A 72,089-nucleotide genomic window follows, 5' to 3' on the forward strand; every position below is an offset into this window, starting at 1 on the left:
GGCAGTGGTGGAATGTAACCAAGTGGTTCTTAAGTATCGTTTTAAGCTACTTGTTCTTGAGTATTTCCATTTTATACTATTTCATATTTCTACTCTACTACATCTTAGAGGGAAACAATGTACCTTTTACTGTCTGATAACATTATTACATGATAAATATATAAAAACATCTGCTTACAAACTCTCACACAACTCATGCAGTATAATCCAAGTCTCATTTATCCAGTCATATGCTCAAAATACATTTTCACTAAAACCTTATGATTTTTGTGGGTGAAGTTTTCCTTTAATACAAAATACAAATCAACTAATAAATTATGTATTATTATAGGCTAAGTTACCCAGCAGTTTATAAAATAGTTTAAAATATACAGCACTTTTACCAACTGCAGCATAAGTGATGCAACATTAAAGGTCCAGTGTGTAATATTTAGGGGAATTTCATGGCATCTGGCAGTGAGGATTGCAACCAGCTGAAACTTCTCCAGGTTAGGATTCCTTCAGTGTTCATTGTTCAGGAGGTTTTTACTGCAAGCCAAATTATCCGCAGAGGTCTCCTCCTCTACAAACAAATGGACCAGGTGATTAAAACCAGTCAAAACACAATAACTACTGAAAGAAGTTTCACATTAAAAATCTGATTTTCCGACACTTTCGCCGCAGAACAGCGGCTGATGCAAAAACACGATGTCGAGCAAGTGATTGGTTTGTCCATTCTAGGCTACAGTAAAAATATGGTGGTGCAGTATGGGAAACCCTGTAGATGAGGAGCTGCTTTCTATGTAAATATAAATGGCTCGTTCTATGTTAAAGAAAACTTATTTTTATCTGATTATACACTAAAGAAAATATACTTTATATGACCTTCCATTTCTGCCAATATCTCCCCCTAAATCCTACAAACGGGACCTTTAAAGCATCACTGATTATCTGCATAATATACTTAAAAGTATTTTAAGTTTATTCAGACAATAATACTGTAACAGAGAATGTTTATACTGTAGTATTGTGACTTATAAGTAAAAGATCTACAAACGTCTTCCCCCACAGCATTACAGTGTTAGGAAACTTGCATTTTATCTCAAACTGTTCCATTTTAAGTGATGTATTGAAAAACCCTCAAGTTGAATTATTTTATTTAAGAAAGTGATTTTAAATATTTAACAGATGGATGACAGTGCAATATTTCTGCAGTTAAGATGAAGCCATCCCCGGTGGCACTAATCTCTTTTCATGAAAACACGCCCAAGCTTTTTAAAGAGGAAGCACTGCGGAGCCCCTACAGTCCCTGAAAAGTGATTTTTATTTTTTAAATCTTGTGAGCACAAGATAACAATTTTGTTCCCACAAGATCATTATCTTGTGCCCACAAGATAATTATCACAAGCTAATTATCTTGTGGGCACAAGATTAAAAAGAATCCCCTTTTGGGACTTTAGGAGCTCCACAGTTAACAACAAAACTTCAGGTCTTGAAAACAATAATGGAAGATGCAGGGGCGTCACTGTGGAGGGAAAATTGGGGCTGATCATCAATGATTTGGGGTTGTTTGGACTTTATTATTTCTAATTAGAGCCAAAACTAACTTTAAAATGGCTGAGTAAATCTGCTGAAAGACTGAACTTTCTATTTAAAAAATTGTGGAGGCTCCCCGAGGCCTCTCTCCTCTTAGAGGTGCAAAATGGTTTAGTCCGCCCACCAACATACTGTCATGTCTTTCCCCGAGAAAGGTGGGTCCAAAAAAAAAAATAATGCAATGAAAGGGATAAAGCAAATCAACTGGTGTGTGAGAGATATATATCAAAAGAGGCCGGGCGGGGGACCCATGGGGACTGCTTATGCATGGGACCCAGAATTTGGTGCTACAACCCTGGGAAGAAGTATTCAGATTAATTAGGCTACTTCTACCAATACCAAGAAGCATAAAATAGAAGTGCAAATACTTAATCACAGTACTTGAGTAATTGTACTTACACCACCACTGACAGCATCATAGTGTTGTGTTTTCTTGACCATACACCATTTATTAAAGGTGTTGGCTTTGGTGTCACAGGGAGGTTAAATGAGGGGTAGATGAAGAATCCACCCAAGAAGAGAAAGACACCCTGTCCGGGGCCGGGTGCCCTCTCTTTACCCCCCGGTACATTAGTGGGAGTGCGCAGTGCCAGGCCGGGCCAGCAGCAGCAGCAGCAGCAGCCGACGCATCATCACACGTACTTTACGCACACTGGATGAACGGAGGCAGAGACCCGGTCGAGGATGATGCTTACACCGGCTCAGAAGGGCTTTCTCTCGGGGTTTATTTACCAGGTGGCAGCGGTTTGGTCGCCGGTACTGGTGTAAAATGCACTGGAGCAGAGCGGGTGTGCTGGTCGGCCTAGCTGATCTCGGCTGCTCGGCTTCGCCTCTCCCATTTTTATTCTAGTACTTTTTTATTGTAGCGTTATTATTTCCAGGTCAAAATCTCAGTTTCCTGTGCGGCTTGTTTGTACTAAAAATGGCCGGAGATGGCGGCGCTCTGAAGGATATCAATGAGATTAAATCCCAGTTCCGGACCAGAGAGGGCTTCTACAAGCTGCTCACCCTCTCGGACTCGCAGCAGCGGGGCGGGCTGCCGCGGGGTCCGTCCGCCGGAGCCACGCTGGGCCCTGGGGCTGGACCCGGTCCGATACCCGGTGGAGGGGTCGGGCTGCTGCAGGGGCCCGGGGCTGCCGCCGCCGCTGCTGCCGCCGCCGCCTCCTCCTCTTCCAATGCCGCAGCCAACTCCTCTCCAGCGGGCTTCCTGCCGCCGGTCCGGGTCTCTATGGTCAAGCTGCAGCCCGAGGACCCGAGCGAGGAGTCGGAGCGGGTGTGCTTCAACATCGGCAGGGAGCTCTATTTTTACACGTACACCAACATCAAGAAGGTGAGCCTGTTCTCCTCCTCCTCTGTTAGCCAGGATGACAGATTGGATGGTCAGGGTTAGCTTAGCATGCTAGCCTGCCCTGCTAATATAACGTTGTTAGCTCTTATTTCATCGTGTTGTTACAGCGAGGCTGTTTGGCTGCTCATGCTGCACAGAGCAGGCGGACATGCACATGCTGGATCTTTATGCACTGCGACATGACACTTTGTGTGAATAGACAGTGAATGGTGCATCATGCAGGCGGATGCACGGTGCCAGTGGACGCTACAGGAGGGCAACAGTGTTACTACACGAGCAGGAAACAGACAGGAAGCCTCTGACAGCGCACCATTCACTGCTGTTAACTGAAAAACAATGTGAACTAAAAGCTGTTTATTCTCTCTTTATGCAGTCTGCATGTTAATATGAATATTTGCTAGTCCCCAACAGTGGTGGAAAGTAACTACATGCACTCAAGTACAAATTGGAGGTACTACTTGTACTTTACTTGAGTATTCCTATTGAATGCATCTTTTTACTTAGACTCCCCTACATCTGCTGTAGTTACTTTTCAGATGGCAGTTTTTCTCCCCCTTCCTGTCTAGTGTAAAGCATGTATCTCCAGATATGTTAATACTGAATGTTTGTGATAAACTTAAGGACAAAGTGTAACTCTGTTGTTGAGAAAATCTACTTCTTAAGCAAAAGAAACTCTTCAGAAACCCTCTTGGATCAGCTGGAAAATGCATCGTCACAAAGCTGAAACAGGGCTGTGTTTCGGACACCATGAAAAGTTGACTTTTTAGGAATGTGTGGTTCTCACAGGACAGCTATGCTGCAATCATATGATGATTGTATATAATATAATGCATTGCTGTAGATTAAACTACCCAACAGTATATAAAGGAGTTAAAATGAGTACGACCTTAAACACATACAGCAGTAAAATTCAGCATACACATCAATGCAGCAGTAATATTTATCCAGAAACATCAGATAGAATTGGAAAACACTGACAGGGAACATGCTGTGTCAGAGTTAAGTAAGACTGCAGAGGGCCCAAGGAAAACAGACTAACTCAATATTTAAAGCCCAGCTGCGCCGATGTGGTTTAATAATAGCTGACTTTTTATTTCTGCTAAAGGTCCAGCATTTAGGATTCAGGGAGGTTTAATGGCAGAAACAGAATGTAATATAATGAGTATGTTTTCTTTAGTGTATAACCCCCTGAAAATAAGAACCATAGTATTAATGTACTTTAGAATGAGCGGTTTATATCTGCAGTACATAGGGAGCAGGTCCTCATCTATGGAGATCGCCATGTTGCACTGACATGTTTCTACAGTAGCCCAGAACAGACAAACCAAACACTAGCTTTAGACAGTGCCATTCATGTTTTTACAATTTTGTGTTGGCCACCATAGTTAATAGCCCTTCTGCAATGAGCAGCAATGGAAAGCATGTTTACCAATTTAAATCACTGGGTTTATTTGTTTTTCGAGACGAAGAGTCCTCGGCTTCTGGTAAAAAAAAATAAATAAATAAAAAAAATCTGGAATTCTGGATCTTAAGGTATCAGAGAAAAAGGGTGAGCACACATTAGCAGGTGCTAGGCTCGTGGCACATCTCAAACATGCCAAACATCAGAGTAGCAATTATTTGTAACATGAAACTGCTTCATTCAGTGTTTTTACAGGTTAAAATCACAAAGTCCGTTTATTTCGGAGAGGAAGAGACCTCTATGGATAATTTGGCTCCCAATAAAAACCTCCTGACCAATGCATACTGAAGGTATCCTAACCAAGAGTTCACGCTGGGGCAAAGTTTCAGCTGGTTGCAATCTGCAGTTCTCACAGCTAGATGCCAGTGAAACCTACACACTACTGATATCAAAACTCAGAATCCAGTGTTAAAATCAGAAATATTTCCAATGCTTTAACATATTCAGTTACAAAAATAATACCTCATACATGACAGAAATCTGACATTTGAAATCACTTGCCTGGTGAAGGGAGTATTATCTGCTTTTGTCCTCCGCTTTCTCCTCACACAGCTTGTTTTTAGCATTGCTAGCATACGCCAGGGATTCTTTTTAGAGAGCTGAAATTGCTTGGAGCAAGCTGCACCACTTGCTTCTTAATGAGGAATGCTAATAACCCATTTAGGAGGAACTGGAGGACAAATGTAAAAAGCTTCCCCTCCTCTAACGTGACATGGATCAGTGAGGGAAGACGCTGTAACTGACTACCTTTTTAAAATGTCAAAGCTTCTCTTTGACTGCACACCGTCTGTCACACCTTTGAGATCCATCATTTTCTCTTTTGGAGGTCATAATGAAAGGACTCCACAAGTACAATAAAGTGAGTTAATTTGCCAGTAATTTGTGTCCTCGTGACAGATGCAGAAATGTGTCGATGCACATGGCTTCTGCAGGAAATCACATGCAAACACATGCAACAGACTGAGGACACAGCCATCAGTATACTGTACATTCAGCATTCAGGCAGCGTGTAATTTATACTCCACATGCTCGAAATTCAGGGATTCACTATCTTATTTATGTCAAAGAACCTTGAGAGTAGATGTTGTTTGTTAAGTTTTTGCTCAGTCTCCCTGCTGACAACACAGTGAATGATTTCACTTTGAAATTCATCCTCCGACACATTTACATATCATCAGCAGGGATGCACTAATATGTTTTTTTCTCTCCTGATACCAGAGGTGGGGCCAAGCTATTGTTTTGCAACTCACAAATAAATAAAGTCTTTGCACTCAAGTTGAGAGACAAGTCCCAAGTCAAGACAAGCAAGTCTTGAATCAAGTCACAAGTCAAGACTGACAAGTCTCAAGTCATGTCCAAAGTCTTTGAGTCTTGAGTCCTAAACAAGTCATTATGCGCTTTTCACCAAATGTAATGCCAATATTAGATTTACAAAAATCATGAATGCAGCTGAATTAACCACAGAGATTATCTCTTTCTCTCCAAAACAAACAGACCAGCTGATTGCAACTGGTACCAGTTCAGTGGCCTAGTGGTAGAGTGTCCGCCCTGAGACTGGGAAGTCGTGGATTCGATCCCTGGCTGAGTCATACCAAAGAGGGATCAGTGGGACTTTAACTTTAACTTTAAAAACACTGAATAAAGCAGTTAAATGTTACAAATCAGTGTTTCTCCCATTCTGTTTTGCACATTCCAGACTTAATGTGTGCTCACCTCTTTAGATATAAACGCCTCATTCTAAGATAACAATAACACAACAATTCTTATTTTCATGTGCTTATACACCAAATATTATAGTTATTATATCATATTCAATTTTCTGCCAATATATTTCCCTAAATCCAGCACGCTGGACCTTTAATATTAGCCATGTTTTGCTGGTCTTTGTGCAACTTCAAATGTCGGCACAAAGTTGGGAGTTGGTGCATCTTCATCTGTAATTTTCAACCTGAACTTTTTACATACTGCAGTTTATTTCTTGTTGACCAACCTTTAGTTTTGTACACAAACAAAATTATCATTGGTATCATCTATTTCAGGGGGTACTCAGTAAAGTAACGTTAGTTCTTCATGGTTCACTCCTGCAACTTGATTAGATGCTGTCAGATTGGTTCAAACAAAGTGGATCTGAAGAATTACGTGTCGACTTGCTGGGGATGAATAGCGTTAATGTTAGAGTCAGGAAATGAAGGGAACCTAATTTATTCATAGCACATATTTTGATTTTTTTACTTTTTAAATTTTGGGCTTGGGGGAAGGTATCAAGTAAGGATAGACCGATACATCAGCCGGCCGATATATCGGGCCGATATTTGAGTTTTTTACTTGTATCGGCATTGGCCGATACGCGTGTGGGTTCGCGGATTTATTTTTCCCTGGCATGATTTACAGACAGGCATCCACAGGCAGCTCTGTGTTGCCGGAAGACCCTGCAGCGCACATGCAGCGAATCCTACTGTGTACAGTAGTTGTTTTATTTATGCTTCAGAGCACTGAACTCTTTTTTTTATTTGAATGTATAATAATAATAATAATAATAATATTCTACCTGTTCTATCTCAACTTTCCATCTTGTTTTAGTATTTTTTACTGTTCAATAAATGTTTCTTATTTTAAACTTGAGACCTGTAATATTTGTTATCATTGTGTCATTTTTTTGATGTAAATTGAGGGAGCAAAAGCAGTATCAGCCCCAAATATCGGCTCAAGAAAATCGGCAGTCCATAATCAGTCATCAGCTAAGGGTGATGGACAAAAAACAGTATCTGCATCGGCCCTAAAAAAAAATCCATATCGGTCTATCCCTAGTATCAAGTATTCACTGGTGTTAAAGTCAAAGTCAAGTTGCAAGTCATCAAATTTGTGACTCGAGTCTGACTGTATTCAAAGTCATATGACTTGAGGTCCACACTTCTGCCTGATACTAACTCTGATACCTAAAGACAAGTATGAACCAATACCTGCTATGTGGTGATGTATAAGCAGTGGTGGATTGTAAGTACATTACTATTTGTAGTATTTGTACTTTTCTTGAATATTTCCATTTCTTACTTTTTACTCCACTATATTTGTCTGATCATAACATTTTCAGTGTAAATTAGTTTAATTGGGCATGATGAGTATATTCTATTATCAGAGTCATGTAGGGCTTATTTTTGCTTTTTAACTGATGGGGTCTCTACAAAACAAGCATGTTCCCTTACATCTGGAGTATGATTTGTAGGCATGGGCATCTCTGTAGCACCACAGTGTTTCATTCATAATGGTATATGTTGTGACACATTTTTCAAAAGTTGCAGCTGCTGCAGTTTGGATATTGCACTCCGTCATATTGTGATTTCCATAATATTTTGATTAATGGTGCAGCCCTACAGTAGTTTCATGGTTGATTGTGAGCAGCTCTAGAAAGAAAGCCTTTACTCCTTGAAAATGTGTTTCTGTCAGACTCTGCTGTAGCTGCTGTGACATGTGTCGATGTAACTTTATGTCACCTTTGATGATCATTTGTCAAAATAGAAATAACCACTGGTGGAAAAAGTATTCAGATCATTTATTCAAGTAAAAGTGCTCATACCACACTGTGAGAATACTCCACTACAAGCTGGGGACCAAAATGTCCCCAGGAGTAGCTGCACAATGTTTGACAACCATCTTTTAATGTGGATTCAGATTAATCACGTGGAACAAATGAAATGCATTTAAGGGCCTCTGAACACCCTGAAACTTAGTTTGTGAACCTTCACTCTTATTGGCTGATGTTTTGCTGTTGCATCATGGTCCCCTTTCTTTTTCCCTCCGTCTCGTCTGCAGGCTGTCGACCTCAGTAAACCCATAGACAAGAGGATCTACAAGGGGACTCAGCCAACATGTCACGACTTCAACCAGTACTCAGCCACAGCGGAGAGTGTAGCTCTGATTGTGGGTTTCTCAGCCGGACAGGTCCAGTATCTCGACCCCATCAAGAAGGAAACCAGTAAACTCTTCAATGAGGAGGTATTACATCTGTGTGTGTGTGTGTGTGTGTGTGTGTGTGTGTGTGTGTGTGTGTGTATGTGTGTCTGCTTTCCTCTGTGTTGTTTTAGTGACAGCTCTGTGTGTTGTTGTGAATAATGCCTGCTCCTATACAACACAACTAATTTGTCATTCTTGATTATTATTATTGTATTATTATTGATTTTTTTTTTTTTGCCTTAGTTTGGATGCTGTGATGTAGCTGGGATGTCTTTAACACTGTCCCTTTAACATTCTTTTACTGTGTTGAACTGAACTGCCTCTTTCTCTTTAATGGGATTCACAATTAAATTAGGAGATTGTGTGTGTGTGTGTGTGTGTGTGTGTGTGTGTGTGTGTGTGTGTGAATGTGTGTGTGCATGAAGGCAGACTTTGTGTTTGGGTGTCTACTGAATGTTTTCACCTCCCTGGGATTTGCTTCTCTTAATGTTTTTCTTTCCTCATCATCCACCCCTCAGTTTTCTCTCTATGTTGGTCTGGATCTGTCTCTGCTGCAGCCTGTTTCTTCTTCCCTGCAGACCCTTTCTCTCTCGTCCCATGCCTCCTTTCTGCATATGCAGTAGTTTTTATTTTTTAAGATCACACATGAGGTGACTTGACACAGCGTCCACATAAAAGCAGAATAAAATCTAAGTATTTGTAATGTTTTCATTTTTACTCTTTTCTCACCTGTTTCTCTGATCTTTCAATCTCCTCGTCCACCCTTCTCTCCACTCCTTCATCTTCCCCCCCCCCCCCTCCACCTCCTTCCTGTTTTCCAGAGGTTGATAGACAAATCCAAGGTGACGTGTCTAAAATGGCTTCCCAAGTCAGAGAACCTATTCCTGGCCTCTCATGCCAGCGGCCACCTCTACCTCTACAACGTGGACCACCCGTGTGGCACCACAGCCCCGCAGTACTCTCTGCTGCGGCAGGGAGAAGGTTTTGCCGTCTACGCCTGCAAAACCAAGACGCCGCGCAACCCGTTGTTAAGGTGGGCCGTTGGTGATGGAGGCCTCAACGAGTTTGCTTTCTCCCCTGATGGCATGCACGTGGCGTGTGTGGGCCAGGATGGCTGCCTGCGCGTCTTCCACTTTGACTCAATGGAGCTGCAGGGGGTGATGAAGAGCTACTTCGGTGGGCTGCTGTGCGTGTCGTGGAGCCCAGATGGGAAATATCTTGCCACGGGTGGAGAGGATGACCTTGTCACCGTCTGGTCATTTGCGGAAAGCCGTGTGGTTGCAAGAGGTCATGGCCACAAGTCTTGGGTCAATGTGGTGGCGTTTGACCCCTTCACAACTTCCCTGGAAGATGAGGAGCCTATGGAGCTCAGTGGCAGCGAGGAGGACCTCCACCAGGGAGCACCAAACAACTCCATGCATTTCGGCCGGGTCCGAACAAGCAGCACGTTGTCGCGTCTTTCTCGGCACAGCTCTAAAGGTGGCGGTTCGGCAGCAGTCACATATCGGTTTGGCTCTGTGGGGCAGGACACCCAGTTCTGTCTGTGGGACTTGACGGATGACGTGTTATACCCACGCCTGCCGCTGTCCCGCGCCTTTACTAACACTTTTGGGCCCTCGCTGTCCAACTCTGGCAGCGGGGTTGTCAACAGCACTTCAGGTGGGGGAGGAAGTGGAGCAGTTGAGGGGCACCATCACCCGCCTAACACTAACACCGGCACCACCAACCCACCAACGCTCCCATTACCGCTTCCTCGCTCCCTTTCTCGCTCCAACTCTCTGCCCCACCCTGCCGTGGCAAATGCCTCCAAGGGCCAGGGTGCCTCGGAGGGCGGCGGGGGAGGTGGAGGGGGAGGAGGGACCAGCGGCGGAGGAAACAGCACCCCATTCAGCATCGGCCGCTTTGCCACGCTGTCACTACAGGAGCGCAAGTCGGACAAGTCCGGTTGCAGTGGTGGGGTGGAGAAGGAGCACAAGAGGTACCACAGCCTGGGCAACATCAGCAAAAGCAACGACAAGATCAACGTGGCGCCGAGGAGCAACCGACTGGACGCTGCCAAGGTCCTGGGCACCACGCTGTGCCCACGCATGCACGAGGTGCCGCTGCTGGAGCCGCTGGTGTGCAAGAAGATTGCACATGAGAGGCTGACCGTCCTGGTCTTCATGGATGACTGCATCATCACAGCCTGCCAGGAAGGTCTCATCTGCACCTGGGCACGGCCTGGGAAGGCGGTAAGTCTTCAGTTAACTCTGTCAGTAGAAAAAACATTGAATTATGTAATACATTTAAACTTTGTCTACATCAAACAAGTACTTTCTATGATCAAAGATTAAGGCCCTCATCAGACAGAGCGTGTTCTGTAGGTTACAAAACGTCCACACCTTTTTGTTGAAGTCTGCCCCGATCAGACAGAGTGTTTTTGGCAGCTTGTTGCGTCTTCTTTTTTTTTTTTTTCCTTTTCTTTTTCTTTTTTTTATTGTCGCAAAGCAACCACCAAATCACCTGTTCTTAGCTTAACCACTGTTTGGCTGTGTGGGCACATGAGACTCTCAGACAGAAGAGAAATCACAGGGAGTACCACCAGTTCGTCCAGGAGCTTCACCCTCATGATGCTTGGTGTTTTAGGATGAGTCGGTGAGTCGGGACAATTTAACACTCTGCTGTAAAATGGGAAACGGGCCTAATTACAGTTGGTTAAACATTAGAAAGTAGTTGAGGCTCCTGTTTGTTAAGATATGTCTTGCAGTTTGCCTAGGGTGACGCTGAAAGTAAGCTCACTTTAGCTTAACATTGTACACTATCACTTGTCACCACCACTAAAAGCTCGCCTCTAAATTGGATTGGACACTGGGGAAAAGAAAACCAATGATGTCATGACTTTTTTCTACTTGAGGTGTTGAGGGCATTACTGCAAAAACACGAGGGCTATAGAGTGGAAAACTGTGAGGAGCTCAGCAATGAAAATGCCGCTAGCAAAACGCTTTACTGTCATTGAAAAAAATTTTAAAAAGGATGCTAAAACGAGCTCTGTCTAATTGGGGCCTAATGGTGTTTATTGATTTGTTGATTTATCATTTAGTCTATTAAATGTCAGTGAACATTGAAAGTACAGGTGACCTGGGAGAGTGTGCGCCCCATGTAGGCTGAGTCATTGGTACCAGCATGGGTTCAGAACCCTCCTGCTGTCCTTTGCTGTGTGTCATCCTCTCTCTTCCCCCTTACCTGCTGCTCTCCAGCTGCTCTGTAATAAAGGAAAATTAAAAACCATAAAAAACATCTTTAAAAAATAAATAGTGACAGTAGAGTGAAGTAAAGGATCTGAACACTTCTATCCAGTTCAATATTACTCAAAGCTAATAGGTTCAGTGATATTTTGCAAACATTTTTTCACTGCAGGTCAGTAATCTGTTTGTTTTGAGCAAACTTTTTTCTAGATATTTCAGACTACAAGAAATGACTCAACAGTTGGAGATGATTTCACCTCTTTTCTTCTGAGGAACGAAGGCTTCTTATCTTCCTGCACAGACTTTCTTGGTCTGATTGTCTCTGGTGTCTAACTTTCCTTTATGTTTTGTCTCTCTGTTCAGAACTTGACAGCACAGAACGGGAACTCTCCGAGCGGCACGGTGGTATAGCTGGGGGAGAAGCTTTGCACTCATCCACTCATCATTTCAAATTAGGGGCCAACAACCAGAGACCGCACCCTACCTACCACTGCAGTATTATACCATCAGTATAACCCTCTGTACCCACCACCACCACCCAAACCCTGCTCCCTTCTGATTTCACTCTCAGGGCGGCCACTTTGGTGGGAAACACTTCCTGAATCATCAAACTAACTTTACTTCATCAGATTTATAGACTTCAGAAGCTAGCTGGCAGTTCTGGGAACAACTACAAAAGCTTGAATGTAGCAAAGATGCTAGCTAGCTAGCTGTCAGCTAGTTAGCCATTAGCTCTGCTTAGACTAGGTTCTGGTAGCTAGCACGACATGGCCAAAAGTATGTGGACACCCCTTAAGTCGGGGTTTTTACTGTTTGGGTGAAGCCCCTTTGGTCGTTTTTTCATTACCATAGCGATGTCAATTGGAATATAGTCGCAGCATAACAAATTACCAGTCCATCCAGGATGTTGTGATGTTGCGCTGCAACAACTACAGCAAATGCAGCCCCGTTTTCTTTCTTTCTCTTTCATATCTGGGACAGAGTCACACTCACACAGTGACACAGCTAACATCACCCAAAAGAGTCGAGTTGTTTTGGTGTTGGTGTGAGTTTGTTTGGACCGTTTAATGGCTCGGTGTTGGACGTTAGCTGCTGCTGATGTGTTAGCTTGTGCTAACCAGTCAGAGAGATCAGGAGGAGAGAGGTTCAAGGAGACGGGCCTTCAGTAACAGCTGATAGACAGCAGTTGGCTGTCAGTATCACAACTACTTATGCAATTTTAACTTGTCCCTGTGATTTCAGAATTTTTTTTCTTATAAAACCACATAAAAACATCACAGTTTAATAGAAAAGCTGCTGTGATCCCCGAAATAGCCTGCGAAATTTTAGAGGGAGTAAATTACATAGTAGGGTCTGTTTTGTCTGATACGCACCATGCTGTTAACTCTGATTGGTCAGAATCTGCACGCATGCAAGAGAAGTTTATAAGACCAGTGCTGCCGTACTGCTATGCATGATTGAAAGAGGAAAGTGAATTTTTGAGAGAAACTGGTGCCTAAAAACAATAGCACGTCAGCCATCTGGCAATAATTTTGATACAAGAGAGATGATGTGGCACAAGCACGGCAACTGTGCAAGTCTGAGTCAAGGACTGAGTCCACTTAAATATCTGTCCATTCACTGCAAGTGATATTACAATATTCAACAGTGTTGACAGACATTTTCCTCAGATTGTACAGCCCTACAGGATACAGTTATATTTAAGACAACAGTATATTTTAGACATTTGGGATTATAGGTTTTAAAAATCTGGTGGGAAGCCGCCTTAGAGGAATAGAAGCTTATCATAGCAGCAGATTAATGCTCAAGATTTTGGAATAACATGTTCAATAATCACATATAGGTGTAATGTTGTGTCCACATACCTTTGGCCATATAATGTAGTTAAAACTTTGATTCTTATCTGCCCCACAAGGGCAACAGTAGTAATTATTTTAGCGTTTTTTTTTTTTGTTTGTTTTTTCCTGTTAAAATTTAGATCCACAGATTCTACTACAATTCAGCACTATTATCTACACATCAAGTACAAAGATGAAGTGTTTTTCTAAGCAACTAAATAGACATAAATGGCATCCTGATTAAACAGACAACCCCAATTCCCAAAAAGTAGGGACTCTGTGTACAACGGAAATAAAAACAGGATGTAATGACCTGCAAATCCTTTTCGACCTTTATTCAATTAAATACAGTACAAAGACAAGTTCTTTAGTGTTCAAACTGATTCAAACTTTACTGATTTTTGTAAATATACACTTGTTCTGAATTTGATGCCTGCAACATGTGTCAAAAAAAGTTGGGACAGGAGCATGTTTAGCACTGTATTACATCTCCTTTTCTTTTGACAGCACTCATTAAGTGTTTGGGGACTGAGGACACTGATTGTTGAGGTTTTGACAGTGAAATTTTTTCCTCAAGATTCACCACCACAATCTTGAAGATTTAAAAACTGTCTGTTGAAAGAATGGGTCAAGATCCCATCTGAACACTGAGAGAAAAGTGTTTTTATACAGGAAGCATCTTGAAGCTGGCATTGCAAACAAAAGCTCCTTTTGCACTGCCTGTTCAAGGCAGGAAATATACGCTGTTACGCCACCTTACCAGTCATTTTTAAAGGGATGACTGCAGAATGGGGGACAGATTTGTCTCACCTTTAAGCCAGGAGTGAAGTAGTAACAGCACTAAAATAGGGTCTGTGTAAAAGAGAGAGCTGGCAGGACGGGATCATTGACGTGACAGGCGTGATGTTTTGACGACCTGTTATGTGTGAGACCCATCGCCAGGAGATTTAAAAAGCAGCTGATAGTAGTTAGCAACTAACTCGAAGTCTAACATTGGCTGAAAATCTCTGCAAATTGGGAAAACAATGAGGTCCAGGAGCTCCTTACCCTCCGTGCAGAGATAGTAAATGATTGTTATTGCCATATATTATGTGTCAAACAAGATGCCGACGCTGTGGTGTTTCTCGTCACACTCGTCACGGCTCTTTTGTGTTTGCAATGCAGGTTTTGCACTGAGTTAATACTAATGTCTGCTCTAAATTTCATGTGAATAGATGCATTTAGAATATGTCAAATGAAAAAAAAATTACGTGTTGAATACTTCCCCTGACTGTATGCCGAAAAGGATTTGCAGATAATTGCCTTCTGTTTTTATTTACACAGTTTCCAATCTTTTTTGGAACTGGAGTTCTAAAACTCAGAGGGAAATGTAGGTTGTTGTTAGCAGTCAGCCACTTCAACCAAGTCAGTTTAACTCACACTATGGTTAGTTTCACCTGTCAGTATTTTGAAACATGAAGTAACTTTAGATTCACATGGCAGCACTTAATCCTTCACATTTGAAATGTCTGATTTCCTGATGTTATTATGGTGGTCTGTAGTAGGACAGAGCTACAACATACTTCAGGAAGAGTTTCCCATCTCGTGCCACTGTGGAAGTTTATTCCCAGTGCTCCGGCCCTCTTCCATCACCTCGCCCTTCCGTGATTCTCTGCAGAAAGACTGCATCAAACAAACAGAGAACGTTTATCCTTCCCATCTGCAGCCCCGAAGCAACAAGGAGCGAGCAGCAGGCTTCATTTGTCCTCCACACAATCCCTCCAGTTTCCCCTTCATGCAAAAGACACTGCAAATGCCACGGCCATTGTATTTAAGTTATTTATTTTATCACAAGACTGTGTAGTAATTTATAATGTAAATATTGAAAATACTCTATAAATACAAAAAGGACAAACATGTATGGAAATAATGACTTGACAGCAAGGAAGAAAAAAAAGAGGAAAGATGAAGAATATTAATATATGAAGATCCTTCTATTGTACATAGCAACCACAGTTAAAAAATGAATGTCTGCTGTTTTAGGGAACTTGAAGATGTCAATGTGTTTTTATTTCGTGTGATAGAGTTTCTCCAGTTTGTCTCTGAAAGCGAGCTGGCGGAAGCATTTTGGGTCCAGTGTGGCAATTTAGAGAGAGAGAGACTGACCCGAGTCGAGCACAGAGAGGCTGCTAGCTGTACATGTCAGCTGACTGTCCCACTTCATAGCTCTGAACAGTACTAATGCTCCTGAACATCATGTGCGGACAAACCGCATCTTAACGAACAAACATACACTCTTGCACATTCCGAACGATGACACACACACACACACACACACACACGCAATCCCCTTATGGTGTAGCATCATATTTACTGTATCTTCATTCCTGTTGCACCTGAATTGCCTCTTGCAAGAATTTGCACATACAATAAATCCACAGTCCATCCTGAGCTGCCACAAGTGACACAGTGGGTGTTGTTGTCTTGTCTGATCTGTGCAGAAACATAACCCACAGCGATTCACTGGATAGTTTTGGTACAGGGGATTTAAAAGATGTACATCTTCTGTGTCAAGTTTGGATTTTTCTTCTTTGCAGTTTTGATTCCAGTGCTTATTGAATCTTTGTTCAGATTCTTGACATAATTTTTAGTGTAAGAAAAGAAATCAAAATATGTCAGAAGCAAAAGCACCTGTCTTCTTTGGCAATTTTTTTTGGGCTGCCTGCCATAAACCTGCTGCAAGGTATTTTGTGATAGAAGGTAAAATAAAGAACGCAAAATATTTTCCCTCTGGCCATGCAGAAGTTGAAGGTCCAGTGTGTGGGATTTAGGGGGATATATTGACAGAAATGGAATATAATATAATCAGTATACTTTCTTTAGTGTATGATCACCTGAAAATAAGAATCATCATGTTTTCGTTACCTTAAGATGAGACATTTATATTACATATGTACGGATATGGCCACTGCCATCTTGCACTGATTACATCATTTGGAGCCAGAGTCTGCGCAGTAGGTATCTCTGTGGCACTGTGTTCCCACCCATGCACTCATCCAATCAATTGCAAGCAGTGCCATTAAACGCAAGCGCACCAGCTGGCACACATGGGTGTCAGCGATGACATCACACCCCCTTTTTATTGCATCAAAATCTAATTGAAACCAAACCAAAAGAAAAACAAACACCAATGTGATAAGAACTACCTAAAATGACAAAAACAATTTATTTTACATGTACTTTGATCTTTTAGTTTGGCCCATGTTCCATCAGCCAACATGGAGGGGGCGGGGTTTATAACCTGTACTGCAGCCTGTCACCAGAGGGCGATTGGAATGTTTTGACGTGGATGTATAGAGAGAGCCTGAAACAAAAATGGTTCAACTGCCACATATAATATTACATAGATGATTGGCACTGCCTCTGCACTGTGTGGCTCATAGAACAGGCGCACCAGAGACTTCCACTGGCCAAGCAGGCTACTTCAGGTTAGGCAATCCACCAACTTGAATTGGGATAGAATGATTTAATCTTTTGGCTCTTCAAGGCTTTCCAAATGTTATCAGACCTAATGGATTAAATCCTGATAGTGAAACAAGTCACTCTTTTGGGCCCACTGACATCACGTGACAGATGTAATTCCAGTGTTAGAACACTATGAAAAATGTCTTCAAAGCCTGGCACATTTCCTGGGGGCGTTGTTTTGGCTTCACTTTTGGGGAGCTGTCATATCGTCTATCACTGTATATCGTCTCAGCTTTACTTAGCAAATGTTTACATGCTAACATGCTAAACTAGGATAATGTAAACATTAAACATCAGCATGTTAGAATCGTCATGACGAGCATGTTAGCATGCTGATATTAGCATTTATCTAATTATTTAGCTTATTTTTTGGATTAATCTCCAAACGGCAATAGAGAAATCCCTTTGGCTTTTTGATGAGGAAACCACAGCAACACTAACTTCTGCATTGGCTTACAGAAAAACATCATCTCTGTGGCACTTTATATTGTGGAACCAGGCTACAGACTTCCTCCTGTAGGAATGATTTTAAATTAACTCAACCTATTCTAACTTTTGTCACGCTCATATTGTAAACATGGTACATATGTGATAGTGTTGTATGTTTCCACAAAGCACTTTAAATGAGAAGTAATTGGTCGTTGTAAATTTGGAACTGGTATGAAGTTAGATATAGTTCTTGACACCTAACTGTATGTCTTGCTAATCAACACACCTGCACCCCAAACCATTTCTGTCCATCTCTAAACCATCAGCCAGAGGGAAAGGTCTACAGATGTGTTCCCCAGGATCTGCCTGTTTTGTATCTTGGACCATAAAAAACTTCTGACTCCTGTCTTACATGTACGATCGTCCAGTGCCAATTTGAAGCTCACAATGCAGCAGGCCGGCAGTATTTTTATCAGTTATAGAGTTTCCTGTCTGAAGATACATCCTATTAATAGCAGAGCAACTTCCAGCACTGCAGAAGCACAAGGTTATGCCCTTGTAGCAGCAGACAAACCACCTTCGCACTGTGTTGGTCGTCTTTGTTGTCATAGCAACAGCATGTCTGCTGCTGAGTGTGTCTTGAATGAGCTTATGGGCTCTGAGGTCAATCTTGGCTTTAAGGCCAAATTAATGCTTCATCACGATGGAGACACTGGATCTGCTCACCCCTAAAATATCACACTTCCCATGAAATATTGAAGTTAATATGCAGCTTAATTCAGGTATTTTATAGCCAAATGTTTGAGTACAGCTGTCTGATGTTTATGCCCTTTTGACAGAGCAGTGTGTAGGATTTAGTGCCATCTAGCAGTGAGGATTGCAGATTGCAACCCGCTGAAACTTCTTCCATCTGCCAAGCATGAACTCCAGGTTGGGATTTCTTTGTTCAGGAAGTTTTTACCGGAAGCTGAATTATCCACAGGTGAAAACTGTTATAGAAACTGAATAAAGCAGTTTCATGTTACAAATTAGTGTGTCTCTAAATGGGCTGCTAGTCCAGCACCTGCTAATGTGTGCTCACATTATTTCTCTGAAAACTTTAAGATCCCAATGTTCAGGAGGTTTTTATCAGGAGTCAAATTATCTGCAAAGGTCTCCTTCTCTCTAGAACAAATCGACCTGATGATTTAAACCAGTAAAAACACTGAATAAAGCAGTTTCGTGTTAAAAATCAGTTTTCCCAATACTGTTCAGCTCACAGCAGAGGAGCTGCGAACTATGGTGACCAACGCAAAAATGCAAATGGCCCTATTTAGAGCCAGTGCTTGGTTTGTCCATTTTGGGCTACTGTAGAAACATGGAGGTGCAACATGGTGGACTCCATAGATAAGGACCTGCTCCCTGTGTAGATATAAACGGCTCATTCTAAGGAAACAAAAACATAGCCATTCTTATTTTCAAGTGATTATACACTAAAGAAAACATACTTATATTATATTCCATGTCAATATATCGCCCTAACAAACTGTTACAAACTGGACCTGTAAGACACATTCTGATCACAAGTTGATGGAATACAGGTGTAAAAATGCATCTTGAATTAATGTCTCAGGCCACACCCGCAGGCCGTCAGGCATGTATTTGCCCACATTTGTTGTTTGTGAATGCAAATGTGTGTCTGACTGCATTAAAGTCAGTATATTATTATTCACACCACATGCAAAACCTTCCAAACTCTAAGTGAGTTATCATCTCTCTGTACCTCTTTACCTCTCTCTCTCTCACATATTTACCTCCTCTATTTTTTTGTTTTTCCCTTCATAACATCACAGTCCTCTTCTTTAGCTCTATAATACATCTAAATGCATATATGTGTATTTTCACATTTTTAATGCAGATGAACATGTTACATGAGCATGGGCCTGGATTTTCCTCAAAATATACTCAATGTAAAGTCTTATATAAGGTGAAAATGTGAAACACTTGAATTATGTTGCACAAGCTGTTTGAAGGGATCTGATAGGCTTAGATGTGGGAACTTCCATAGTTTAAGAGAAGACTGATATGAAATACAGGATCCAACTAATTGAGAATACTTTACCAACATTTTTACAATCATTTCTTTTACCAGCTGAATATGCAAGTACACATTCTCTCAGGCACCAGAAACAGAAAAATGATGGTTGTGCTGCTGAACTAAAAGGCTAGAATAAAAGCGGATGGGCAGATATCAGTCCATATAAACCACTTCTATGCTTGTATCTCACATTTAAAACTGATTATTTCAGATATAGAAAGAAATCTACATTTTCCCACATACTGTAATTTGTTTTGTGTTATTGGAGTCACCACAAACCTCCAATCACTATTTGACATTTTTAAGCCGCTCAATCAAATGTCACTGTGGGTTAATCATGTAGGGAAGGGACCTGGTGTACAGCTCTGCTTAGCTTCAAGTGAAATCACTTTATAAGTCTGGATGTAGTCGGACAACAATGACATCATAAGTGGCTGTAGTTTGATGAGCAAGTTGGTTTAAAATGAAGCAGAGATGATTATCAGAAAATATCAGAAGTTAATATGAAGGTGGTCAGAGGCAGGATCGCTCACTGGGCTCAAAACAATGTTTAACTCGACAAATAATGTTACGTGATTCTTGCTCTTTTGGAAAATCCTGCATTATAGGAATACTCCTCCTCAACAAAGTGAGCATCTGTTAATCAGTTGGTTATGCTGTGTAACATCGAATTTGGAGGCCTCCACAGAAAAAGGCGAACATATTGATTTATTGATTGATTGGGGACCAACTTTAACAACTTTAAAACCATGTCAAAACATCTGTTTACAAGCTCTCACACAACTCATGCAGTATAATCCAAGTCTCATTCATCCAGTCATATGCTCAGTACTTCCTAAAGACATGCATTTTTAGCCCGTTTTCATTCCCAACCTATCAAATACCCCCACTTTTTGAGTGATCTTGGCGTCAGATACCAATGCACTGAAGCAGCATTTGCAGCAGTATGATACACACCGGGCAGCAGCAGTTGTTGATGCAGCAAACAAAAACCAAAGCAGTGAAATACCACCACTTTGTCAGTGGATGTCCATGTCAGACAATGACGCACAAGGGCACCTTTTGCGGCGCTGGACATGCAATGACCATTGGTAGTTTGTAACGCTGCCGGCAACCACCATAGCATAAAGAGTAAGAAACTCTGTATTGGATAGGCAGGTCAAAGAAACTCCGGACTTTCACCCTGGAGCCTGCTGTTTTTTTCTCCTGTGAAACCAAAAGTTGGTGAAGTTATTTTAATAACAATGTAGTGTGCTAATATGTGTAGCATTCTAAAGTAGTGATGTATGTCACATGATGTTCTAACAACATGATGTAAAAACTTTTCTTATTTAACGCCACACCATGATGTTTTTTTCAAAACCTAACCACAGACTTTGTTGCCTAGACTTAACCACAGATTTTTGTTAAACGTAAAAAATTAAGTGTTTTACCTACATTGTAGGTTTATTTTGAAAAAAAGACTGTATGAGCAGAAACTGTACATTTCCTGTGAAAACAGAAGTGTGTTTTGAAAAATTACAACGCAGGTGTAAATTGTAAACATGCATGTCATGGTTTGACGTTTAGGTTCACTGACAAAGTGGCGGTATTATATGAGATGGAATAAGACTGTGTTGGCATTTTCTGAGCAAAATGTATGCTCTCCTTAAAGCCAGACTCCACTAAGGTTTACTAATGAAAATGCATGTATTTGGGAAGTACTGAGCATACAACTGGATAAATGAGGCTTGGTGTGTGTGTGTGTTTGTAAAAGGATGTTTTGAATGCCATCATACAATACGAGACTTCATTCCCAACGCACGAAATTCTTACTTGAACACAACAAAGAGAAGATTCAGATAGAGCAGAGGTGAACCACTGTGTTATTGTTTCATCATCAAGCTAAAGCTAACAGAAGAAATGATAGACAAATGGCAGGTGATAGCAGTAATTTGACTGTAGAAGCACTAAACTTAACAAAAGCACTGATCACAGGAGCAGCTGTAGTTCCACACAGCCGACCACACCCAATAATTCACCTCTCACGTATACAAATGTCTGGGCCCAGGCTGTCTATGAGCAGAAAGTACAAAACTAACAAGGGAACAAATATTCCATGTATGTTGTGATCATTTTATGTGACCTGTCAGGCTGAAACAAAACATTTTATTTAAGCTTTTTCCTTATTTCTTTCTGTGTATTTGTGTGTGTGTGTGTGTGTGTGTGTGTGTGTGTGTGTGTGTGTGTGTGTGTGTGTGTGTATAAAATGCATTCACTATGATCACCATACAGTTACCACAAGCACGAACCCCCCCCCCCCCCCACACACACACACACGCTTTCACACACTTTATGCCTGTTCTGGTGGGAGTTATAACAGCAGATGACGTCACTGTATCCAGTTTGTATATGGAGATCTGTTATTAAAACGTTAAACCCGAAACAGTGTGTCCTGTTATATATCATCAGAACATTACATCAGTTCAATATCAGTTCATATCTAATAAACAGCATCACTGACCATCACTGGTGGAATGTATCCAAGTACATTTATGTAGTGTTGCAGTGCCAAAACAGATTGCTTTTATATTCTATTTTTAATGCAAAATTAAAAGCCTACAGCAACTTTGGGTGGCAATTGAAATGAACCATTAAATATAAATACCCAAGGTCTGTAAAATTTTGATCATATCATTTAAGTTTGGAAACAGCTGCCACTAGGTGACAGCACCAAACCACATATAATATATATCAATGATCAGAGTTTTACTCTCTCTGCATTGCTTTGACTGCACTGTTAACATTTTATCTATATCTTGCTATATATTTGTAATAATTCACATATTCATGGGTGGACCAGTGTCAGTGTGATGCACAGTCCATGTTGTATCCCTGTTCTGTATTGGTGGATGAGCATCTGTTGGTGGACTGCCAAGCTACATCTCATGTGCCTCTTGTAACTACAAAAAACAACATTTGAAATATAGAATTAGATCACTTTTGCATGTAAAGTACAAAGCAACAACAAACATATCAGTGAAGAACAGGCTGTGACCACAGAAAATGTTGGTAGACAAAAACTGCTGGTACAAAATGCAGAAGGTCAGAGCCAGAGAGCACTGACAGTGTAACACATACTGTTCCAAAGTATTATGCACGTGACATACCAGTAGGATTTCACTTAAATGAACATTTAATTCAATGGAAGTTTTTAGCTTGTTTTATTTCTCCTATCTTTGCAGATAACCGATAACAGTCCCAGACAAGATTGTAAATTATTTTGTCAGATGATCTTAAGGAAAGGGAAACATACTTAGAAAGGAGGAAGAAAGATATTTCTGATGATGAAAAGCGTGAAGTTGTGCAATGTTTTGCAAAAGGCATGAAAACAGAAGACTTCGGGAAGACTGAATAGAGTTTATCAAACTGTGAAAAGATTAGTGTGTGATGCAGAGCACTGACAAATATGTTCAGATAAGGGAGTGTTTGTTACTTATGGGGGGAAGGGGTTGGTGCAAATAATTGGAGGAATGTAAAATTTTTTAGGTACTGGGGTGGAACATACATTTCTAATTTGGCTTAGGGGAGGTTATACAGTTTTAAATGGTTGTATTTTGTATTTATTTTACTGCCAATTTTTAAAGGAACTATGCGCCTGGAGGGCATGTATTCTTTAAAAAAAATCATCAAAATTACAGCATTTATCATAGCCAGAAACGTCATGTTTCACTTAAGCTTCTGTCTCGAAAAAATAGAAATAAAATTTAAAAAAAAATAGCAAATCTGAGCTTAAAGTAGTGTATCCATACCCCATCCACTCACACACACAAACACACATTATATTAGTTCTCATCCAAACAAATTCATATAACCTACTTTTACACTTCACTTGATATGGTTCTTATTATAGGCTTTGTCATACCTTGACAGTTTCGACGACTGCTTCTGTCATCATCATCAGAGGCGTCACGTGATGTTGTGGTGACGTGTCCTGTAGATGTTTTATCCAGGTTGTCATTCCACCTGAGTGGTGGAACCTGAATGACGGCAGGGTTCCCTGCTATCTAACAGCCCATTAGGCAACAGGGGGTGAGGCCCCCCACCATCAGGTACACTATCTGATGGCATTCCTCCAGATGATGGGGGGTGGGGCCCCTCGCTGTCCGGCAGCCCTACAGACGGCACTTCTGTAACACTGCATCCCAGGTGTGAGATAGTTGGTATGCTCCCTCATCCCGGTTTACAGTTCTGGATGCTGGGTTACGGTTTTCCACCACCTCTGCAATCCAACGGTGGTACTTGTTGTTTTGGTTTGAATGACCTTGGCCTCTTTCCAGTTCATGATGTGATTCTCCCTTTTGCAGTGGCCTGAGATGGCTGATTTCAGATTTTCCTGCTCCACTTTTTCTTTTTTTTGCACAGGTCCATGCTCCGGATGTTTCCTTTTCACACTCTTTCCTGTGTTCATTTCTTCTTGTACTGAAGGCTCTACCTGTCTCCCCGATATAAGTTTTGTTGCATGTTGCTTTTCTTTTTAAGATTTTTTTTTGGGCATTTTTGAGCCTTTAATTGATAGGACAGGTGAGCGTGAAGGGAGAGAGAGGGCCACAGGCTGGAGTCGAACCGGGCCGCTGTGGCAACAGCCTTATACATGGGGCGCCTGCTCTACCACCAAGCCACAGATGCCCCATGTATGTTGCAGGTTTGTCGCATGTTGTTTGTTGTCAGAAAAATAAAACAAAAAACAAAGTCACAATCCCAGGCTCCTTACCTCACCCCCACCCCTGATAGGTAAATACCGGTGCCTAAAGGCTTTTTAGGAACGTTTCTGTCAGGGATATTAATAGTATTAAAGGGGCAGCTTTAAAAAAAAAAGAAGCCACAACTGAATCGCAAGCAGGTATTTGATGTTGCTGGTGTCTCATGCAAGATCCCTCAGAGGCTTCCAGTTTAGCGTTAAGCTTTATTTCTGCCACCCTGAACACAAAATGAAATGTTCTCAGTGGGTTTAGAGATGTATATCTATTTCCTTTAATACAAAATATTAATAAACTAATAAATAATTCTGTATGAATGAATAATTGAAATTTGCAACACCTTTACCAACTGCAACATAAGAAATGCAATATTAACTTTAGTGTGTATGATTTAGGGTGATCTAGCAGGGTAATGTTGATACTTTTATCTTTTCACACTACTTTTATAACCTTCAGAGCCAAAGAATTACAACTTAAACATGAACCAAACACTTTCTGTAATAACTCATGCTGTGAAATATGTCATACATAAGAACACTGAAAACAGATGAAAACTTCCATGAGGTCAGCCTGTGCTTGTTGAGATAATATGCAAGAAGATAATTTTGTTTTATCTAAATGTATTTAATATCTTTGCCTATACTGACATTTTACCAAAATACACAGTATAAAAACAACTACAGGATCTGAGTATTAAAAAAAAGCTAAATTATCAGTGTTTCATCAAATTAATGTCAACAACGGAGGATGAAACAAGACAGCTCAGGTAAAACACATTTAAGTCCAGTCAGTATTCGTATGTGTCAAATCTTCTCACGGTGGGCGGCCGTCTGCTGCGCCTGGCTGGGATAAGACAGAAAGGAGACAAAATCATTTTTAAATCAATGAAATCATTCTTACGTCAACATTTGTGTCAGGTTATTGATTTCTTTAGTAAACAGTTGTGTAATAGACAGGATAATCTCAGATCATGGTCGAAACTTAGGTTGCAACACGAAACTCAGATCACAATTTGTGGTTTGTCCAAGTGGTGTAGCCATATATTCAGATTCAGATTCAGAATACTTTATTAATCCCCAGGGGGGAATTGTTTTTGTTCCAATGCTCCGTGCAAAGTAGAAATAGAAATACAGCATGAATGGAAACAAGAGATAAAGATGAAGATATAAATAAGATACTAAAATAGACAATGAAATAAATAAAATAAAATATTAAAGTAGACATTAAAATAAAATAAAATAAAATATTAAAGTAGACAATAAAATAAAATAAATAATAAAATAGTAAAGTAGACAATCTGAAATATATACAATATACAATGAAATGGTTGTAGTGTTATAAATGAAATAAGAATGAGTAATTATATTGTGTGTTTTGTTTTATAAATAGCCAAATGAGTCCGATCATCAGAGGGAGGAGTTGTACAGTTTAATGGCCACAGGTAAGAATGACTTCCTGTGGCGCTCAGTGGTGCATTTAGGAGCAATCAGTCTCTGGCTGAAGGTGCTCCTCTGTTCGACCAGAGCGTTGTGGAGAGGGTGAGAGCCATGCTGAAGTATCGCCTGCACCTTCGACAGCATCCTCCTGTCTGACACTGCTGTCAAAGGGTCCAGCTGCACCCCCACAACGTCACTGGCCTTTCTGACCAGCTTGTTGAGTCTGTTGGCATCGGCTACTCTCAGTCTGCTGCCCCAGCACACCACAGCAAACAGAATAGCACTGGCCACCACAGACTCATAAAACATCCTCAGCATAGTCCGGCAGATGTTAAAGGAGCGGAGTCTCCTCAGAAAATAGAGGCGGCTCTGTCCCTTCTTGTAAAGGACTTCAGTGTTCTTAGTCCAGTCCAGTTTATTGTCTATGAACACACCCAGATACTTGTAGTGTTCTACGATGTCCACGTTATGCCCCAGGATGGAAACTGGGGTCACTGGTGTCCTTGTTCTCAGATCCACCACCAGCTCTTTTGTCTTTGTTGTGTTGAGCTGCAGGTGGTTCAGCTCACACCATGAGACAAAGTTATTCACCACAGCCCTGTATTCAGCCTCCTCACCCTTGCTGATACATCCAACTATAGCAGAGTCATCAGAAAACTTCTGAAGATGACAAGACTCTGTCTGGTAGCTGAAGTCCGTGGTGTAAAGGGTGAAGAGGAAAGGAGAGAGGACAGTACCTTGTGGGGCTGTCCAAGATGGCGGACCTTTTGGCACAGGTGCAACACATGGATGCAGGACTCAAATTGACAGGACCGTATGTATTCTTTGGACATTTTAAAAAACAGTCTATTGCAGTATCAGAAAGCTGTTAAAGCTGCCAAGAGTCAGTTTTTATCCAATCTTGTGTCAGTCAATAGTCATAAACCTCAGTTTCTTTTTAATACCTTAAATACTCTTTTAAACCCCTGTGACCACAATGGTGTTGTTCCTTCACCTAAACTGTGTGAAGATTTTCTAAGTTTTTTTTATTGGTAAGATTTCTGATATTAGGTCCTCTCTTTCGCCATCTGCATTTGATCCTACCATCTTTCCCATTTGCCCTGCTGTTTTTGACACATTTGAACAAGTGTCTCTCTCTTTAACTGATATTGTCCAGCACCTCAGGCCTTTGTACTGTCCTCTTGACAGCATCCCACCCCGTCTTTTTAAGGACATTTTCCATATCATTGAGCCCTGTGTTATGGATCTGATAAATTCATCTTTGATGTCTGGATGTGTCCCAGCTGCCTTTAAACATGCTGTGGTCCAGTCCATCATCAAAAAACATAATCTAGACCCCACAGTTTTATCCAACTTTAGGCCCATCTCCAAGCTTCCTTTTCTTTCTAAGGTCTTGGAGAAGGTGGTTAATGAACAGCTGCAGTCTTTTATTGATCTAAATGACATTTCCGAGAAGTTCCAGTCTGGTTTTTAGTCATGTCATAGCACAGAAACAGCGCTTTTAAGAATTTTAAATGACCTTCTTTTGACAGTTGACTCTGGTAACTCTGCGGTCCTGGTCCTTCTGGATCTGACGGCTGCCTTTGATACGGTGGATCACAACATTTTCCTGTCTCGCTTAAACACCTGTGTGGGCATTAAGGGTACTGTTCTTAAGTGGTTTCAGTCCTACCTCTCAGACAGGAGCTTCTCTGTCCAGCTGGGCCAGTATTCTTCAGCCACTTCCCCCCCTGAGCTGTGGGGTGCCTCAGGGTCCTATTTTGGGCCCCCTCCTCTTTTCAATATATATGTTGCCATTGGGATCCATATTCAGAAAGCACAATGTCTCATGTCGTTGCTGTGCAGATGACGTACAAATCTATCTGCCTTTAAAAACAAACGAGCAAGCCTCTGTTCAGGTGTTATTAGACTGCCTCAATGATATCCGATCTTGGATGGAAGTGAACTTTCTCTCCATGAACACACATGATTATTTTATTTGGCCAACAAAATCTGTTAGATGGGTATGACCGTGCCATTGGCACCCTTAAGTCTCACTGCCATCCTTTTGCAAGGAACCTTGGTGTTATTTTGGACAGTGACTTTAGGTTTGATAAGCAGATAAGCCCTATTGTCAAAACAAGCTTCTTCCAGCTAAGACTATTAGCAAAAGTAAAGGCATATCTCCCCCGAGATATTTTTGAGAAAGTTATTCACACCTTTGTTACATCACACCTAGACTACTGTAACTCTTTGTTTGTTGGTCTTGACCAGTCAGCACTGCGCCGTTTACAGGTAGTCCAAAATGCAGCCGCCCGCCTGCTGACTGGAAAGAAACAGCGTGATCACATTAGTCCTGTCCTTGCATCTTTGCACTGGCAGCCTGTTAATTTTAGGATCCAGTTCAAGGTTTTATTAATTGTTTAGTGTGTTTAAATGGTCTGGCACCGTCTTATTTATCAGAGCTTGTACAGCCTCACAGTACTTCTAGAGCACTTAGGTCGTCAAACCAGCTGCTCCTGGCAGTACCTCGGTCCAGACTCTCTACTCGTGAGGACAGAGCCTTCTCAGTGGCGGCCCCAAAGCTGTGGAACAGCCTACCTTTCCAGATTAGAGCTGCTCAGTCTGTTGAGCACTTTAAAACATTACTGAAAACCCATCTTTTCTCCTTGGTGTTCAGTCCCTGCTGGCAAGAATCCTTGGCTTTTTAATCTTGTTTTACTCATTTTTACTCTTTTATTTCCTTTTTTAATCTAATTTTAGTTTTTTAAATTGAGCTCTTACTATTTCCTTTGTTTTATTTATTATGATATTTGTGTATGATTATTTTATATTTCAATAACTGTACAGCACTTTGGTCAACTGAGGTTGTTTTTAAATGTGCTTTATAAATAAAGTTTGACTTGACTAGATATCAATGGCTCATTCTAAACTAACAAAAATACAACAATGCTTATTATCAGGTGATTATACTATATATAAATCCACTTATTGTATTATATTTAATTTCTGCTAATATATCCCCATAGACATGATATATCCATAGACTGTATAAAGATATATCCCTATAAGTGCAACACGTTTGACCATTAACCGGAAGCCAGTCATGTGACCTCAATAAGACTTTTATTTTTGAAGTGTAACCGGAAGCACGGCGTTTTCTTCCTTACAAGTGTCTACTTGACACAGTTGAAGGCTTGCTATCAACAGTGTTTTTCTTGCCAGTCAGTAGAGAGCGAAACAAACAATAAACAGCAGTGCGCAGCTCAGCGTTAACTTCAAACATGGAGGAGAAAGAGGAAGCCGTCGCAGTGAGACGGTAAGACTGAGTTATTAAAATACGCATGACGTGTGTTTTTCGTCCGACGTGTCTCCTGTGCAGTGTGGCGTGTTTACCCCAACTTCCCGAGAACCATGGCGCCATTAACGTTAGATACACCCAAAGCTGGGCAATACGATGTTGGTTTGTCTCGAAGCTGGTCAGTGCTGACAGCATTTTACTTACAGTCAGTATCTGAAATGTTTGATGAATGTCGCTTTCATATGTGTTGCATGCTCATGTGTCGTCAAGTGTTTGACCTCTGCATTAAAAGCCCCGTGTCACCTCAGGCCGCACGGTACGGTTCACTTCAGGTCACTGCGTAACGTTAGTTTCTCCGTTTCCACTGTGAGAAGTTGTGGATGGTAAGTTACCAAGGGAGCCGTTTCTAACCGTGCCCAGTTGGCTAGTCTGCTGTTTTTGAGTGTGAAATCGTATGTGGTTTAATATAGCTAAGTACATTTCCTAAATGATTATATTCAAGAGCAAGGTTGCTACATGTTGTGCTACGTTGTACTTCATCACATCCCAGAGGAACATAATGTACTCTTCACTCTGCTGCATTAACAAGGTGTTCAAGCCTAAAGGGTTGAAGCCTTATTGTTTTTGTGTAAATTTGTTATTATAATTACCATTGCTTTTTTATCTTTAGAAATGTTTTGGAAAATTCCCATAAGATGGTACATTATACAATTCAGCAAATCATCAACAAATAAAATGCTCACCAATCGTTGTAAGCTGTGCACAAATCCTGCTGAACAAATAGGCTGTGGGCCAGTGCCCCAAAAGAAATAATTTAGGGAAGGCTATAGCTTGCACTCTCTAACATGTAATTAACATGTAACTAACATGTAATTCAACACACAGGTCCAGCTCAACGTGGCTACAAAAAGAAGAGAGAACCATTTATTCCATAACTAATTATCACAACACTTGCAGGAAATGTCCACGAAAGTATTTCTAATAACTTTCATTCAAATTGACCTCTAGGGGGCGTCACAAAATGAGGAAAAAAAAGGGCATCACACAAATCAAAGTATAAATCACAAATTGTTTGTCCAGCCATTACAAACCTCACAGGCTATGTTAAAAACTAATGTAGAACCACGTATAGAAAAATATTTTGATATTCACATCATAATTTTGATTAAAAAAAATATTTAAAAAAATCTCCTCCTAAACCTTATGTCCGGTCATTACTGAACCAGAAGTTATCAAAATGTTATAATAATAAATTGGGGGGCTTTTTTAAAAAATACTGACCGATGCACTTCAAAAAATGACATAGCTCAGCACCTAAATAGCTGTAACTCCAACACTTGGGCCAATCCTCACAAAGCTAGCAGGATATGTCCATAAGTACGTAAGAAATACCCTCAAAGCCTCATTCAAATCAACTATGGGGCACTATAAATGTAAAAAATGACTGTGGCATAACACAGATTAGACTATAAATCAGATTTTTTTGTCAAATCATTACCAAACTCACAGGATGTGTGTCATAGCAATGTTGAACCCCGTGTGTGTAAAATTATTCCTAAATCGCTCAATAGGGGGTACCACCAATTCCAAACAGGTGCACTGCCTAGTGAAACATTTGTTCATAAATCAATTACAGCTTGTCCAAACAAAACCAAATTCAGTGTTTGTTTGTTTGTTTGTTTTTTTAAACTAAAGCAACTGAAGCATGTCAAGTCAACCTATAGTGAGTGACAGTGTTGCACAGCATAGCATAGCTAGACAGACATTCTTGCATAACTGGATTAGCGTCTGTCTGATCGTCATAAAATCTGTTATCTCTAATTCAGATGTTGTAAACTATCAAAGGTATTGATCCTTTACACCTTTCAACTTTTAACTAGTCATGCTGGCTTGACCCCAGAATCGCGGCTTGAGGCTATATATCTTTATTGATCTCTGGGGGCAGAGGGGCTCACAGGTTACCCAAAAGATGAAGTAGAGAAAGTAGTTAAAATCAGATCCACCTTTACCAGCTCCAACATGTAAGTGATGAACACATTAATGCATCAATAATTATAATCCTTAATGTAATACATAGGATTATAAAATGGGCCATTTTTCATAATAAGTACTTTTACTTTTTCTAGGCTACTTTAAGTATATTTTGATGCCAATACTTACATACTTTCAGTTGAGTCAACATTTGAATGCAGAACTTTTGCTTGTGACAGTATTTTTATACTGCAATATTGCTATTTTCACTGCAGTACAAAATCTGAGCACATTTTCCACCACTGGAAAACATATTTGAATTACACATGATACACATTGCTATTTCAGGCATATTCTTACAATATGCCGTATTGCTTTAAATAGGTGTAATATCTGAACAGTGTCGTGTGCTGTCCCTGCCACAGTCTGCTCATTTGTGTATTTAATCACAGATAGCTTCATAGACTGACTCTTATTTCATGTCACATATTTTTTATGATGTTCAGCAGCCACAGACACATTTGGATAGCTGGAGTGAGTGCATGCCAACGTGTTGACTGGCCTCTTGTGACTTTGTGTTTGAATACTTCTTCCTAACTGGCATGTCATTTAAAAAGGAATCCTGATGCACTTGGAAAATAAAGTCTTTTGGCATAAAAGCAGAGTGAGAGTTAGATGCTCTCTGTTGACTTTGACTTACTTTGACTTTAAATACTGCAGTGGAACCCTCTGGGCCTTCAAGGCATTCAGTGAAGAAAAAAGTATTGAAAGGATTTTTGTATTCCTGTTACATTGTTGTCTTAGCTGGTCCTATTTTGTGGAGTTGTGGGCTGGATAAGGCAGTCCATAGTGTGTTATTGCCAACATTGCTGTCCAAAAGCCAGTGTGAGTGGAACCATGTGATGTTGTGTGTCTACTTGTGTGTACGTGTGTATCTGAAAGTGTTAGTGGAGTCAATGTCGTCACTCCGCTTTTATGTTTACAAAAACACGGCTCCCTGTGTTTCGACACCCTTTGTTTTGCTGAACAGTTTGTTCCAACTCTAACCAGGCCAGGCTTAAAGGGATATTTCAGATGTTTTGATGCTGAGTTGCATAAAGGACTTCCTCATAGTCAGTGTACTACATACAGTAGATGCCAGTTGGCACACTACCAGTTTGGAGAAGCAGGCTGGAGTCCAACACAGAAGCTCAGGAATATACTGCTGTGGAGGGGTCAGCAACAAAATGTATTGAAGCCACCTAAAAACAATCCCACCTAAAACAAATCAATATCAGTTTATGTGTACACTATATTGAGAGTATTTTCACAGCCTTACATCTCTGTCAGACAGCCCTTTTTGATGGGAAGGCAGTTAACAGCATCAGTTCCCCATTATGCTCTTGTCAAAGCCACTAGACTTCATTAGCAAAAACAGTAATTTACCACATTGAATACAAGAGCTGCTGGTCTACTGCTGCTTCAGTCAGTAAGTTTGTTTGTGTTATTGTGTGACTTTGGTGATTCCAAACTAACCCTTTTACATGCCAAAGTCACACAATAACACAACAAAACAACTGACTGAGGCAGCTATAAATCAGCAGGTCCTGTGTTTAGCAACGTCATATTATTGTATTTCTCTATGGAGTCTGGCTTTGAAGAGAGCGATATACCTGCTTCATTTTCCTGCTGGAAATCACTGTCTGACAGCAAGGTACAGCAGTGAAGATATTTTAAATATTAGGTCTCCTGGTCGACTAGTCGATTATTTGGTCGCTATGCTCTCGTCCGACAAAATTCTCATTAGCTGAATAATCGCCGTGTTACTTTCATGAGAAGAAAAGTGCTACATCAAAGGCTTTGCAGGATTAATCCATTATTTCCTGCAGCAGGGGGACAAGCTAAGTTACCTGTCAACAACGGGGGTGTTTTGAAAATTTATTTCTATCTATCTATTTCTGTAAGCTGAAACCATTTCCCTCAGTGGAAAGGAAGCTTGTATTTACTTGTATTTCACAGATAAGAAACAATAAATTTTGAAGACAGTAAAGCCTCCACTAAAATAGCATTTTAAGTCTTGGGTGTGATTTATCCTTCAGGGATTTATACTTGGGGATTTATCCTGGCTTCATATGAACAGAGGAAATCTCTGCTCGTCACTAGGCTAATGTATACCATGTAAAATGCCATAGGCTGGCGCTAATAACGTTAGCATGTTGTATTTGCTTGGAAAACATGTTTAGTATAAGACAGTTGTTTTGTCGGTGAATGTTGTGAGTTGTAATGGAGCCAAATTATGTACCGTTACCTTTGTTAAATGTTGCTGTTGTCCCTGGTTTTATATGAGAAGAGGAGAAGATCGCTAGACGCTAGGCTAATTTATACAATGTAAAATGCCATAGACTTGTGCTAATAACGTTAGCATGTTGTATTGGTGGGGGAAATGTGTCCAGATAAAGACAAGTTTTTGTTTGTCAGTTCTGTGATTTATAGTGAAGCCAGTTTGCGTATTTGTGTTTGAAATTGTCTCTATTAAGCCATATTTAATGTGTGTTTTGAATCACCTATATAAATCAAGTTTGATTTGAACTAAGCTTTACAGCACTTAACACAGTCCTCCACTGCCAACTAGTGTTTTGGAGGCGTAACTGCAGAGTGACAGGCTCACCACCGCAGAAGTAAAAAATAATGTGCAGATTATTTTTTTTCCCACGGCTAATCGAGTAGTTGAAGATTATGTGCAACTTTAGTCAACCAAAATTTTCTTTGGTTGACTGCAGCCCTAATAAATATAGAGTACACTTAAATTGATACTGATGTTTTCAGGTGGGAGGGGTTTTTTTGGGGGTTTTTTTAGGTGGCTAAAATTTGTGTTGTTGCTGACCCGTCCACAGCAGTGGATTGCTGAGCTTGCGTGTCGGACTACAGCCTTGAAGTATCCATTTAATGTGTCATTCACAGTTTCATTTACATGTCAGCAGGAATATGAGGTATCTGGTGTGTGTGGGTGTGCGCACCTGTTGACACACTAAATACCTCTCTATCAGTCCCTCCCCTGTGGCTGAGGACATTTTAGGACAATGTGTGATCTTTCAACAAGGCCGACCTACTGGTTATTGTTTACCTTGCAGTTTACACATACCTACGAATCAGAGAACAGTGTGTGTGTGTGTGTGTGTCTTAAAGAAACAGAAGATGTGTCTTCGCCTGATGTCTATGACTGTGTGTGTGTGTGTGTGTGTGTGTGTGTGTGTGTTTCCCCTTTTTGCAAAGTGAAAAGCAGGACTGTCTCTTCGAATGAACAACTTCTTACATTCAGTAACCACCTTTTGTATTCGCATGCACACGCACAGACTTTGGTTTGTGATGCAGAGCATGATAAGTCCTTAATGTGTCTCCCAGACACAAACAAACACACTCAAAATGGTCGCCAACGTGCAGCTCTGCTCACTGAAGAAGTACTCTCTGTTCTCTAAAGCTCCTCCTAGCTGGCACACTCGTGTTACAGACAGTGTGAGATTGTTTGTGCAGGATGGATTATTATTAGCAGCAGTAGAGTGGTGGTAGTAGTACTACTACCAGGAATAGTAGCAGTTGTAGTATTATTAGCAGTTGTAGTAGTGGTGTGTTGTGTAGTTTGAAAAGAAGAACCTGTGACTTTGTTATTGTTAAATCCTTTACTGCTGTTTTAATCACTTCAATCAATTGTCCAGATTTAAATTATGTATTTTTGGCCAAATATTTTTGAACATTTGTGTGCTTGTACTTTGTAAGATAAGTGAAGTCAACTGGCACGTCCCAAGTTTGGAGAAGCAGACTGGAGGCTGACATGAAAGCTAAGCAAGTCCAACCAAAAAAATGTAATATCAGTTCAAGTGTACGCTATATTTAGGAAATTTTCACTCCTCTACCTTGCTGTCAGACAGTGATTTCCAGTGGGAAAATGAAGCCGTAATGGCGCTCTCTTCAAAGCCAGACTCCATTGAGAAAATCAGTAATTTATGATTGCTGAAATACAGGACCAGGTGTCACAAAGTCACACAATAACACAAACAAAACAAGTGATCGAATCAGTGGTAGACCAGCAGCTCCTGTGTTCAGTGAGCTAAAATGACAATTTTTGTGAATGGAATCTGGCGGCTTTGATGAGAGCATATAGATGGATAACTGAAGCTGTTATCCATTTCCCCATAGGAACAGTTAGGCTGTCTGATGGAAAGGTAAAGAGGTGAAAATACTCTCAACTCGGGCTGCATGATATTGTAAAAATCTGACATTGCAATTTATTTTGCAACATGTATTGCATTGTTAAAGAATACAAGAATATTCACCAGATGACTTAAACTAAGAAAATTAAAAAATAGTGGCAAGGCTTTTTCTCACCACAACTGCAGAGGCTACCAGCTTCATTTGAAACAGACTACATTATAAAAGGACCATTATTTATTAATCCCTCTGTGTCTTTATATTTTTTACTTTTTATCCGCTCCCCTTGCCTTGATAAAGTTAATGCATCGCGCCATCATTTCAAACTCAACACTTCCTGAATTTGTTTCAGATTAAAAGCCCCTTATAACCTCAATTGAGAGAATCCCTCCATTTTCTAAATAGGCTTTTATTGTGAAACATTTGTAGGAATTTGTGGAGGATTCAGTGACTTGTATGTTTGCGTATGGTACTTCAAATGTAGCTCCTGTCATCTGCTGGCGCTTTTTAGGTGACTACAACAACATTTCGGCTGGCACTTGAACAGACACAGTGACTGAAATAATAGTAAAAGTAATAAAAATAGGACAAGAATAACCCGATGACATCACACACGTTGTGAAAGACGACCGGGGATAATTGGTGAGTACCATCGTGTAGTGTGTCATGTCTGTCGGCCAAGTCACGGCACGATTTTATGACTCCACAATCGTGTAATGTGACATAGTGACTTTCAGAACGGGCAGAAAAGTCGTGTAGTGTGTACCAGGCATAAATCCTTCTTTACCGTTTCTCCGTCTTGCATGTCTTTCATTTTCAATGTGTGACTGCAGCGTGTGCATGAGAGGGGGAGGGGCTGCTGAGAGAGAGAGCGAGAGGTGAGTGGAGCGGAGTAAAGAGCTTTCTTCAGAGCTGCGTTTCTGAAGCAAAACAAAAGTTTACATGTTCTAAAAAAAAAAAGAGAAAACACCGCATGTCCTGTGATGCGACTGTCGCACATGCACAAATCGCGATGGCGATGTTCAGACGATATATCGTGCAGCCCTACTCTCAACATAATCTACACTTAAACTGATGATTTTTTTAGGGGGCTGAAATACACCTGCTTCTCTAAACTGGGGGTGTATCTGACATCTACTGATTGTAATATGCTGTCTATGGAGAAGTACCCCAAAGAACCTCACTTCAAAGTATCTCAACGATCCCTTTAATCAATTATTTTCCTTATTAAGCAATTAATTGTTGGTGCGGAAGTATGTGTCACCATGGTTCCCTCAACAAAAAGCCAATGGGATTTTTTTCATTGAATATTATTGCAGAAAATAAGCTCTGTGAAAAACAAATGTTTATGATACTTACACATGTTGTTCAGCAAGATAATCTTCACAAATGGACACCACTTTTATGATTTTTGAAGTGTAAATGCATTCACCAGAAGTAAAAGGCTAACATTATAAATGGCTATAAACAAACATGCACCACCACCATCTAGTGCTGACGCAGTTCTGTGGAGATAGGTCTGGCTGTGTAAGATTGATCCTTCTCCTACATACTGGACCTATAATTTAGTTACGTTGAGGTTGTTTCAAGAGGAGTGTAACATTCATGTTGTTTGGTTTCTGTGTCTAATTTGATGTGATTGCATATCCACCCACTGTAAAAACACTGTGTGCCTGTGCGTGCATGAATGAGAGAGAGAGAAATGAAACCCTAATTCCGTCTTGTCAGCACATGTTGTTTGATCCGGGCCAGACCAGTGCAGGGCGGACCGTGGGATGGATAAAGAGAGAGGGAAGAAAAGACAGCGAGTGAGGGAGGGAGGATCTGGATGTTCTCCCAGTCACTGAACTAAACAACATTCTCTTCTCGTCAGTTTTGGACATGTGTGCCTATTTTTGCTGTCAGCTCTGTTCCCATCTTGACTAAAAACCACCCAGAGATGTCTATGGAGCTGAACACTCTGGTCATATTGATTTTTTTATGTGTCATCCCCTTTTAAAATCATCAGAGATGGACATTAGAGGGTTCAAGATTTTAGGACTCTGGTTAAAGATGACAGACTTTAAATGAGACTTTAAAGGGCAATAGTTAAGGTTTTGTTTTTGTAAAACACATTTTCATATTTATCGTAGTGTGTGATAAGTATATTTTATATATTTGTGGTGCTGTCTAAGCAACTGTCTCTAAAATCCAGTAGAGAGAAAGTTATGCCCTAATACTGTTCAATCTCAACATCACTCAGTCAGTACGTTTACATGCAGCTTGAGAAAAAAGGATTATTGGCTTAGTCCGACTGAAACCGGACTTTTAAATGCATGTAAACAACTTAGTCCGACTGAAATTGGACTATCCGTAGCTCAACTAACACACCTAGATAATTCAATTGAAAATCAACTATTGCTGCATGTATCCACTTCAATTTTCAATCGAATGGAGTCGGACTTGGCATTCTGCACATGCACCACCTTTCTCACACAGCAGCGCAGCGCAGCGCAGCATGGCACTGTATACACAGCAGAGCGAGCCTGTGTTGCATTCAGGCGTTGTCATGTAAATGACAAATTCCGGCACGTGAATAGGCCATAGCACGACACAGCAGCATGTGAAGTGGGCCGAACGTGAGCAAAATTTTGCTCAATTTTTAAGTCTGTGGTTTCCCTGTGACACTTACAGATGCATGCGTAACTGTGCTTGGATGTTGTTTTATGAGGCTCAGGTGTCTTTCAGGTGTCTCCTTGTCTTTAACGTTACACGGCTTGGCTTTCTCTCACATGCGTGCTTCCTACTTTTCTCTGTGCTGTCTCAAGTGTTGATATAGATTGGTTGTGTTGCCGCGGGACATGGCGACTTTAACTTTTAAATTTTTACACAGCACGTCTTTCTGTTCAACATCGCCGTACCTGAATCCAAAGTATCGCCATGTAATAGACGTTGCGTTTTTGTTTTTTGTTTTTTTTTTCTTCCGCCACCAACTCAGCCTATTCATTCATTGTGCTCATGCTCTTCTTCAGCGTCTATGTTGGTCACTGCTGCACGCCGGGTGGTCACCTGACCATACATGCTGCACACACCAAGATAGCTCGTGGGCATAATGTCAGCGAACTCCACACACTACAGGAGAGGCCATCATTTTAGGCATTTTAGCACAAGTTAGTGACACGAAACCTGGCATCCAAATCTGTGCCTTTACAATATTTTGATTATTAGCGTTTTCTTTCACATCTTTATCTTTTTACTGAACTTGAATAACTGAATTGTACTTCTGTGCAATGTTAAATGTGTTGTTTTTGACCATAAGCAAGTGTAGAGAAAATGTTAATAACCACACACCGTCATTTAGTTACATTGATGTGTTTTTTTTTTTTTTAATAGACAACCTGGATGCAAACAATGATCTCTTATTATTTTTGGTAAATATCATATTCATAGGCTACTTGTAAGTAGCAGTGTTTCCGACAGGATTTTTGGAGACTATGGGGGGCGAGGGTCCGAACCCTCCAGGGGCATGCTCTCCTGGGAGAAAATTTTGTATATATTTGATTTAAAGGCATCAATCTGGTGAATTCTGAGCCAAGTTATGATGGCAGAATATGCCTAGATTTCAACATCTTTGTGTTTTTTATGTGTAAAAAATGTTCTGTTTTTACTGATAAAAACACTAGTGGTATGTTATGGTGAAGGGTTACACTTAAAATACAGCTAAGGATTAGTGGTTAAACATTTCAGAAATCAAAAGAAAAATGACTAATGTACTGAACTCTGGAGGGCCAGTGTTCCCCTATGTGCAAGTAGCAGCGGCACACTGCTGCTGCTGAAATATGACCACCGCTGCTGATTCTCAGTAGGCGCTCCAGCTGGTGCGCTACAGAGTTTTTTGTACTGGAGGCATTTTATATCTGGCCGATTTTTGGAGACTATGGCGGGGCAAATTAGATTATGGCAGGCCGCCATAGTCTTGTCAATATATGGGAAACACTGTAAGTAGTAAGGATGTAAGTATTCATCTGTATCTACTTCATTGTCTCTTTGTCATTGTCTGTGCATGTCCCTATCAATATGCGTCCAGTTGCCTACAATATAGCAAGTTTACGAACGAGGAGAAGATGTAAGGAGTCTGGCGTAATTTACAACTTTGATACAACTTTTTCTTTCCTTGTCCCCCTCCTTTAGGACCAGTTCAGAGCAGAGGAAGCTGCGTTCTCGTGATGCGGCCAGATGTAGGCGGAGTCAGGAGTCAGAGGTGTTTTATGAGCTTGGTCACACTCTGCCCCTACCCCGCAGAGTCTGCTCACACCTGGACAAATCTGCCATCGTAAGAGCTGCCATCAGCTTCCTGCGGATGCACCACCTCCTCCAACCAGGTTAGAAGCACATTTTCTGATGGTTGTCCAACCCAACAGAACCTGAGCGCTCCACAGTTTTCTCAATTATTGAGAAACTATTAAGCGTTTGTTTTGTCATATTACAGTACAAATGGCACCTAATAGTATGCATTACTGTACACAAAATCCAGTTCAGTATGTATTTACATTTATTTAGAAAAATGCATCATTCAACAGTGGCTTATTGGCCATAATTCCTACAGTAACAGTTAATCCCACTCAAATATCAGCATGTTGTTAAAACGATAAACAAGTAACACAAATGTCAGTAATGCAATGTGATTTTCCATTGTAAGACCGAACTGCAGCTTGTGCTCAGGCACAACAGACTGATGAAAATGCACATGTGAAAGCACACTGTAGCAGGGCTCAAGCACTTTAACCACATATTTAAATTTGTCGTCTCTACAGTGTAAGTTACCTTACATCTAAGTGTGGTCACATATACGCAGTGATAAACTCTATAGCATTAGTTATGACTACAGTCAGAATCTGCAGTGTGAGCCTTTAAAATGATTCTTACAATATACTTATATTAATCTTTTTAGACAATTTTGACTCTGACTCTCTTCCCCCCCCTGTGTTGTTTTGTTTCCTCAGTTGTGAGATCAGAGTATCAGATTTTATTACTCAGATGGATTTTGGAAGTGTGGTTCTCCTGAGTTTGTACCAGAAAACTGATTACTAGAGGAAAAAAAAAGTTTATTTTAACTGGTAATGCAGTTCTTTATATTTGGATGAGTTTGTTACAAGGTCTGAAAATATGACAGAGATACATCCAGTCACTGATGAATGGCTGTAAAGAGTGATGCGAACACTGCACAGAGCTAGTTTCGAGCAGCGCAACCTGAGGCACGCTCAGTTTGGTAGTATGGGTGTGACGGCGCAGCCGGGGGGGGGGGGGGGGGGACAGAACCAGCTTGGCGCAGTGACAGTTTTGTGCTTCGCCAAAGGTACGCTAAAAGCTCGCCAGCTGAAACCAGGTCTACTGTCAGCGCAGGCGGAGCACAGCCGGTGTAAGCCGAAGTTTGGCTGACCGGCGGACAGTGCGCACATGTCACCAAAACCTCACAGGCAGGTTTCCAGAATATCAGGCACATTAACAACGCAATAAATACCCAAAAAACACTATTCAATGCAACTATCTGCAATCAGCACATAAATGTATCTCTATATCGACTGTCCCGTCAGATCAAAGGGGATTGGCACCGTTTGGCACGTTGGGCACGCGTAATGGAAACCCAACCTGATTTGATTAACACAGCTGCAAACTAATGAGTTCACATCCCTCTCAGCCAACCACAAACAGCCACAGCATCAGATAGGGAGTATATATTCAGCATCTGTCATCTTAGAAAAGCCAAAAGAAAAGAAACAGAGTGAGACTGCGAGAGAGAAAGAGAGAGTGCGCACAAGAGAAACGCAACATTGATTTACCATTGTGGTGACCTCCTCCCAGGCGACCTTTGCATCATCAGCCCGTGGAGGTCTGCTCGCAGTTCCGTATATTCGGACACTGTGAGCTTGGACCTCCCGGACCAAAACATCAGTTTCCTCCTGGAAGAAGTTTGGCCGTCTGACGCTGCTGCTCTCTTCTGCCATGGCGAATTGAGTAAACTCTCATTACGCCTTCGTGCGGGGCATTTAAGGGCGAGGAGAGGGGCTCATTTGATTGGTGTGATGTGTGTAAAACCCACTCCACGCCTTCTCTCCTCCCTCTTTCCAACTTGCGCAGGTAGGAGGGACGGAGGTGGAAAAGAGGAGTAGCTGCGGCAGCGCACACGGTGTGCCAAACTTGCAAAATCCACCTGGCCACACCCAGTTGGTGAAGCGCAGGTGTGCTGCGCCCCCGCCTCACCCGGTCTGCGAAACTAGAGCCCTAAGTCTGTGTCATTTTAGGGCAAAAGTTAGGCAGTAATTACAAAATGTTTTGGTTCATCAAAACCTAACAGGGGCATAAAGGCAACTGAAGTTTTAACAGAGGCTGTTCTGTCTGCCGTAATAATGACTTTTTATTAAAATAACTTTTTTCCGGCAGGTGAGAAGCAGAAAGAGGAGTCTAAAGAGGAGGAGGATCCAATGGATGCTTTCTATCCTCAGGCGTTGGCTGGCTTCATCATGGTGATGACTGAGGAGGGAGACATGACCTACCTGACAGAAAACGTCAGCAGATACATTGGCATCACACAGGTACAGTGTGAACACAACTTGGGCCCTGTTTTAGAAAGCAGGTTTAACAAATTCTGAACTCTGAGCTGATGTACTTTGAGAAGGAAAACTTGCAGTTCAATCAACTCTGTATATTCACCCCAAGTTAAGCTTGTGCATGTTGAATGAAAAAATCCATCATCAGTGAGGATCTGCTACTACAATTCACCATGGCAACAGGTAAATAAAAGGCAGAGCCTCCATTTTAAACCAGTGAACGTAGAGATATTAATGCACGAGCAGACTGTGCACATTTTTCAGCTCAAGGTTGAGTGGGGGAAAGTGTCAATACCATAACACAGTAAAGTTTTATTCAGTGTTGTCCATTCAGATTCATCATTTAGGCCATAGCATATACTTCATTTCAGTGTTACACACACAAATAGATTGTATGTGTTGCTTTTCCTGTGTCACTTACCTGAATTTCTGTTTGTGTGACTATGGTGTTTTATAGGGGTAGTCTGAAAGTAACACAACAACACAAACTGATCGAGGCAGTGGTGGAGCAGCAGCTCCAGAGTTCAGCAAGGTGAAATTACTATTTGTGTCAATGGAGTTTGGCTTTGAAGGGAGCAGAGATAAGTTTCACTTTTATTTCAGTCCCCAGTTGCAAAGGACTGTCTGTGAAGTACTGAGCATATGACTGTATAAATGACACTCGGCTTATACTGCAGAGTTGTTGAGTGCAATGTGGAGAAATTGTCGTTTGGGGAGTGAAGTATTCCCTTAATTTCAGTTGGAGTTTTTACTGTCAGCCTCTGGGACAGTGCCTGACTTATTTTGAGTAACCTGAGCAGAGAGAGAGACCATCCATGAGATCTATTCTTAGTTCTGTAAGAGATCAGGTTTATCATTGAAACACAACTAGGTTATGAGTACATACAGAAATACAAAGTGAAATGTGCTTTCCAGCTGTGTAATGTAGAGCTGCGATGATTTAATCTTACAGTGATCCAATTTACTGTCCGTTCCCTCAGCAACGATTCAACACCTCCTGCCAATAATTTAATTAGATTTAGTCTGTTTTGGTTCATTAAAAGCACAACAATAAATTGTTAAGAAAATTAAGTGATTCGGTAAAGACAAATAACTATCGATAAATCTTAAACCAAAGCACCAGTCATACCAAATACACAAAATACATAGTAATATTGTGAATAGTATTACAGTTCAAAGAAATACGTAAATGTAATATCACCCAGTTGTCTTTATGCCTCTGCTCTGGTGATGGCTGTGGCCGGGGGCATTTTGTTTTTGGGTTGTCCTGAGGGAATTTCTTCAACTTTTACACCAATGTTCACTTGGACTCAATGATGAACTGAATAGATTTTGGTGGTCAGAGGTCAAGGTCACAAACAAACAAAACATGTTTTTGGCCATAACTCAAGAATTTATATTCTAATTATGACAAAATTTCACACAAATGTCTAACAGAATAAAACAATGAAACTATGTGTTTTATCCTAAAGGTCAAAGATCAACTTCACTATGACATCATAATGTTCTGCAGACACTTTTCTGGCCATTATTCAAAGTCACATCCCAGAAACATTTGGTCAGATACCGAATTGATGACTCTAATTTTGAGTGTCCACCTTGAAACTATAATTGCAGCTACACTGGTGCATGAAGACATACAACTGTGAGGCAGTAGTTCTTCTTTTAACTTTCAAGATGGATGCAGCTGACTTTCCATCCTCAGACTGATGCCGATGATCACTCTTTGTGACTGTTGTTGTTTATTGTTGTTTACAGCTGGAGCTGCTGGGTCAGAGTATTTACGACTTTGTTCATCCCTGTGATCAGGAGGAGCTCAGAGACCTGATGGCTCCACGTCCAGGTCAGACAGAAGGCTTATTAATACAATAACAATCCTCAAAAACACAAAGTGTTTAAGATTTCCTCTCCTAACCACAGGAGTAACACACATAAAGCCTGTACTAATGGTAATGTTAAAGGTATACTATGCAGGAATTGTCGCTCACTGTTAGTAAACACAACAATAAAACTTGGCCCCTCCCTCCTACAATGCTGGAGGTTGGAGGGATGTCAGTGCCAAGAATACTTTTGGTTACACATGTCGGTGTCCTCGTCCTGACCCAACATCATCACTATAAGCATTGTTAAGTATGTTATGACTGTTAGCTCTGTCACTCAGCACCATTAGCAGTGTCAGCACAGCTAGTGGTGCTGACTTGGTTAACAATGCTAAGAGGTTTTTGTGACCGCTAACTCACCAGGGCTAGCTGGAGAGACCAGGGGTTGGCTACCATGTTTCCACCATGTAATCGCAGAATGAGCAGGGCTGCTAGATAGCACCCAACTGACCCAGGTGGTGTGCGGTGCAGAGCAGTGATGGCTAACGTTAGACAACCATTGGAGACCACAAGGTGGAGAGTGGGCACTATTTTTGCACATGTTGGCACAGCTAGCCGGCTGTCTGTCAGCAAAACCAACAGAAAAATAAAAGCAAGACATTTACAACACAAAACAGTCAAAATTTAATCACCTCTTAATGGATAGCCTTTGAAATGCTGAAGCTCACTGAGTCAATGAAGCAGCAGAGTAAAAGGACAGGCCCCTTGTATTTAACGTAATTTGTATTTCTTTTGTTCTTAAAAACTAACTGTTTGGTTAAAGATTAATAGATGTCAGGCCATCAAAAGCATAATTCACTAAAACTAATGTCTCTTGTAGGAATACTACATTTATGGTAATGGTAACGCTGATACTTTAGCAACCTTACTAAGCTTACCGCTGACACCTGTCTAACAGCTGCTCTTCATCCCCATCCTCTCCTTCAGTGCGAAAGTGAAAGCCAGCTCCAGCTTCACTCTTATTCTTGAACATATTTTGTCCACTTGGTGTTGCACCTCATTATTTGCATTTTTTTCAGCACTGTGTCCGTGATTTTTTTTTTTTTTTTTTTTTGCTTCCTCTCAAAGGCATGTTGCTACTACATAGGCGCTCCCTTTTAATAAAGTCCCAACCTCACCCATGCACTGTGCCCCTAAACGTCCCAAGCATAGCAAGACGAAAATTCAGGCAGAGAGCAGTGTCTCTGCAGATTAATGCAATGCTACACAGTTCAAATAGGACATTAGTGATGATGATTAGTGAGAGGGATTATTTCTGTATGAGTCTGTATGTTGTTGGGGTTTTTTTGTTTTGTTTTGGGTTTTTTTAAGGAAAATCCTGCATAGTCTATCTTTAAATAAAAACATCCTCCTTCTCTGGATACTAGATCATAGTTTGGTTGTGGAGAAGGTTAGATGCCTTTCATTTTCTCTCCTCCAGTATTTGATGATCTGTGTTATTTTTGTGCTGACATCTGAAATTATGCTGGGTAGGTGCTTAGCCAAGGTATCATCTGTTCGTCTTGGCAATAACAAGTCATTTAAATACAGACAAGAAGGACGTTGTATGCCCAGAAGACTTCTTCAATTAGTTGCTGCACTTCCAATCATTTTATAAAAATATTTCTGAGTTTCTGTAAATGATTAATGTCTTGAGTAAATGAACTGTGAGTTACCTGCGTTTACTTTGTCATGTTGCTTTCAGGTTTGAGTAAGAAACCACTGGCACAACAGCAGAATGAGAGGAACTTCTTCCTGCGCATGAAGAGTACCCTGACCAGCAGAGGGCGCACCGTCAACATCAAGTCTGCTGCCTGGAAGGTTAGTGTCACCAAAGACTGTATATAGAGACACACACATTTATCTCAGTGCTGAAGTCAAGGATGGATAGCTCTGTCCAGACAAGAACGGCTACCACCCACCCACCCTTATCTCTAATACCAACATGGGCAATTTTGAATAAGCTTTTGACCAATATCTTTAACAACCATCACCATACCCAATATATATATTGCATACATCTACTTAATATGATTGATGAAAACGCAAGAGGTGAGGTCCATTTTTCAAAACACAGTGAAATGTCTTTCAATTAAGTCTGTGACCGTTATATTCCTAATTTTATGTTAAAACAAAACCAGGAGAGAGAAAAAAATCCCTCCAGTAAACAGTTAGAGAGAAGTACAATGGATGCCTGAGGTTGTGTAGTTTTGTATAATAACCATATCTTCACTCTAGCTTTAAACCTAAACAGTGGGCTGAGGGGCTGCCAACTACCGTGGCTGACGTAAAAACATGAATGGCCTGAACTAGAGCCAGTGGTTGGTTTGTCCATTTTGTGCTACTGTAAAAATATGGCTCTGCAACATGGCGATCTCCATGGACCTGCTCCCTCTGCAGATATAAATAGCTCATTCTAAGGCAATGAAAACACGATTCCTATTTTCATGTGTTACTATACACTGAAGAACATTATATAATATTTAATTTTTGCCAATATATTCTCCTTAATCATAAGCACTGGACCTTTAAAAGATACTTTGATCAGATATTTTCTGAGTATTGTACCATTTAGATTAAGTTCTTGTGCAGTTGTTAGTGTAAAGATGATATTTAGCAGCTATTTGATTTGTTTGACTTATAACAATATTTGTTCTCAGTAGATTGATACTAATTGGTATGTTAAACTTGACCTGAAACAATACTCTGCCCAACTCCACCATCTTGGATTCATTTTTCCCTCTCCATTTCCACAGGTTCTTCACTGTACAGGGTACATCCGTCAGTTCGATGGCAGCTCCAGGTTGTCCCCTGCTGGCCGAGTGATGACCCTGCTGTGTGAACCCATCCCCCACCCATCCAGTGTGGAATTCCCTCTGGGCACCTTCACTTTCCTCACCCGCCACAGCATGGACCTTCGTTTCACACACTGCGAGGGCAGGTAAGATGACCACTAAGCCTTTCACTTTTTCCAGGGTAGTAACTGACCCGGACCTTTGACCTCCCTGTGGATGGGAGGGAAGAGACAAGAGAGGTCCTTTTGTTTGGATGAATGTCCCATCACACAAAGACAAAAAAGGGAGAGAGGAATAGAAATCCCTGAACCTCTTTGTTTGTGATTTTAATTCTTCTGTTTGTTTTTCTTCCATCTCTCTGTTTCCAGGGTGACAGAATTGGTGGGATACAAACCTGAAGATCTGATTGGTCGCTCAGCCTACCAGTTTCATCATGCACTCGACTCTGATCACGTCAACAAGAGCCTGCACACATGTTAGTTTCTGTGTACCAGAAAAACAGCATACAGGACATGTAAAATCAATTAAAGACAACGCTAACACTGATTATAAACAAAACTACATTGCTTCACTCATTTCACCTGTACTTAGATACACCTGTCCATAAAAAAACTACCTGAAAACAGTATTAGTGGTATTTAATGTGTAATTTTCAATGTGTGTTTTCAATTCCTAAGCTTCAAGGATTAGAATTTTTAAGCCCACACAGGAATACATATCATCTTTATTTGAATTTAAAACATGAGAGTTGCACAAATATGTTACAAGTCTGTAAACAAACAGAGAATGACTCAGCTCACAGAGGAGCAGGAGCATTTTGTCAGTAGATGCAAGGATGGTGCAAGGATGATGGGGGTTTTTTTTATAGGCCAACATGGAAGGTGGCATCACCTCGGTTCCCTCGACAGAAAGCGCTGTGACAAATAAAAGTTAATGATGTTCTGTTCAGCAAGATAATCTAAACAAGTGAACATCCCTTTCTTGAATTTTGAAGTGTAAATGCAATCACCAAATTGAAAAGCTAACATTAGACTAAAAACAAACTACACCGTGCTCACATGATTTAACATCCCCAACACGTTTGGTGTGATTATGTTCTATAGTCTCATTAACCACTTGTTAGCAGCAGTCTTTTTAAGACATGTAAAGGTTTCAGAATTTACAAATGGGGTATGAAATAATGTATGCCACAGAACAAAACATAAACACACATTATTTCAGGCATCCAACCACCAACACATTGACTTTGAGACGAGGGAACTGGGACTGCAAAAATGCTAACTGCTAACACACTTATTAGGTTTTAGGACTCATTCTTGCACCACTGTATGCTACAGTTTTTCAATCCTGCATGTATGAACCTTGTGGACAACCCATCTCTTTTCTGTGTATGTCCCTGTCTGGTGTAGTGCTGTCCAAAGGTCAGGTGAGCACCAGACACTACCGTTTCCTGGCAAAGAGCGGTGGCTTTGTCTGGGCAGAGACTCAGGCGACTGTCCTTTACAGCAGCAAGATGTCTAAGCCTGAGGCCGTTGTCTGCCTGAACTTTGTACTCAGGTACTTAAAAAAGCAGGGAGCTCATGTCTCATAGAGCTATGACAGAGCTGGTATTTTTAGAGCTGCTACAGTACACATGGCAAAGGATGTTGTGTGTAATGTTGTGTAATGCAAACTACAAACTCCTACATCTTCTTCCTGTTCTGCAGTGCTGTGGAGCAGCCAGATGTTGTTTTCTCCATGGAGCAGATCCGTCATGGCCAGCCGGCTGAAGCTGAACCCCTCTCACCAGTGCTGGCACCAGAAGACTGTGGGACTTCTGACATCTCTGACCCTGACAGTGAACATCTCATCAGCTCCAGCAAGACTCAGCGTGCAGGTTCAGATCCCAGTAACAGTGCAGAGCTCTTCTTCAAATTGAAAGAGCAGCCGGAGGAGCTTCTCCAGTTGGCTCCCGCAGCCGGAGACGTCATTGTCCCGCTGTCAGGGGGTGAGACACACCAAAGACATTCACATTTACTTAAACACCAGTGACAAAGGTTTCTTAAAATGATTACAAAATCATTAGCATGTTGTCTGCACCAGAGTTTTTCCTTCTTCTGTTTAAATTTAAAACAAGGCTGCTGACCCTGTAGTATCTAAGCAGCAGCTATAATAAGAGCTGTTTAAATTTGCTAAATACAAAGGAAAGGAGCTTCAGTGCTTCTTTTATTATCTCCTGTAGCACAGGATACACCGGACCATCCTTTACGAAATAAAAGGAGATAATGCTGCTTATTCAGCTGTTGAATTATATTATAGTTTTAATGTCCTTAATATTTCATGTTTATATAGAGCCCTTCAGCAAAAATGTTCTACACGCTTGTACTTGTGAAATCAGGGTGGAAACATCTTTTATCTGGAATCTGCAAGATCATAAAATCAGCATCAATTACACAGAAGTCTCACTTTCAAGAAAAAGGGATACTTTTTAGCCAGGTGATTTTAATTCAGCAATTTTGAAACTTGATGATATGTCCAGCAGTAGATTTGTAGGTCTACCACGTTTTGCCTGTCTTGCATAAATTTAAATAATTTTAGATTTCAAATTTAATCATTTAGATAAATTAATAATAATAAATGAATTAATAATTTTCACATAATCATATTAGGATTTATGGTGATAATTATGAGCAGACAGGAGGGGGAGTGTGAGAAACCATTCTCAGTGTGACAACATTTCATTTCACTCTTGTGACTGTTAGCTTCAGTTACTTTTTTATTTCAAATGCTATTTTAGTGGAGGCTTTACTATCGTCACAATTTATTGTTTCTTATCTGTGAAATACAAGTAAATACAAGCTTTGTTTCCACTGAGGGAAATGGTTTCAGCTTACAGAAACAGACAGGAGGTCTGTGTCACTGCGACGCTGACCGTGAGGGTGGGCAAGTTCAACTTTCTGTGTCAACAACAGGGGTGTTTTTAAAACACCCCCATTTTCACAGGCAACTTAGCCTGTCCCACTGCTGCAGGAAATAATGGATTAATCCTGGAGAGCTGTTGATGTAGCACTTTTCTCCTCATGAAAGTAACACAGCGATTATTCGACCAATGAGACTTTGGTCGGACAAGAGCGTAGCGACCAAATAATCGACCAGGAGACTACAGCCCAAATATGTACACAGTTACACTTTATCCTTGAACCTTTAGTTTAACGGGACAGTTTGGATCTTTTGAAGTGAAGTTTTTTCAATGCAGTTTGGTGGCTGTTACAAGAGCATAAATAGGAAACTAGAGCTGTTTCCTGTCAGAAAGGGCTGTCTGACAATCTGTTCATAGTTTTTTGTGCTCTTTGTGTTTCTGTCCTTGTCAGAAAATTTTGAGCTGTCGTTCACCAGTCCAGTCAGTCCAAAGTCAGTGCCAGACAACCCTCAGGACCTGTGCACCCCACAGCTGCGAAAGCTCCTCTCACCCATCTTCAGCCCAATCACTCCACCGTCATCATCACAAGAATCCTCTCCCAATCCTAAGCAGGTAAATATGAGCCTTAAATCTTTTTAAAAAATGGAAAATCGAAGTATTTATGTCGCTTTCTGATTTAACTCTTTACTCTCCCCCTTTGTTTCTTCTGTGTCTCATGTCTGTCTCCTTCCCTCAGAGCCCCTGTGAGGACAAGGTACTGGACAACGGCAAGGTGGACAGTTTCTTTGCTGTTTGGCGAGACGACCTTCAGAAGACAGGACAAACACTGGAGGTAAGAGCAGGAAATGTCTACAGTCCTCTCTTAGAAAACCATGGTTTTGTCTCTTCTTTCTTCCATGTCTAGAGTCATATTTTTAGCATTTGTTTTTTAGAAAAGGTAATCTTAAAAAAAAATGAAAATCTTATAAATTGTTTAAAGTAATATCTCCTTTTTTGAAAATCTGAGTATTTGGTGCAAATTGGTCAAAAACAAAGAGTGTTTAACATCTGATGTATTATTCCAATGTGGAGACAATGTAAGATCTTGATCAAAATGACCTGAGATCAGCAGTCTGTAAGAAAGTGTTCCGATTTCAAGATTGGGTCTTGAAATCAAAAAGGAAAGCTCAAATATCTCCATTGTAACATTTATGGTGCAACATAAATGATGTGTTATCCTCTCTCTGATTTTAATTTTCTATTCTGTCTTTCCTAAGGACACGGAGGAAATGGATCTGGAAATGTTGGCTCCTTATATCTCTATGGACGATGACTTCCAGCTAACTGTCCTCAGCAGTTTGCCAGAGGAGGCTGACAAACCTCTGCCCTCTTGGCCTGAACCCTCGTCTGTATCGCATGCAATTACAGCGAGCAGAAAACGGTATGATGGCCCAGCATACTTTGGTGTTGCACAGTGTGCCAATATAAGAAAAGTATTGCCATACTGTGTGCTGTTAAAAATGGCACCATAACCTGTTTTATTAGTGTCAGTACTTTAAGAGTGACAGTGTTTTAATAGGAGCTGTGCTTCCTGTGAGTTGTGTGGATATGCGGCAGCAGCCTGCCATGACAGTAGCTCACTGTGTGTGCAGCACTTTGCTTCCAGCCCCTGCAGAAATAGTGGAAGAGGCACTATTTGTACAGCTTGTCAACAAAGCAGATGCACAAAATATATATGTAAAACATGGCATTATAGTGTTTGTGTAGCTTTATGTGCTGCTACTGTTAGTCAGGTTAAACCCGGCACTGCCGCTGTCTATCAGCCAGCTGTGACACCTGGCGCTGGAGGATTTGTACAGGCCGAATTTGAGCTGCTACAGCCTCTGACCAAAGGTCTGTCTCCCTAGCTACTGTCAGCTCTCCTCCCGGCAGTAGTCCACAGCAGCAGGGAGCAAGGTGGACAGACGGTGTGGTAGCTAATGTTAGCTAGCTAATTCTTGTCTCATTTGTGGTCAGAGAGAGAGAGCGGGGCAAGGAGGGGCTGAGCGAGTGCAAAGTGTTCAACTCTACAGAGAAATAAATGTATGGGAAACACTAAGTTAATGTATGAAGCACATGCATATGCCCGTAGTGCCTATGTTTCACATGTTTTACAATCTCTCTGTCTCGCTCTAAGGTGCCATAACCACGATAATGAGATGCTGTCCCAGCTGATGATTCAGGAGAAGAGACAGAAACATGATCCTTCCTCATTCGAAGAGGAACTTCTTCTAAGCCACAGACTACTGGTGAGTGGAAAGTGGGAAAGAATCTTTTTTAAGAAGCTTACAATGTGCTTTAGAGAATGATAGAAAAGGAGCCTCAAGAACATTCACTATATTTAATAATGATTCAACTTTTCCCTAGAACAAGCTTAAGAAAAGGATCTGCAGGAGGATAATTTGACATGATAGAAGACATTTATAAGTCAGATGTTTTTTTCGCCAAGTTGTGAAGAGAACAGTCGTGACAATTAATTCCTTTTAGTTTGCTTTGATTCAGATCAGTTTGCACTGAAATCCCACAAATTAAAGGCTGATCATCACTCTGAATATTTCCTTTTTTATAAATAACAGAAAGCTGGAAGCACAGGATGTATAATCAGTGGGTATTATTGAAATAATGAGCATATTCACTTGAAGCCCTGATCACTGTAAATCAGCTTAAAATCAGTGATTCACTTACATTTCCATGGTTTGAAATAATTAGATTTTGGATTTATATGTCTCATTATAATTACCTCCAATATAGAGCTTAAAATTCATGTAATGCTGCCACCCTGATTAATGAAGATTTTTGAAGATGATTGACAGTTTGATTAAACTAAGCTTTGACCTGTTGTTCAGGCTTCTGTGGCTCCTTTTGACCATTTGTTATACTCTTCAATCTTCAGGGTTGTCTGGAGGTAACCGACCGATCAGATTTGTTCCTGGAGCCGGTACTTGGAAAGCAGACAAAGCTTCTCACAGACAGAGACCCTGTTCTGCAAGGCATACAGGGACTTGGCAACAGTGCAGGTAACATACACACAAACACACACAGTTACAGAGAAATATTTGGTTGAAAAGTTTGGACACTCTTCAGTCATAGTTGCAGTTCAAATCAAAACCATTAAAAGAGAAGTGAGTCAGTCATAAATCCTGCCGATCAGCTCTCTAACCCTGACCGTAAAACTCCTGAGTTACGCTGGCCCTGACATTTCAACACACTTCAAATTAATAAAAAAAACATCCTCACAACTGCAAATTGTGAAAATAACTATATACAGAAGTGTGCTGCAAGTGTGCTGTCGACACATATTGATTTCAGGGGACACTATTTTGGTACTTGTCATTATGCTAAAATATGCTTCCTTGCCTCCTCTCTCCTCCTGTGACACACAATCGTTCCATTAAATGCACCTGGAGGAGACCAGGAGAGAGGAGGCTTCTACAGGGGCAAGGAAAAAAACAGTGTATCCTAAACTGAAGTCTTTTTTTAGTGTCAAGTCTGACTACAAAGTTCCCCCAGGATCACAGCGAGATTTTTACTTTGTAGTGTCATGTATAAGGATCTACAGATTAGGGCTGTGCTAGACTCAGAATTATGCCGGTTGAATCAGATTTGGCTGTTCAATACAAATATTCAACTATTGCTGCTTTTTTCTATTAAGAGCTTGAACAGGGTTCAGCGGGACAGTCAATGAGACAATGACATTCACGTTATATATAGTAACAAGCTAACTACGCTAACGTCAGGACGGAAATGTGCAACATTTTTTGCCAACACTAGATATCAAACAAAAGCTAGAGACTATACAGTGCTAAGTTGCTGTGAGCTGTAAATTCACCATTCAACTTGATTACACATTATACTGTGACTTTTTATGAATTTTAATGACATTCTATATTGTGAAATTTTTATGAATTTTGATGTCATACTATACAACCAATTTTAAAGGCTTTTACTGACATTTTTCCGACAGTTTTTATGGCATACTGTATAATAAAAAATTGAACCTCTGTAAGTTAAAAAGGAGGCTGCATCACAAGTCTGTCTCATCTAACAGTGTCTGTCTGTCTCTCTTTCAGCTGTGATGAGGAACATTTTCACACCTCTTCAACCTGACCTGTCACTGCCTCTCTCCCCCATCACCTGAAGGAGCTCCTTTTCAGCTCCACTTCTGTGCTCAAAGCAAGAAAATTAACGCTGCATCTCTCTGCAGCAATCTGGGAGCACGCACATAAACACACACGTGAACGTAAACTCACACACACACCGTGTGACCTGCTGTGAGGTCCAACATGACCTTGTTGCATGTAGTTGAACCAGGAACAATCTATGTTGAATGATATGTTGTGAAGCAGATAGAGATGCTGTTCGCTCTCCTTAACCTATCGCTGTGCAGTCGCATGTTTTCCTTCTGCATTAACCACTATTTTCACTGATATAATGTGAGGAAACTGTCATTGTCGTCAGTGTGTTTCATGGAAGCAGGAGATGGTGATATAAAAAAGAATCCTACACGGATTAAACACTGAGACAAATCTTTGAATGTATTCCTCTGAGCAGCTAAAGTAAATTTGTCGCAGCTTTTAACTTCATCAATTTTAATTTCTTTGTGCGTCCATCAACAGTCAAACATGATGTTCTGCTTTGAGCCAACAGCCATCAAATATTAACAGTTTCATTCTTTTCTTCAGTGTATTAATCTGTTTTCTGTCAAATTATACAAACAAACTTGTTATTATCAGTGGCATACTTTTTCAGTGGCATATTTTTAAATCTTTTTATACACTCTGAACTGTTATTACTGTGTTATGTAATACAACAATCATATCCAAATGACTCTGTTTGTTTAAATCTTCCCATAGTGCCAGATGCTTACCTTCCTCTACCTTTAGTAAAGGTTTCAGACACATCATTGTGAGTGTTAGTGGCAGTTCCAAGCATCATTGTGGACTAAAACGAACCACATATAAATAAAATGCATTCAGATCATAATTTAATACATGCAGTGGGTTAACTTGCAGTACATGCATCAGCTTGTTTATGTACTCACTAGAAGTATTTCAATCAGGAGAGACTTGTACTGAGAGAAGAGAACATGTATTGACTTCTGCACACAAGTATGAGACCTGTGAAAAGTCTTTGGTGATTAGACCCCATTGTGATGTCATCTATTCCAGTGGGGTGGTAAAGAGTCTAGATGCTGGTGGTGGTGATGAGATGAAGAGGGAGCTGAGGATCTGGATGTGAAGAGGAGCAGGCTTTTGATGTACTCATCTTGGGCTCTGGATAACTAGGAAAAGGAACACACACAGTCAGCTGATTGGTGGAAGCTATGGGAGCGGGATAGAGAATTGTGAATGGATGTAGCATAAAGAAAGTCTTCCTGATTGAACTTACGCTAAGCTTCATAATAAAAACACTAGTATGGCTGTTTTAGTCAAATATGAGTTTGAATTTTATAACTTGTAATAAATTGTGCCTTAACCTATACAGCGAGGCTAGACTTGTATTTTTCAGATGTAGTGTTTGATGAAATATTGTGATGGTGCTGGGGCTGTACTCTAGTCAGAATTATGCCAGCCAGATCAGATTTGGCAGTTGAATATAAATATAAGACTAGTTGTTTCTTTTTTTTCTTATATAGAGTTTAAGAGTTTGAACAGGGCTCAGCGGGATGTTTAGTGTGACAGTGATATTCATTAGTGAACAAGCCACTGTTGTATTAAGTTGCTGTGAGCTGTAAATTCAACACTTCTATGCAGAGGATGGAAGATAGGACGTTATCTCAGAGCTTCACTGCGAAAAAGCCTCTCCTTTGGGCAGCTGCCTGTGCCAGAGAGCAGCGTGAAAGTGAGGACTGCTCACTGCAGCTAAATCTGAAACATTTACACAAGTACACTGAACTCTGTGACAAAAAAGAGTTGAAAGAATCTCGGTCGACTGAGGGGTCTCCATCTGATTTTTCGAATCTCTGTCTTTCAGGGAGCAGCCCGAGATGGTGCTACACTTTTTTATTTTGCCTCAGACTACAGTTGTTTTCTACATATAAACCCACAAAATGCTCACTCTGTTTGAGAAGTGCAAACTGTCTGCTCTAATTCAATGTTCAAGTTCTTTGTGGCTCTTATCATCCAGTGAAAGACAAATTAAATACACTTTCGTTTTACCATGTTATCCTGTAACCATGCTTAAACTAAATAAAGCTGATGAAGTCAAAGCAGAAGCTTCTGTGTGTATAGATGAAATATTTACCTTGTCCTGGGCTGATCGGCTCCATGTGTCAGTGACTGTTCATCTTCCCAGAAACGGGAGCTTTTCTTCACATCAGTGCAGCTCTGAAACAGGAAAATCACATTATTGGTGTCAATGTGCACAACTGCTTTTTTTTTTTTTGTCAAGTTTGCCAAAACACAAAAACAGTAGTGTGTGTCAGACCGTTGACTACAGCACACAAGCTTCTCAACAATGCACAAAAGTAAGGACATATATGTGTTTGGTAGATTATTTCTTTAATGTAACAATGGTTTTTGGCAATACATCTAATACCGTTGGAAAGCCTGTTTATTTCCATTTTAAATGGTGCCACATTTGTAAGGAACATGCATTTATGGGATGAGCAGCAGAGCTGAGTATGTGGGTTGCGACCATGAAAAATTTCCCAAATCTTCTCTGTCAATGCTAAACAGCGGTTTTTGGTTGTTTTTTTTTGCTGTTGTTATTGACTTGTTTTGAGCTTGTGGTACCCCTAAGTGAGCTGTGAGCATGGGCCCTGCTGCAGCTGTCAGTTGGTGTCTGCTCCAATAATCAGCATGCCAGGTTTGACTGATCTGGATAGGGCCCGTGCGTGCAATAGGGCAACTTCAAGCTGGTGTTCCGCAAAACCAAGTTGCATATAACAGGGGATGTTGGAGACAGGCCGCGAAGTAGGTGTCCCAAGAAGACCATTGTCGTCCTGTCACCATTTTGGAGCCGTAGGCAGTCTTCTACACGTTTGCAGTCAAGGTTTGCAGGACGACATGGCTGATCGATCTCTGCCCAGACAATCCGAAACAGACTGCACGCAGCCAATCTCTGGTCTCATAGGGCTGCCAGGAGGCTTGTCATGACTACCCTTCACCATCAGGCCCATTTGCGCTGGTGTCAGCAGCACGTGCACTGGAACGTGAACATGTAGAGAAACGTTATGTTGCTAAGCTGTGGGTTACTAAGTCCGCAGCGATGTTTGGGTGGGTGGAGGACATCATTTGGCATCCACATGAATGCCATAACCAAAGGTCTCGCAGCAGAACATTGTATTATAATGAAATGATCAATGTTACTCACTTCATCCACCACTGGTTTTAATGTTTTGGCTGATCGGTGAACATGCCCTGAGTGGTTACACTGCAGCCTGGTCACTGCTCTCGCTCAGTATGTGACCAGTTTCAAAAATTGTTGCTCTCATTAGTTCATTGGACACAAAAAAAGGTGAAAAAATGGGTCAAGGTTGAAAAATAAGTTATCCTTTAAATGTCAAAAATAAAAGTACTTGTGACCTCTGTGACACAAAGTGTTGAAATATTAGAATTTCGCCGACGCATTCAGGTGTAGCGTCTCATTCTTGTACCTGAAATACTGTTGGGCAGCTTAACCTTTAACAATGCACCATATTTTAAAAGTTTTATCATTTAGTTTATCATTCAGATCTTTTGTTTGTAAAATATTAATCTGTGAAATAGTTACTAAAGCTCAAATAAATAAAGCAAAGTTCAATATTTGGCTCTGATTTCGTAAAGCGGAAGAATTTAAATACTCAAGTAAGGCACAAATTGTACCTCAGTACAGCACTTGAGTGAAAGTACTTAGTTGAACTGAGGATAGAAATCCTCCCACTCCTCCCTTCTTACAGCGAGACCATTTTGAAAGAATTTTACGGAGACAACATTTTGTTCTTTCTGCATTTCCTTTCTGCTTCAAACTTATGTAACTTAGTCACTTCTTGTTACTCAGTGTTCAAAGGTGACTTCCTGTCTAGTATGTGACTGGGCAACGAGGTAAAAGACTCCTGATTTCATAACGCTGGTTGGTAAATGACTCACAAGCTGTTCAAAGTTCAGCAGTTTTTTAACTGAAAAATTACCAGATGAAGAAAGAAAAGGTTTGTACATCAGAGAGAAGACTAAAGGGACTGAAATCAACATGACAACAAAAGTCAAGAATAACAAAGATAAAGAAGTTAACATGAGTTTGCAGTTCTACAAGAACAGACATCAGTGGTGGAAGAAGCACTCAAATCTTTTACAGGTGAAAGTCCTGGATTCAAAATCTTACTCAAGTAAAAGTACAAAAGTATTAATTTGTATTAAGAATCTGAATCTAGAAAGTCCTTATTTATTCCAGCAGACAGACAAATGTGATGGACTAAATGTACAATATTTCCCTCTGAAATGTAGTGAAGTTGAAATTTAGAATTGAGCATATTGTTAGTTCAGGCAGGACACGATATCAAGCTCAGCTCACATCCCTGCCACATCAGCTGATCTCAAACAGCCCAAACAACTGATGGAGCAGCTGACTGATGAAGGGAGTCAGCTGATAGATCACATGATTCTTGTCTATGCAACCAATTGGCGAATCTCATTCAGGACGTCCTATTTAAACTGCTTTGCAACCTGCCCCCACCCCAGCTCCTCCTTTTTGTGCTAGTGTCTGGCTACTCAGTGTCATTTCTGTTTGTCATTGATGCTGCCCTGTTCTGTTCCCAGGGGTCTTTGCTGCTGCTCTCCCGCCTTAGACTTTCCATGTAGGCGCATGGAAGGGCAGGGAGGTTTGTTGTCTCTGCCTCAGGCTTTCCTTGTTCGCACGAGGAAGGGCAGACAGGTGTACTCTCTTTGCCTTAGCCTTTTCATGTAGGTGCTTGGAAGAGGCTTTCTGTGTAGGCCTGAGGAAAGGCAGCGAGGCCCCAGAACAGAGCCACACCGCCAAATATAATACTGCAAATGGAAATAAAGTTGTCTTTGAAAAAAGTGGTCCTGACGGAAGCAGTATTAAATGAAAATACACAGGCAAAGTACATGTTCCTCAAATTTGTACTTAAGTAAATTACTTTTGTAAATGTACTTTGTTACTATCCACCACTGGGGGCCACTTGTTTAAGCTATAAAACTGGGTTGTATTTAAAAGTCTTGTGGTTTTATAATGTACAACTCATCATCTGAAAAGTAACTGTAACTTAAAGGTCCAGTGTGTTGGATTTAGGGGGATATATTGGCAGAAATGGAATGTAATATAATGAATATATTTTCTTTAGTGTATAATCACCTGAAACTAATTATTGTTTTATTTTGGTAACTTTAAAATGAGCCATTTATCTACACAGGGAGTGGGACATTGTCCATGGAGTCATAAAAATGTCATTAAAAATGTTTCATTCTACAATGACATTTGAATTATATTTTTGTGACATACAGTGCTATAACTTTTAGGATTTTTTTTTTAAAATAGCATGCTACTCTATGGCATTTTAATCACATTTTATGGCAAACTATACTATGATTTTTTTAATCATTTGTCTTTATGACACTTATGGAATACTATACAATGGCTTTTTATTATTTTTCATGGCATACTATACTATACATTTCTTATGATTGCACAGATGGCACAGATTTCTTTTCTGACATTTTTATGATTTTTTTTGTTGTTGTGGTATACACAATTTAATTTTATATTTAATTTCTACAACCTGGCTTCAATTCACCACCTCACTATGTGTAAAGCAAATTCCCCCTGTCTCCAAAATGTTCACACACATAGGTGAGAGTTTCCACTCAGATGTGCACATTTTCATGTCAAGTTTGTTTTTATAGATCACAAATTTTGCACAGGAAGTGGCGTATTCCTCTTTCAGGCCTCGATTTGTGCATAAGCAGTGAGACCCCTGGTCCATTTGTGTGGAGAGGACCTCTGCAGATGATTTAGCTCACAGTGATTAAAAAAAACCTGAACAATGAGCACTGAAGCAGTTATAAGCATGTTTACACTTGGCACATTAGGAAAGTTTCAGCTGGTTGCAATCTGCAATCCTCACTGCTCGATGCCACCAGATCCTCCTACATCTTACACATTGAACGTTAAAATGGTGATGTAGTGGAGTAGAAAGTACAACGCATTTTCCAGAAATATGGTGGAGTTGAAGTAGAAAACAAATACGGGAGCCGCTTGGTGTGTGGACGTATTTGTTTTCTATTTAGCCAGATTTCATTAGGTCCAGCACCCACTCCACTGGACATTGGCATGTATGTGTCTTTTGCACTGTTTTTGGTGGAGTTGAAGTAGAACACAGCAGAAAATAGAAGTGAAAATAAGTGACTCGTGTAAATGTACCGTGGGAAACACTGGTTTGTCTTCATCAATGACTCCTCATCCATTCATCTGACTGTAACCTAACCACAGCTGACTGGTTACAGTAGATAATCACCTTCTTCCCCTTTTTCATTTCCTCCCAAAAGACTCATCCAACCAACTTCTTCTCAAACACACCCAGGATTCATACTGAAGCAGGAAGTACAATTTTTAATCACCACCATCATGTCACCACCACATTGCAACAGAAGAATGATTCAGAACGTTTTCCAATGAATGAATGTTTGAATGACTCCTTATTCCATGGAACAACCTCACAGCCTCACAGGAAGTGTTTCATAGACACAACGGCGGCAGTTTGTTTGGAAGAAATAAGAGAAGGCGAAAAGACACAAAAGGCCATGATTACTATCTAGAGGAAAAATCTGTAGCAGCAATTTCATCATCTTTTTCCGGCACAGACGGCCCCCTTTCATGAAAAGAGCATCTTTCCGACAAGAAGTCACACACAAGACCAAGATATCAAACATCTCAACATTTATTCATCATATAATTCTGTGCAATAACATAATGTACAAATAATCTTCCTGCAAGTATAACAATCCATATATTAATTAAGATCTGTAGCCACATAAAATACATTCAAGGTCTGTAAAGGCGAGAATCACCGTGCAGAGGTTAAAGAGGGACAGAGAGGGAACCAGATGGGTGAGGTGAGGAAACCAACAGAGAATTAATGTTGAATGAGCTTCAGTTTTTTTATTCTGGGTTTTTTTTTTTGTTTGTTTGTTTTTTTTGGGGGGTTGTGGAATGAAAAAAGTTAAAAGCACCCATGTGTCTGCACCGATGCCTCCAGGGCAAATAAATGTGCAATTGTCTTAGATTATTTTTCTATGCATTTAAATTAATCAAAAATAATATTCATTTTTTACTCCACTCACCACGGAATGAACACTGGAAAAACACTTTTAAAGACTATTTGGTTTCCGAGCATTTTCAAGTCTCTCAACATCTGCTGTACACAAAGTCAACATCACGACATGCTGTTTGTTGTCTCCATTGATTATCAGAGTGGATGCGCACCAGTGGTGGAAAGCACATTATCCCAAGTACTGTGCTTATGTACACATTTGAAATACTTGTACTTAACTTGAATATTTCCATTTTATGCAACTTTATACTCCACCACATATACTGTACTTTCTACTGCACTACATTTGGTATTAGTACTGTTACTGAAGTAAAGGATCTGAATAATTCTTCCACCACTGCTGCGCACCACACTGGCTTCAAATCCACAACACCATCAGTAGAAACGCTGTACAAAAGATAGAATCAGACAGAAATGGAATAGAGGCGGTTGCCATGGAAACAAACAGGGTTTCTGCAACAGCACGATCTGCCCCGTCACTGACGGGAAAGGTTGGGCGACGTCTCCAGAGCAACACTGAAAACACACACCACGCACACACACACATACACACAGGCACTTACATCTTTATGTGACTGACGTCCTGTGAAAACCTCATAACTCCGGTTTGTGTGATGTTGTTTATATTTAAACTGAAGCATTCTCGTTTAAAATATTGTTCAAACAAAGACATACATCGTCAAGGCATTCAGGTTATAAAGGTTTTCACCAGACGGCACACAGACACCCTCCTCTGTCACATACGTTCATACAACACACAATATACATTCCAACATTCATTTATAAATGTTTTCTTCCGTCAGATCTTTGTGACCTGATAACCAGCCAATCAGAGCTTATCAGCCTCCCCTAAACTAGCATATGATTGGAAAGAGTGCCCTTTTGCTGGTGAGCTGCAGCCAAACGGGAAAAGTGCAGAGTCTGCTGTCAGTCCGTGATTTTTCTTTGAAATTATCTGCAGAGTAAACACTGCAGCTGTCAATCAAAATCCTTCATTGCTAAACAACATGTCACGTATGAGCCCCGCAGTCTGTCTATCAAGTGTCCTTGTCATCTGAAAGCACAGCACGTAGCTGCTGGGAGTCCCCGTCACGCATCCTGTCTCTGGGATGTGATGACTGGACCTCTTCGTACGGGGGCGGGGGGTTTTCGGGGCTGGACAGAAGGGGACGTTGACTGCCGTCCGACTGGTTGTTGAGAGATGACGGGTGGCAGCTGGGAGCCTCCTGTGCCAATAGGAGCTGGGTGGGTCCCGGCGCAGAGCAGGCAGGGAGGCGCTGTCCCCAGCTGCCGTACACCGCCTCCTCATAGGAGGGGAGGGAGACAGGAAGTCCATCCACCATCAGGTCAAGCTGGTCTGAGGGGCGACGGCTGCTGGGACACACACAGAGAGAATTACTGAGACTCTATCTTCTGACCTCTGACTTCAATCATTTCCATATAGAGCTCAGTTTCACTTGTTTTCTGCATAAGGCGCATAAAGGTTTAGACTGCCCCTGCACTGGGATTCATCTCTGAATGCAGCTAAAGCTGAGTGGGTGACTGCTTCTGCTGGGGCACCAACACACACTGTCCTGTCTTCAGGGCAATCAGGGTTCCAAAAAAAGGTGTGTGAGAGAGACATGGGTCAGAAACGGTGGAGGGCCCACAGACACTGCACAGGGCCTAGAACTGATCTAACCACTGAGTAGACTGCAGAGGACCCAAAGAAAAACAGACTCTGGTGTTACAGCAGGCACAAGAATATTTAGAAAAACTAGCAACAACATAATTTCCGTTACAATATTTTCCCTTTTGTTGGAAACCACTGCAGCGAATATTCTTCTTCTTCTCACCTGTGTGATTGACAGGGGTAGAGGCGGGACTTGACCACCAGGCAGGCAGTAGTGGTGAGCAGGAAGATGGACACACCCACCGCTGTTGTCGCCATGCTTGGCATCGAGTCATTCACTCTGTCGTCGGAGTTCATGTTCGGGCCCTCTGAGGAGGAGACAGGTGAAATGTTAGAGTAGAAACAACCACAGACATGCACAGTAATATTCCACCATATTACAAATATGATAACATTGTTTGTCTTTCCTCAGACTGTGAGACTTAACTCCACCTCACCCTCTGCAATCCACTATTAATAAATAACATGGAGCTTTATGTTACGCTGGTTTTAAACTGCATTTCATTGTGCAGTCCTGTATTAATAAATAATAAACCTTTGAATCAATTAAATAAAAACCTGCATGTATAAACAGTTGCAGCCACAGGGCAAAAAGAAATGCCATCTTGCCAATTATCCAACAGAAGATATGGACCCAGAACTACAAACTGTTTGCATGTAGCTTATGTAAAGTTTTAATGTGTTGATCTGGTGGTTACAAAAAAAGATTTACGGCACTGAGTTGAAGTTGTGACAGAAAACAGTCACCTGTGCTTCACCACTGTGGGAAAACCCAAAATTTCTCTTTACAAAAATAGATTATCAGATACATAATCTATGGAGTAGAGGTTTTTATCTCGTTATGTGGTTTCTATGTGCCTGTGATAATACGACAGTAGCTTTCCATGAGGCTCTCGCAGCGTCAGCACAGAGGAAATGTTTAATGGTTATTACGGTGGCTTCACCCGCTTCCTCTTTCTGCGCTCCGACTTCCTGTTGCAGCGCGTTTGAGTGAATGGCGACAGAGGAAGTCGGAACTGGTCTGAGGAAAGTAAAGCTTCTAGTTCTGCTGCACAGAGTTTTGAGTGTTTCTGTTAAGTAGGTCAGAAGATGAACGTGAGCTGTTGTGTTTGCATAGAGGGCTCAGCCCCAAGATGCTCTGATGTGCACTGATGCTTTAGTTTTACGACTGATTAGCATTCAGAATCAGATCTGATGCATTCATGAGACAAAACTCGATCTCAACAATTGCAGAGGGGAAGTCATGTTTGTGTAGCAACAACAAAATGACAACATCTAAAAATACAATTCTGACAAACCAATCATTAAAAAAAAGTGGTTTATTTTAAGATTTACAGCGCTGGTTTTAACAGCCCTGTCCTCAATGATTGATGGAGGTAAAGGGATTTTATAAGTACAATCAGTAAAATGTAATTTAAGTATTAACCCTCTGTAGCCATGGTTATGGCCAAAAACATGTTTTGTGAGGTCACAGTGACCTTGACCTTCGACCACCAAATTCTAATTAGTTCATTCCTTAAGTCCAAGTGGATGTCTGTGTGCATTTGATGAGATACTCAAAAGGCCTTTTTAAGATATTCTATCTCATTTACAGGAATGAGACAGATGCAAGCTCACAGTGACCTTATTGGCTGTTCTACCGTGGTCCGATGTTGTCTGAGGCTTACATTCAGAATTTTAATGTTTTTCAATTTTAAAAGCATTCATTTGAAACTTTACGGTGTTTAAATATTAAAAGGTTGCCACAATAACCCTGTATTTTTCCAGTTCTTACCACTATAGGACAGTGTTGCACTAAGATAACATACCCAGAAGTGTACCCCCAAATAAATGTTCTTGAAAATTTCTTTAAAGGTCCATTGTGCAATATTTAGAGGGATTTAGTGGCATCTAGTAGTGAGGATTGCAGATTACAACCAGCTGAAATCTCTCATTGGGATTCATTCAGTGTTCATTGTTCAGTAGGTTTTTACTGGGAGCCAAATTATCCACAGGGGTCTTTTCATATCCAAAACAAATGGACCTGGTGATTAAAATCAGTAAATACACTGAATAAAGGAGCTTCACATTCAAAAAACGGTGTTTGTCTAACACTGCTCACCACTGAGGTGCTGCTAACTACGGAGGCCAACACAACAATACAAAAATGCAAATCTAGAGCCAGTGTTTGGTTTATCTGTTCTGGGCTACTGTAGAAACATGGTGGTCCAACAGCTCATTCTAAGGTAACAAAAACACAATAATGCTTATTTTCAGGTGATTATACACCAAAGAATACATGCTATATTATATTCAATTTCTGCCAGTAGAACTCCCTATATCCTACACGCTAGACCTATAAGTGATGTTGACTTGGTCTATTTTATGACAAAAAAAAAAACAGTCCCCTGTGACTGTTGTACTATTATATATGATCTCATTAGACTGATTCTGACTCATGCATTAATGTAAAGGCAGGAATTTACTCTTGTAGTTGTTTGAGGTGGAGCTCACTCTGAACTGTTAACTACTGATTATTTTCATCATAATCTGCTGAAAATTTTCTCCATTGATGGATTGATTATTTGGTTTGGAGAAATAGTAAAAATAGAGAGAAATGTCTGTCTGTTTTACCTCAACATTATTACTCATACATTACAATTATTAACATTATTTGTGATCATGAAATGTTTTTACATGAAATATTAATAAAATTAATCAATATTCTTTTGACTAATTGTTTCAGCTGTCTTAACTGCTGGGTAGTTTATTATATAGAAAAAAATCATTTTTTATAAACTCTTCATATGTTTTGTGTGCAAAAAAGCTCTGTAGACTAACTAAAGCTGTCAGACAAATGTAATGCAGTAAAAAGTACAGTATTTCCCTCTGAGATGTAATCGAGTACAAGTAGAAAATATCATGGAAAAAAAGGCGACTCATGTAAAGTACAAGTGCCTCAAAAATGTACTGATGTACTTTGTCCTTAAGTAAATGTACTTGGTTAAATTCCATCACTGTCTGCTCTACAAAACTCATCATGGCCTCTGAGAAGTCTTTTGCTGACGCTCTCACAGACAATCTACATCTCATGTCTAAAATCAGCCAGAACACATACAGTATTTAAAGTGTTAGTAACCCCACCAGGAGGAAACCTCATAACCTCACAACAACAATGACACGCTGTCTGCTTCTTGAACGCTCAAAACAAGAAGCCACTGCCAAAAAAATGACTAATCAGCCTCTAAAGCATCAGGGTCAACCTGCGCTGAGTCATGAGAAGATTCTAAACGGAGCTAATCACTGAGGAATGCTGTGATGCCCACTGCTGCTGGGAAATGTCAAGCGATGTTTAGAGTCGTGAGAGAACATCTGATTACTAATAAAGTGTTCCAAAGTCACATGACTACCAACTCAGAGTGCAGAGAGCAGACAGTTGGAACATTCCAGGCCACAGAAGGAAATATTCCCTCTGCTAAGAAGCCAAAGCTCAAACTAGCCTCTCGCACTGAACATGATTTATCACGACGCTGCTGCTGTCGTCTCCAGTTAAACTGTGCTTATAGCTTGTTTTCTTCGCACCATTCATTGACTTTTCTTTGTCGTATATATTGTATTTTTGTTACCTTTTAGGTCAAGCACAGTGGCGGGGGCAATACCACATAGCACAGTGTAAAACATGTTGAGTAATGTGTGACTAATAAAATGAATCCTTGCAGGGAACTCAGTTTATACTCTGCACAACACAACCTCAACAGATACTCAGAAAACAAACATAAATACTACATTACTTGGTAGAATTCAGACTATTGAGTCCTCTCACCTCTGATGGGGATGCAGGCAGGTATCGGAGGCGTCCATTTCCCGTGGCGACACCTGGAGACACGGACCTTGTTGTTGAGGTGGTATCCCGGCTCACAGAAGATGTGGATGGAGCTCTTGAGGGGAAAACCTCGACACGGTGATGGATCACAGCGGAAACCTCCATGTTCTGGCACCAGGGGGTGAGTGCAGTTAGTCAGTCGGCCTGTAGAGACATAAAAACATAGTGTTGGCAGCAGGTCTTTAAACATTTTTGTGTTTGAATTCAAGATCATTAGTAGTCTCTTCTTCACACAATTGGTATTTATTCATGTTTATATCTCAGAATTAAAACTATTAACTGCTTGTCTTTCAGACCCCTCCTCCATCTCTGCTCCCCACACATTTGTTTCCTGTTGGCTTTTAAAAAGATGACAAAAATCTGCTGCCTCTGCCAGAAACACTGAGAGATTTAACTCAGTTTTGCCACTCCAAAGCCTGAGAAGATAAGGCTCACAGAATCAGTGACTTCTTTTAAATCATTTTTTAAGACCAAGCAGCAACCACCGAGGCTTAAAAATGAAGCTAATATGGAAAATGGCAAACACTGCAGTTCCCTAAATGGCCACTTGAGGCTGGCTCCAAGAGCCAGTTAATCCTCACAGACCCCCATGTTAAAATGCACAACTTAACAGCAAAAAATAAACATGTTAATAGCCTGGTACAATACAACAGTTTTGGTCTCTATAGCTAATTTTTTTATACTCCTCCATTGCTTTACTCTTAATTGTTCCTCACGTGACCCATAAATGTACAGATGAGAGGGCTTTTTTTTTTACATAGGGATTTTTACATGGGATATTAAACTGGCGAGCTGTCTCTGTATTTTTAGAAGTAAATTAAAGAAACCTTAAAGAAAGAGACTTTAAAGAACTTTTTAATCTGGCTTTTAATTTGGAGTAATATTACAGTCTTAATTTTACGTTTTAATTTGGATTTTTTTTTACTTAATTATATCCCTGCTCTTTATTTAATTTTTATCTAAATATTTTATTGTTGTAATTTTCTAGTCTTGAAAAATTTGATATATGGATGCTTATGTTCTCCTTTAAATTGTGTCTCTTCACCTCCCATTTTGTTGTGTGAAGCACTCTGGGCTGCATGTTTGTATGAAAGGTGCTGTAGAAATGAAGTTGAGTTGAGTACACTGCGTCAGGATTTGGTTTTGATATTTATATTTACTCATGAATGAATGCTGCGTACTTGGAGCTCTTTCCCTGCATCAAAATGTTGCCCAAAACCACCTCTGCCTTGCTCAACGGGCAGCTTTGCCAGAGCAGCCAGCACTGTTACCCACTTCCTCTATTTCTTCACCTTCCATCTTAAAAGTCTGCGTCTGCAGAATAATGGTTTCCACTGCCAACACAAGCTCCTTCAACCCAAACATCAACACGTGAGGAGTAGGTCAAGTGTGAGAGTGGAAAATCACTAGAGATGAAGCTACAGCGAGAAAAAGTCTGCATGGTTTCACAGCATCAGAGTAAAAGCAGGTAAAAGTGCAGCTTCAGGAGGTTGATCACAGTATAAACTGTACAGTTCTGATAAGAAGAGGAAGAACCAGATGGTTACGTTTCAAACTTTTTTTTTTTTTTTAGCCTTTAATGGATAGGACAGACAAGTGTGAAAGGGGGGAGAGAGAGGGGTGACATGCAGCAAAGGGCCACAGGCTGGAGTTGAACCCGGGCCGCTGCGGCAACAGCCTTGTACATGGGGCGCCTGCTCTACCACAAAGCCACCAACGCCCCACATTTCAAACTTTTAAAACAGTGAACAGCTGAACAGAAAGTGTTTACATCCTGAAACCCATTGTCTAAAGTTCATTTAGTGTTTCATAATCAGTCATTAAAGTGTGGTAACACTGTGTGCCACCTGTGAGTCGTGTTTACAATTAAAGGTTATTTCTGTATCTCAGTGCTGTGGTGATGAGAAACAGCCAAAGGGATTCTCTATGTTTTTCAGTTTTGCAGACTATTACTAATATTCAGCAGTCAGCTTTCAGTCACGCATATGATCTTAAAAGGGGTAAAATCTCATTTTAAAAAATCCCTGATAATTCTTATTCTGTGAAAAACACTGAATGCTCATGATAATATGCTCCGAATCCCAGACAGCATCACAACTGTTGCTGCCATTTTCACTTGCCCCTGCAATTTCATCGCAACATACATCAAGATTTTTTAGAAAAGCCACACCACTTCACAATAACAGCCTCTGAAATCCTGGAGGGACTGAGAAATCATCTCTGATTTGGCAACATGTGCGGCATTCAGAATAAACACTGCAAATAGAGAAAACATTACTAAATACAGACACAAGCTGCAGTGATAGTGGCAGTGATTGCCTGAAAAAAATGTTTTAAGTTATATCGACCCTCTGTCTGTAATGAAAGAACAGGTAGCAGTTAATTAATAGTCAACTTATAAACAAAGTGATAAGTTTTATTTTTATTCATGTAGTATTTTAACTCGCTCGCGCCCACCAGGGTTTCTGAAAGTAATTATTAACATACAAGCAGCTAACATAACATTAGCCTGTTTCACTATGAATTAGTCGTATTTCACCTGATTATTTGAATTGGCAGGCTAATAATAAGCTGGAGGCAAACACCAGAATAAATTCAGCCTTGTGCATCACATTTTAGTGTCCACTGAAAAAAGCTTGTGTTGTGTTGTGGTGCTGCTGCAGTGCATTTCTATATTTGGTTGTGTTTTGTCTCTGCTCGCAGCGCGTTGAGCTCTCCGTGGTTTTCACATGAAGGCCATGTATAATATTTGCCTGTCTGCTATAAGGAGAAACCAAAGTAGAGACTAAATAAATAAATGAATGAATGAATGAATGAATGAAAGGGGTCCTGGAGGGGTCAGAGGTCATACCTGCTGTGAGGAGTGGTGAGGAGGCCAGGAGGAGGAGTCCACAGACCAGACTGACGCATCCACACGGCGTTGGATACAGGGCCGACGCAGACATCAAACCAGACTTCCTTCAGAACAGAGATGAAGAGTCAGAAGCAGAGAAAACACAAACAAATAAATACACCCCTCTCTCACACACGCACACACACACACACACACACATGGTCAAAGTATTCTTCACCCACAAAATGATCATTGCTATTTCAATTACTCAACCCATGTTGCGTTACATTCATGAGGAAAATTATTTTTCTCTCAAGCCTCAAAGGTGAACGAAGAATCCAAAAACTGAGAAAAGTCGTGATGAACTGTAGCTGAACAAGTCAGTGTTTAACCACAGGAGAACTATATCAAAACATCAGTTTACAAATTCTCACACAACTCATGCAGTATAATCCAAGTCTCATTTATCCAGTTGTACGCTCAGTACTTCCCAAACACATGCATTTTCACTACAACACTGTGGTTAATGTGGGGTTAGGTGTAGACACAAAAAACACTTGGTTATGGTTTGGAAAAGATCATGTTATGGCTCAAAACACCCCCATGCAGGTTGTCCTCACATGGTTGAGTATGCGCCCCATATAGGCTGAGTCTTTGGCAGCAGCCCAGGTTTGAATCTGACCTGCCGCTCTCTGCTGTTTGTCATCATTTCTTTCTTCCTCCTCTCAGCTGTTTATAGTAAAACCAATAAAAATGACACAAATGTTGCTGGAAAAGCAGGGACAGTGTGTCTTTTTGGAGCAATGGGTGTTTGGTTTGGGGATAACAGGCGCTCTAGGTCCAATGGGACATTTTTTCAGATGAACAGGCATCGAAATATTGGCATTGAACTGAGCATATGAGCAAGTTTTTTAAGTAGTAATGCTTTGCCCTACCTGTGCTTTGAATAAAAAACGTGTTTGGGTGTACTGAGCATAGGACTGGATAAATGAGACTACATTGCATGAATCGTGTGAGAGTTTGTAGAACATTTTGCTGCTGTTAAACACAGACATCTTTACTTCATCAAGACTTTTCTCCATTTTTGGATTCTCCATTCACCATGCATGGAAGAAATGGGTCAAGTTTTCCCTTAAAATTGATGTTAAACATTCCCCTCAATCCCAAATGGATCCTTTACAGACTCGTTGACTCAAGCCCTAAGCCCTTACAGACCAAGGACCAATTCCATTTCTTCCCCTTAGCCCTTGTCTTGGCCCTTCCCATTGGTTTCGCACATTCACGTGAGGGGAAGTGGTGTCCCAATTCTCCGTCAGGTTAGCTCTTAACCTGGGGGGGATTGTGTCTATACTGCGCTTTGTCCTCTTATCTTTCAGCCAAAGTGTAAAACTGCCTTCAACCTTTCAGTGGGTGATAGTGAAACTGTCACCTCATACTGTTTACTGTTTCAACACTGACCGACACAAACACCTGATGGTGCAGCAGCTGAGCAGCAAACAAAACAGAAACCAATCACAACCACAATGACCCAGACTCCTTCTCTAGATGACTTGCACCGCGCACTATCCCAGGCTCGCACCTTCCTGTGATTGACTAGTGCCAACAGAGCCAGACCTCTGCAGACCTCAGTGTCAGGCTTAAATGCCACTGTGTGTTTCAGTGCCTGACAATGTGTGTGTGTAGGTGTAGCCTTCGCTGTCTTTGATGTGTGTTTTAGTGCTTTCATATCAAGAGAGATGCCAGTCATCTCTGGAGCAGTGAGGGAGCGAGGGAGACACCCCCCCCTCCTCACCTCAGCATACCAGTCACACACATACACACACACACAGAAACACACGCACATTCTCAGCTCCATCTTATGTGAGTATCTGTGTGGGAGGTCTGCATCTTAGTCATCACGGCTCTCTGTGATATTATAACTTCTGCTGAAACATTTCTGAAGTTAGAAACACAATTATCGTGACTACAGAAAATTAAAATGGCTCTATTTCCCAAATAAAATTATTTAATTCAGCTCCAAAAAAGGACTTTCTCTTTTTTTAACTGACATTCTGCAGTGGAAGAAGTGCTCAGATCTTTCACTTTACTAAAAGCAGGAATACTCCGATGTAAAAATTCTCTTACAAGTAAAAGTCCTCCATTCAAAATCTTATTTAGATAAAGGTGCAAAAGTGTGAGCATAAATATATATTCAAAGTGCTAAAAGTAACAGTACACACTATGCAGCATGGCATATATTACAATAATCAAATATAAACCAAGATTCTGTTACTGCGTTTCTATTTCTTGCCTCATATGTTTTCAAAGGCATATTTTAGCTTACTGTTTAACTCTAATACCAGGTCATTTTATTACCAGTTGGCTGCCATATTGTTTACTGTGGAAAAACAGGCAAGTTTGCAATACGTCACCCACTAGTGGGAGGGTTTACTGGTCTTTTGCAATGCAGTTTTCTACCTTTTGAGCAAGATCAAATGCCACAGTCCCTTTTTATCCGTTTTCTCCATAGACTGTATTAAACAATGACCAAAATAGTGACCAAGTTTTGACGAGAGGGTGGAGCTGTTGCACACGGGTTATATTATATAATGTTTATTTGTGCTGTAAAGTTGGGCATTTAAACATGGAGGTCTGTGGCTGGGGACTGACTTGCTTTTAGCCTCAACTGGCCATTAGTAGAACTGCAGTATTTGGCACTTGCCTGTTGGCTTTATTTTTCAGAGGTTGCCACTTGGATTCCTCTGGTCATGTAGCACCAATTACAAAAATATTTGCATTCTCTACTGCACACACATCTTAGTTTTATGAAAAGACCGTCTTTCCGGCAGTGGAATACTTGTTGAAGCACTGTACTTGAATTCATGTATTCACATTCCACATTACAGAGTAATGTAACAAGCACAGGCCACTTTATAAAGAGCTCATGTATAAAAGGCAAACTATGTGATGCATCAACACGATCAGATTCACGACAAACACTCTTTAAATGTCACAGTCTGGCACTGCCTTGTTGCAGGGCGGTGAAGGCTAAAGAAAAACATGACTGACAGTGTGTTAGAGCTTCACTACAGGTGACCTCACAGCTCAGGGGACGGGATGTGCTCTGTTGCAGATGATTTTACAAAGAAAACCCACTGACGGTGTCAGAGCTTTTCTTATCTTGTCACCATTTCTTCATCTACAACCTTATGACTGAGATAGAGTTACATCAGAGACCACTGTGTATTAAAATAACATGGTTTTCACTACACTGGAAGTGAATGAAAAACTGTAACCTGA

General features: G+C 40.7%; 3 protein-coding genes across 6 annotated transcripts in view; 2 read left to right on the forward strand and 1 right to left on the reverse strand.

The window, feature by feature from the left end:
- Positions 1-1,838: 1,838 nt before the first annotated feature.
- On the forward strand, positions 1,839-21,700 carry zmp:0000000529 (WD repeat-containing protein 20). The gene is made up of 4 exons (XM_049576615.1): positions 1,839-2,905; positions 8,196-8,378; positions 9,158-10,567; positions 11,924-21,700. Exons 1-4 carry the CDS (start codon positions 2,498-2,500, stop codon positions 11,969-11,971), a joined length of 2,049 nt encoding a protein of 682 aa, XP_049432572.1. The 5' UTR covers positions 1,839-2,497; the 3' UTR covers positions 11,972-21,700.
- Positions 21,701-28,721: 7,021 nt separating this feature from the next.
- On the forward strand, positions 28,722-55,385 carry hif1al (hypoxia inducible factor 1 subunit alpha, like). 2 transcript variants are annotated; one of them, XM_049575595.1, is made up of 15 exons: positions 28,722-28,881; positions 39,190-39,380; positions 41,440-41,591; positions 43,365-43,449; positions 45,171-45,286; positions 46,222-46,406; positions 46,629-46,735; positions 47,670-47,817; positions 47,967-48,247; positions 49,611-49,771; positions 49,896-49,991; positions 50,416-50,579; positions 51,315-51,426; positions 52,071-52,194; positions 53,248-55,385. In XM_049575595.1, exons 1-15 carry the CDS (start codon positions 28,847-28,849, stop codon positions 53,313-53,315), a joined length of 2,025 nt encoding a protein of 674 aa, XP_049431552.1. In that variant the 5' UTR covers positions 28,722-28,846; the 3' UTR covers positions 53,316-55,385. The 2 variants fall into 2 exon arrangements, with proteins under 2 accessions (XP_049431552.1, XP_049431554.1); XM_049575597.1 differs by lacking the exons at positions 28,722-28,881; positions 39,190-39,380; positions 41,440-41,591 and adding an exon at positions 43,269-43,288 and having other exon boundaries at positions 43,334-43,449.
- Positions 55,386-60,032: 4,647 nt separating this feature from the next.
- Positions 60,033-72,089, reverse strand: part of zgc:152863 (uncharacterized protein LOC562658 homolog) — a 20,414-nt gene continuing 8,357 nt past the window's right edge. The window contains exons 2-5 of one of the 3 annotated variants that reach the window (XM_049577048.1): positions 68,829-68,931; positions 65,918-66,121; positions 62,279-62,423; positions 60,033-61,817 (exon numbers count right to left, since the gene is read on the reverse strand). In XM_049577048.1, the coding sequence (XP_049433005.1) occupies positions 61,481-61,817; positions 62,279-62,423; positions 65,918-66,121; positions 68,829-68,922 (780 nt within the window). In that variant the 5' untranslated portion in view covers positions 68,923-68,931 and the 3' untranslated portion in view covers positions 60,033-61,480. Of the gene's footprint in view, positions 61,818-62,278; positions 62,424-65,917; positions 66,122-68,828; positions 68,936-72,089 lie in introns of all 3 variants that reach the window. The other 2 variants (XM_049577047.1, XM_049577049.1) reach the window with 2 other exon arrangements.

Source organism: Epinephelus fuscoguttatus, linkage group LG5 (assembly GCF_011397635.1).
Source record: "Epinephelus fuscoguttatus linkage group LG5, E.fuscoguttatus.final_Chr_v1".
Classification (NCBI taxonomy): domain Eukaryota; kingdom Metazoa; phylum Chordata; class Actinopteri; order Perciformes; family Serranidae; genus Epinephelus; species Epinephelus fuscoguttatus.

Excerpts from the sequence above, each read along its gene's own strand:
- zmp:0000000529 (XM_049576615.1), top strand. The coding sequence starts at position 2,498 with ATGGCCGGAGATGGCGGCGCTCTGAAGGATATCAATGAGATTAAATCC. Across the intron at positions 2,906-8,195 it reads CGTACACCAACATCAAGAAG|GCTGTCGACCTCAGTAAACC; the intron begins GTGAGCCTGTTC and ends TCTCGTCTGCAG. Across the intron at positions 10,568-11,923 it reads GGGCACGGCCTGGGAAGGCG|AACTTGACAGCACAGAACGG; the intron begins GTAAGTCTTCAG and ends CTCTCTGTTCAG.
- hif1al (XM_049575595.1), top strand. The coding sequence starts at position 28,847 with ATGGAGGAGAAAGAGGAAGCCGTCGCAGTGAGACG. Across the intron at positions 51,427-52,070 it reads TTCTAAGCCACAGACTACTG|GGTTGTCTGGAGGTAACCGA; the intron begins GTGAGTGGAAAG and ends TTCAATCTTCAG. Across the intron at positions 52,195-53,247 it reads GGGACTTGGCAACAGTGCAG|CTGTGATGAGGAACATTTTC; the intron begins GTAACATACACA and ends TCTCTCTTTCAG.